At 39.4% G+C, this 66,303-nt stretch overlaps 1 protein-coding gene across 1 annotated transcript; it reads left to right on the forward strand.

Moving 5' to 3' along the window:
- Positions 1-32,548: 32,548 nt before the first annotated feature.
- Positions 32,549-36,346, forward strand: LOC118807712 (uromodulin-like). The gene is made up of 4 exons (XM_036569736.1): positions 32,549-32,804; positions 32,948-32,992; positions 34,217-34,299; positions 36,194-36,346. Exons 1-4 carry the CDS (start codon positions 32,549-32,551, stop codon positions 36,278-36,280), a joined length of 471 nt encoding a protein of 156 aa, XP_036425629.1. The 3' UTR covers positions 36,281-36,346.
- The last annotated feature ends 29,957 nt before the right edge of the window (positions 36,347-66,303 follow it).

Genomic DNA, 66,303 nt, shown 5'->3' on the forward strand with positions numbered 1-66,303 from the left:
TGTGTTGAGTTTAGACCCCGCCCAGTAATCACTCCCAGCTGTTTCTTGTTGGTGTTGGTGTATATATACCCCGTGTTTCAGTCTCGTCTTGGCTTGGTGTTGTGTGTGTTTGTTCTTAGGTCAGTTGTGGCTTTGTGTGGTAGTGATGGCCGTTACGAAGCTTTTCATAGCATCAACACAGCTGAACCAGTTTAGCGGAAAACGGTTCAGTGCAGTGATGGCAAACTGAAGCTTTCCTCCTAACTGTGCACATTACTGCCATCTGGTGGCCTAAACCGCAAGGTGCTTCATGTATCTGGTGGACAAGGGCTTTTACAGATTTTAAAACTGTGTTCCAGTGCATTAAAAACACAACATTTGTTGTTTCAATTTCAATAAAAACAACTGCTAAAAACTAAATTGTTTGTCGTGCATGTCTTCAAAATCATATTGCTGTGTTGGGTACAAATATCCAGGGTTGAGCAGAATGCTTAGAAAAATTAGTGATGGCTGAATAATGGAACGTATTCTATCACAGTGCATTAAACAGTAATGTATTCATGAATTTAGAACACACCCAGAACACGTCTTGATAAGACACACCGGAAAAACTATTCTTTGGTACAACCCCATCTCCAAAAAAGTTGGGACACTGTGCAAAATGTAAATAAAAGCAAAATGCAATGATGTGCAAATCATTCAAACCCTATGTTTAATTAAAAATAGTACCAAGACAACATATCAGTGTTGAAACTGATCAATTTTATTGTTTTTTTTTTTTAATATTTGCCAATTTTGAACATAATGCCAACAACATGTTCCAAAAAAGTTGGGACAGGGGCAAAAACAGGCTGGTAAAGTTGTGTAGTGCTAAAAAAACACCTGGTGGTTGATTGACAACAGGTCAGTAACATGATTAGGTATAAAAGAGCATCTCAGAGAGTCTTTCAGAAGTAAAGATGAGGAGGGTTCACCACTCTGTGGAAGACTGCATGATCAAATAGAGCAACAATTCAAGAATAACGTTTCTCAACATAAAACAGCAAAGAACTTTTGCTTTTCATCATCTACAGTACATAATATCATTAAAAGATTTAGAGAATCTGGAGAAATCTCTGTATGTAAGGGACAAGGCTGAAAACCAGTATTTGCTGGCCGTGATCTTTGGGCCCTCAGACAGCACTGCATTGAAAACAGACATGATTCTGTAGTGGAAATCACTGCATGGGCTCAGAAACACTTCTGAAAACCACTGTCTGTGAAAACAGTTCATCACTGCATCCATAAATGCAAATTAAAACTCAAAAACACAAAGAGGAAACCAAATATAAACAGGATCCAGAAACGCTGCCACCTTCTCTGGGCCCGAGCTCATTTAAAATGGACTAAGGGGAAGTGGAAAAGTGTCCTGTGGTCCGACGAATCAACATTTGAAATTCTTTTTGGAAATCATGGACGCTGTGTCCTCCGGGCTAAAGACCACTCAGCTTGTTATCAGTGTACAGTTCAAAAGCCAGTATTCATGATGGTGTAGGGGGCATTAGTGCACATGGCATGGGTGACGTGCTCATCTGTGAAGGCACCATTAATGCTGAACGATATATACATGTTTTGGCCTTCCAGACGACGTCTTTTTCAGGGAAGGCCTTGATTATTTCAGTAAGACGATGTAAAACCACATTCTGCATGTATTACAGCAGCATTGCTCTGTATTAAGAGAGTCCGGGTGCTAAACTGACCTGCCTTCAGTCCAGACCTGTCACCACTGAAAACATTTGGAGGGTTATGAAATGAAAAATACAACAAAGGAGCCCCTGAACTGATGAGCAGCTGAAATCCTGTATCAAACAAGAACAGGAAACATTTCACTTTCTAAACTACAGCAGTGTCTCCTCAGTTCACAAACTCTTACAGAGTGTTGATGAAGAAGAGGTGATGAAACTCAGTGGTAAACAGGCCCCCGTCCAAACTTTTTGGAACGTGTTGTTGGCATCAAAATGGGCATATATTTACAGTAAAATTTCTGAAGCTTATTTGCACAATGAAGTAATGAAGAGTCATTTTGTAATATTTGTAATGGGAATAAATATAATGATGTTAAGAATCATTGGAGAGGTGTTGTTTGAGTATGATAGTGTTTGGTCACATATCATACGTCTCTTTTTATTTTGGCTGGCTAAATAAAAGTGATCCCAGACTTGAGACCCGGGTTTCTTTCTTGACCTAGATCTGTTTTATTAATGGAACAATCTCTGTGCAGTTTTCTGTCTGTGTACGTGTCACTCAGTCTTTCCCGAGGAAACACTTGGTTTTGGGGTTTTTCACACACTTTTGAACTCCCTCTGGGTAAGTAAGATAAGATAAGATAAGATAATCCTTTATTAGTCCCACAGTGGGGAAATTCTCAGAGCTACAGCAGCGAAGGGAGAGCAAGGCACTCAAGAAAAGAGTAACAAGAAGAGAATTAACAAATAAAGTAATTAACATTGTTAATTATTTAACAAGGTTACAGTTGGTTACTTGTTACTATATAGACAATATATATAATACTGAAAGTAAAAAGTAATATAAAAATATAAACTCTATCCTTCACAAAATTAACAATATAAAGAATTATAAATAAATAAAGGATTAAGGATATTTTACCTGAATTGCACATGTACTGATTTATATTACACACGGCAAAAAATCTTTACACTATAGAGATATTTAAAAAATAAAAGTGGGCCTGAATGGATTCAGACACAAAAACAGGCCAATTATAGGTGTCTTTTTATTTATGGATCAGTGTACAAACAATGCAGGAATAAGGTATAAAATATCTGAAATATGACTACTGAAAACAACAGACACGATTTTGGAGTTCACCAGTTTAACGCCATGGAAGAAGCCCGGGGCCTTAAAACCGGTTTCAGTGACATAATGAAGCTTTATTGGCGGTTATCATGTGACTCCAGTGTTTGAAGGGAGGTACCGAGGTATTGTTTCGATACAATTCGCAGCTCCGATATCAAACATCTCTATTGTGTGATGTTATTGTTTAAGTTTCCTTAGTTCTGTTTAATTTCTTGTTTGTTTTAATTGTGTTCTTGTTTTCCTGCTTGTTTCCCGTCTTTGCCCTGGACTCTAATAAAACCAACTCGCACTTGCACCCTGCCTGTTTTTTATGGACCTGGCACCCTGCCTGAGCCCCTACGTTACACGTTTACAACATTGGTTAGGACTTTTTAAAATCCTGTATTGTGGGCCAGACATTAACAATCAGTTATGAGACTCTGATGATGCTGCATTAATTAACAATTAGCGTATCCTGCTGTGACTGGCTGATTTACTCAGTAGACAGGTGAGTGGATGTGCGCTGGGGCAGCGGTGCTGCTCTGTGAGCTTCATTATGAAGTCGGATATTCGACTGTGAGAGAGTTAACTATGAAAACATAATCGGCTGTTATTGTTTATTATGCTAATTTCTTTTCACAGCTGAACTTCTGTTGTGTTGTAGGTTCTCTTATACAGCGCTGAAATTACTAATCAACAGCCGAAAGTAATAACTTCTGTGGTCTGTAAGAAACGTTTTTTAAGGTTAACATCGTTCCCTGAAGTTCAAAGAAGTGATGGGTTTGATTTACTTGATTCAAACACATCATTTACTCATAAACGACTAAAATACATGCACTCAGTTTGGTCTTTCAGTTTACTGTTGGTGATAGTTGTGTTGATGTGATATTTTATTCATGTGGAAATGATGGACAGACTTAGTTATGAACAGTGAAAAATGGACGCATCATGCATTATATGTCATTTTAATACAATGACACTGTGTTTATGTATTTTTCTGCGCACCCCAATAAAATCTCTGGGTCCTACCTGACCATCCCCTCCTACTTACAGCCCTGAAGATGCTGCCAGAAACAGAAGCCAGTGCAAAAACATAGAAGGAAAGACTCAAAACACAGAGTTAAGTCACAGCATAAGTGCAAATACAAGACATTTCAATAAGTGCTATAGATTAGTGTTAACTTAGAGGGGAATTCCACCTATTTTTGAAAATTTCTGCTTATTTAAACTATTAAGATGTAGACAGAGTCATTCAGAGTGGTTTGGTGTGAAATTCCAGACGTCCACCTCTAAAAGCTCCCTCACAGAAAGTTCCTACAGTGACTGAGACACTGTTTTATGGTAGTTTTGAGAACTTAAACTCCATTCATGGTGGAGGGATACATGCAGGGCGCTGTGAGGCAAAATAGTCCCCAAAGAAAACGTATTTCTAGATTTTCCACTATTTTCCATCATCAACATTCCATATAAACTCAGAAGACTCGTGTAGGTTCACTGGTGATTTTGCATAGTAAATAAAATGTCTACATTTGTGTTGTAGTCATGGCGACCGTTGCGTCACCACCATTGTAAAGTTTCTCTATGATGAACCATTTCACAGCAAACCACTCTGAATGACCACTGAATTATGCAGACACTGTGAAAAATCAGTGGAATTCCCCTTTAAGTGCTTCACAGAGAGATGAGTCTATTTTGGATCAGTAAAACTGCTTTACTTTTAAAGAAAACCAATTTACTGAGCGGAAATCCAGACCATAATTAAGTTCAGGTAAAAATTAATACAGCATTTTCTACAAACAGCTGCAGTAACAGCTTTGATCCTCTAGGTGGCAGAGTGAGGCTGCAGCTGAGTGGACAGTCATAAACTGAGATTTCATTTGGATTCCAGTGAGAGCAGGTGATGGAACAACAAACACGATTCTTCAATCACAAATCAATTACTCTGCTTAAAAATGAAAATCCATAACATTTAGTGATATTAAAAGCTGCTGTGCTTTATTTAGCTTATTTACGCAATAACAGACAGTAATCTCACGGGGATGAGGACCTGCTCACAGTGTGACCTGCTTCATTTCTTATGAGTGAGGATATTCTCACTGTAAGCCAATACAGATCGAGCTGTTGTTTGTTTTGGATCGTTGGACAGGATTATTCTGTGTTAGGAAAACTGCAGAGACATAATTTAGCCTCAAATCCTTCGCAGACCCAACAGCAGGGTCTTAAATGGAGTGGCCGCGCGACAAAAGGCTTCAAAATTGCCCACCTTGGCCAGATAAGCCTGGGAAAATTGAGCGTGTCCCATGAGGCAGGAGGGAAGCTGCTGAAAACGGGTTCCAGCAAACAGAAACACCTAAACAGACCACACTGCGGGGTATTTTATCACTGTGTTTAGCGTAAAATCTACTGACTGCTACTGTTTACTGAAGGCTGTAGACTGAGTCCTGATAGCGCATCCAAAAGGCCACCGAATGGCACTATTTCAGTGAGTAAGTACACCTGAAATGGTCAATTATGAAGACATATGCCTCAGTGAATACTCTATTTGCTCCCATTCACGCTAGAATGTCGATAACTGAGGATAATGAGAAAGTGCAGGAGAATCAGTAGTGACGCTGCACTGAGGTGACTGTGTGCTGCTGCTGTAAGTCAGGCCTTCTAGATTTAAGTGAGATTAATTTTTACACCCTTTTTAAAAGGTTAAACAAGGAATTCTCTTCAGCATCACGGCTTCAGACATGGAAGTTTGCAGACACCAACATTTCTTACTAAATCAAGAGTGTTAAAGGGGAATTCCACCAAAATATATCTGCAATATATCTTGGTATGAAATGGTTCAGATGTCTTTACAGTGGTGGTGATAGGAACCAGGGGTCGCCATGACTACAACACTAATATAGACATTTTATTTACTATCCAGAACCACCAGTGAACCTACACGAGTCTTCTGAGTTTATATGGAACGTTGATGATGGAAAATAGTGGAAAATCTGAAATAATAAGTATTTTTGGCCTCGTAACAGCCTGCGTGTATCCCTCCAACTTGAATGCCTTTTAAAAATAAATTTTATGTTGTGAAGTGTTCACCATTAGGGTTGCCATGTCCATGTTTTACATTCAAATGGTCCTAGTTAAAATGTTCCAGATTCTGGTGGGCAAACTTTGTGCACTTTGAGCTAGAGAATTTTTATGGACCTGGCAACCCTGCCTGTCATAAGAGATGCTAAAATAAAGCAAGACCTGTGGACCTTTATAAAGAAAAACAGGTACCAGGACGAGATGTTTCAAGGTAATAATTTGAAAAATAAAATTGAAAATTATGTTGTTGGTAATTACTGTAGAGTATTGTTGGGGGAATTAAATGTCGTGTACTGTATAAAATTAATAAATGATTATTACAAGTGTGAAAGAGTTTATAGTTTGTTATATAAACATACTTTGTTCTATAACACTTTACTGTCCTGTTCATAAGGCTACATGACACTTACATAAGCTCGTCATGACAAATGACATAACCCTACATAAACATTAATAAAGGCTAATTCCACCAGGCATCATCTGTCATAAAGACTGCATTTGTCAACTTTGATGTCAAACTGTCAAATGCAACCTTTATGACAAATAACAACTGCTGGAATAATTGTTTATAAATGTTTGTAAAGAGTTATGTCGGCTGTCTTGAAGGGCTTATGTAGGTGTCATGCAGTCTTATGAACAGCACCCTACAGTAAGGTGTTATCCTTTATTCTACATTCTTGGGCAAAAAAATGGGCCAAGCCCCAAATATAATGTTTTTTGCTGATGATTTTTTGTTTTTTATTGATGGTTTTGCTGGAGTCCAGATTTAAACCCTATAGTGAATATTTGGTCTCACATTAAACTCAAACTAGCTCAGCAGTGTCTTTCAGCTGTCTGATGCCATCAGTGCTGAGTGGATCAATACTGACTCTACTTTCTGTAAAAGACTGTCTGAATATTCACACACTAAACTACAACACTTACAGAAGTCAGAGTGAAAAACCCTCCACACTGACTGGCTGCAGCTGTTTGTTTGTTTTTGCCCAGGAGTGAATATAAAGGAATATTAAAAGTTAGTCTAATCACATTATAAAGCGAATTTTATTTGTTGAAACTCCACCCCCCCAACATACACCCTGAAACTTTATTTTCTGGCTATCATAAAACAGTGTCTCAGTCATCAGGCAGTGAATTCATAACCATTTCATGTAGGAACTTTCTGTGAGGGAGCTTTTAGAGGTGGACGTCTGGTTCCTATCACCACCACTGTGAACAGTTCTGACTCGGTTTCTCTAGAACAGAGCGTTTCACACCAAACCACTCTGAACCACTCTGAACCTCATCAAACCACTCTGAATCACTCTGAACCACACTGAACCACACCAAATGACTCTGAACCACACTGAACCACACAAACTGCTCTGAACCACTCTGAACCACACTGAACCACACCAAACAACTCTGAACCACACTGAACCACACCAAACCGCTCTGAACCACTCTGAACCACACTGAACCACACCAAACAACTCTGAACCACACCAAACCACTCTGAACCACACTGAACCACACCAAACTGCTCTGAACCACTCTGAACCACTCTGAACCACACCAAACAACTCTGAACCACACCAAACCACTCTGAACCACACTGAACCACACCAAACAACTCTGAATCACTCTGAACCACACTGAACCACACCAAACAACTCTGAACCACACTGAACCACACCAAACAACTCTGAACCACACCAAACCACTCTGAAACACAATGAACCACACTGAACCACCCTGTTTGCATCTTAAACACTTAATTATGGAGAAAGCCTCTGGAGCCTCTACTCTTCTGGAAAGGCTTTACACTAGAAGTTGGAACACTGAGAGTTTGATTGCATTCAGCATTCACAAGAGCATTAGTGAGGTCAGGTACTGACGTTGGATGGTCAGTTGTGGATCAATAATTATCCCAAAGGTATCAGATGGATATACAGTTTAGCCCCACTTATTCAACCCTACAGTAATTTAGCCCTGCCTATATATATATATATAAGAAAACTTTGTATCTACAAAATGGAAAAGAATAACTTAAAAAATAAGCACACTTTCTTAAAGCACTAAAAAGACAACAAACCATTTTTCCATTTCCCAACCAGAAATTTCAGCCATGATCTCGTCAAGCGAAAAATGAGGTGGATATTTGTGAATCTGACCTCTTTAGAGTTCAGAGAGCAGATTCAGGCCTAAAGATCGATTAAACTCTCTACAGCTCAAACCCTCAAAAAACTGTTTGAGGGGCAAATGGGTTAAAAGCGCTGCTGTTGTAAATGATAAAGAGAGCCCAGCGGGTCCCTGCAGGCCCGAGCTGATGAGGCCTCTGAAGGGAAGGCAGTGTTTTGTCCTGCTGCTGAGAGATATTAATCCACTTTTAAACAAAGTTAAACTTTACTTTTATTTTTTGGTTTAAACTAAATCTGAGTGACTGTTCCCACTCGCCTGTCCCTTTTCATACATTACTGGAACAAAAATGAATATTTTATGATGGGGAAGCTGGGCTATTTCTTTGATATCTGTAAATTGCAGTTTCCCAGAACCAATATTTGTCATTCGGCATTAGGATGCGCTGAAGGAGCCCTACTTATCTCCACTGAAAATTATATATAACGCGTGCCGAAATGTCGAGCTTGGGGACACGGTTATGGAGGGGTGATTATCTCTGGCAGTTGCCATAGTAACCTGCTCAACTTCTGGGCCAGCTTGACAATGCAGTGATGTGGTTCAAGGGCAGGTTTCACTTTGGTTTAACGCTCCTTTATTTCTCTTTCTCCTCTCCTAGTTGTGAAAAAGCGAGAGTGCGATTAAATCAGGCCAAATCAAAATGGTCATTTGCGAGATAATAGATCAATAATATAATATATAGCATCTCTGGAAGTCTGCACAGTTTTGAAACTGTCAGTAGAAAGATATAAATAAAGCTCAGTGTTCAATACTGTATTATCAGGAAAACTAGTTATTAAACTAAGAGAAGAAGCTCTGTGAAAATCACACAACTCCACTGCACTGTTACTCTGAAGCCTCACTCACATTTATGTATATATATTTTAAATTTTTATACTATGTTTATTTGTATTTATTCTAATGTTACACTGCAAAAAAAAAAAATCTTGTCAAGTGAAATGATCTTAAAACTAGTCGATATATCTAATACTTCTCATTTTGAGATGGTTGTGCACTTATTATAAGATTATCTAGCTTCTTTTAATTGATTTTATAAAGTAAAGTAAAATTATCTGACTATATTGGTAGATATTTCTGCTGGTTTCAAGCACATTTCGTAAAAAAAGCTAAATAGAATTAGAATTTTACTTAATAAAATTACTTCAACTTAAAACCAGTAAAAAATGCCTATAAAAAACTTAAATCATTTTAAATTATGCTTACAACAATCTCAACCGGAGACATATTAGATTTACTAACTACATTTAGGATAATTTTACTTGACATGATGACATTTGTTGCATGTATATTTGGGCAAAACACGCTAATACACAATAATTCACATATATTTTATAGAAATGTATATACACTCTTTAAAAAGAAGCTCCTTCAAGACTTCCTTAGTAAAACAAACCATGAGTTCTATATAGACCCATTTGCCTGCTTAAATGGTTCTCTGCATGGTAAAAGGTTCTTCAGACTGATGGAGAATGTGTGGCGTATGGTTCTATATAAAACCTTTTCGAAAATGGTTCTATAGCACCAAATGAGTAGTGCTATTGACATCATAAGAATAGCAGAACCATTTTTGGATGTTGGAGAGGGTCTAGATTAGTCCAGGAGGATGTTGGAGAGGGTTTAGATTAGTCCAGGAGGATGTTGGAGAGGGTCTAGATTAGTCCAGGAAGATGTTGGAGAGAGCCTGGATTAGTCAAGGTGGATGTTGGAGAGGGTATAGATTAGTCCAGGTGGATGTTGGAGAGGGTCTGGATTAGTCCAGGTGGATGTTGGAGAGGGTATAGATTAGTCCAGGTGGATGTTGGAGAGGGTCTGGATTAGTCCAGGTGGATGTTGGAGAGGGTATAGATTAGTCCAGGTGGATGTTGGAGAGGGTCTAGATTAGTCCAGGAGGATGTTGGAGAGAGCCTGGATTAGTCAAGGTGGATGTTGAAGAGGGTATAGATTAGTCCAGGTGGATGTTGGAGAGAGCCTGGATTAGTCCAGGTGGATGTTGGAGAGGGTATAGATTAGTCCAGGTGGATGTTGGAGAGGGTCTAGATTAGTCCAGGTGGATGTTGGAGAGGGTCTAGATTAGTCCAGGAGGATGTTGGAGAGGGTCTAGATTAGTCCAGGAGGATGTTGGAGAGAGCCTGGATTAGTCAAGGTGGATGTTGGAGAGGGTATAGATTAGTCCAGGTGGATGTTGGAGAGGGTCTGGATTAGTCCAGGTGGATGTTGGAGAGGGTATAGATTAGTCCAGGTGGATGTTGGAGAGGGTCTGGATTAGTCCAGGTGGATGTTGGAGAGGGTATAGATTAGTCCAGGTGGATGTTGGAGAGGGTCTAGATTAGTCCAGGAGGATGTTGGAGAGAGCCTGGATTAGTCAAGGTGGATGTTGGAGAGGGTCTGGATTAGTCCAGGTGGATGTTGAAGAGGGTATAGATTAGTCCAGGTGGATGTTGGAGAGGGTCTGGATTAGTCCAGGTGGATGTTGGAGAGGGTCTAGATTAGTCCAGGTGGATGTTGGAGAGGGTCTGGATTAGTCCAGGTGGATGTTGGAGAGGGTCTAGTTTAGTACAGGTGGATGTTGAAGAGGGTCTAGTTTAGTACAGGTGGATGTTGAAGAGGGTCTAGTTTAGTACAGGTGGATGTTGGAGAGGGTATAGATTAGTTCAGGTGGATGTTGGAGAGGGTATAGATTAGTCCAGGTGGATGTTGGAGAGGGTCTAGATTAGTCCAGGTGGATGTTGGAGGGGGTCTAGATTAGTCCAGGTGGATGTTGGAGAGGGTCTAGATTAGTCCAGGTGGATGTTGGAGAGGGTATAGATTAGTCCAGGTGGATGTTGGAGAGGGTCTAGATTAGTCCAGGTGGATGTTGGAGAGGGTCTAGATTAGTCCAGGTGGATGTTGGAGAGGGTCTAGATTAGTACAGGTGGATGTTGGAGAGGGTCTAGTTTAGTCCAGGAGGATGTTGGAGAGGGTCTAGATTAGTACAGGTGGATGTTGGAGAGGGTCTAGTTTAGTCCAGGTGGATGTTGGAGAGGGTCTAGTTTAGTACAGGTGGATGTTGAAGAGGGTCTAGATTAGTCAAGGTGGATGTTGGAGAGGGTCTAGTTTAGTACAGGTGGATGTTGGAGAGGGTCTAGATTAGTCCAGGTGGATGTTGGAGAGGGTCTAGTTTAGTACAGGTGGATGTTGGAGAGGGTCTAGTTTAGTCCAGGTGGATGTTGAAGAGGGTTTAGATTAGTCCAGGTGGATGTTGGAGAGGGTCTAGATTAGTCCAGGTGGATGTTGGAGAGGGTCTAGTTTAGTCCAGGAGGATGTTGGAGAGGGTCTAGTTTAGTCCAGGTGGATGTTGGAGAGGGTCTAGATTAGTACAGGTGGATGTTGGAGAGGGTCTAGTTTAGTACAGGTGGATGTTGAAGAGGGTCTAGATTAGTCAAGGTGGATGTTGGAGAGGGTCTAGTTTAGTACAGGTGGATGTTGAAGAGGGTCTAGATTAGTCAAGGTGGATGTTGGAGAGGGTCTAGTTTAGTACAGGTGGATGTTGAAGAGGGTTTAGATTAGTCCAGGTGGATGTTGGAGAGGGTCTAGATTAGTACAGGTGGTTGTTGGAGAGGGTCTAGTTTTTTCCAGGTGGATGTTGGAGAGGGTCTAGTTTAGTACAGGTGGATGTTGAAGAGGGTCTAGATTAGTCCAGGTGGATGTTGGAGAGGGTCTAGTTTAGTACAGGTGGATGTTGGAGAGGGTCTAGTTTAGTACAGGTGGATGTTGGAGAGGGTCTAGTTTAGTACAGGTGGATGCTGGAGAGGGTCTAGTTTAGTCCAGGTGGATGTTGGAGAGGGTCTAGTTTAGTACAGGTGGATGTTGGAGAGGGTCTAGATTAGTCCAGGTGGATGTTGGGGGCATCAGTGCGTTCAATAATCTGACCGCCTCAGGGAAGATGCTGCTACAGTGTCTGGAGGTGGTGGAACGGATGCTCTGAGCCCATGAGAGGAGTTGGAGGGGTCGTCCACAATGCTGCGGTCCTGCAGATGGTGGGTAAAGACACCCTGATTATCTTCTCAGCTGTCCTTATCTGCTGTAGGTCCTGCAGTCTGAGACGGTGCCATCCCCAAACCACACATACTCAGGACATACTCTACTGCCCCCTGTAGAATTTAATGAGGATTCTTCACAGGAAGCAAATTCGCTGTTGTGCTTTCTTGGTTTGGCAGGTGGTGTTGAAGGTCCAGGTGAGGTTGTCGGTGATGTGCACACCAAGGATTTTGGAGCTGCCATCCTATAGAAGTGATTATCTAGCTGGCTAATTAATCTTTACTAAATAGCCGCTGTGTTCTTTCACTGTTTTCATTTTATTGTTGTTTTAGAACGATGACAGCTTCTCAAGTTGTTGCGAATTCTGAGTGCGAGCTGGCTAATTTAGATAATGTAAGCTAACACTCGAGGTCAGCTGATGGGAAGCTTAGCTGGCAAATAGCCCAGTGAAACTTTGACCTTTGGCCCTTCTTTCTGCTAGATGAATATTAACTCACAGTAAGTGCTTGTTTATTGTTTTGTTCATTAATACTTTTATTTGTGTTCACTATCAGTATTTGTTCTCAAGTAAGGATTTTCTTAACAAAGAAAGAAAGAAAGAAAGAAGGAACGATTGAGTGCAAAGTCGGTTTTCATTGTGGCAAAATCTGTGATTATTCTTCAAGCTTTAATATTTAATTTAATGATTAACAGCTATAATGTGCCATTCGTTCCGCACCACATGAGGCATAAAGTGCCTTGACTGTTAATTATTTATTAAAAGAACTGCTGCAAGAGAAAGAATCATTTCTGTCCAAAAATCTGCAGATACATTAGGAGATATGGTACACATTCATTTAAATAACTCTCAAAGTGTAGCCTAATGACCGGCCAGCTGTACTTACATCAGAGCTCATTAATATTCAACATTCACTCAGAATTCATGTTTAATATTATTTTAAAGAAGAGCAGAAATAAATATCTCTTTTTTAAACATGTAAGGCTAAAATGTATAATGGCTGTAATATTAGTTGTGAACTGTGACCATTAGAGCTGGAACTTCAATCAGGGCCGGAAATGTCAAACCTGGGTCAAAACATGAGGAAAAACCCTGATAATGCTAACTTCTCCTAGCATTGCTATATGATTCGTGTAGTTCGTTAGTGTTGAGCTAATGGCAATTTGCATGCACGCTGTCTGATGAGGCTGAAGTCTTCTCTGAGTGATCCGTGACTTTAATCCAGTATAAATATGCACTGTCTGTAGTTTTTACTGGACTGAATTACCTTCTATGACTGACTGAACTCTGAGCTCCCTCAATAATAATAGTCCTGTTTTGAATCACAGTAATGAAATAACAAAAGCTGCCTCTTTTTTCATGACGATGTTTGGATGCGGGTTATTTGGAATAATTTGGGAAGATTACACAGATCCTTTATCCTGCACAATTGGCCAGTTAACTCCTGCACAGATTACGTTGCCGGACCTCTTCTGGTGAAAATAATCCAGCTCTGACTGGGCTTAATTTGGTAAAACACAATCATTTCTGACGAAAGTCGGTCAGTCGATCGTTTCAGTCCACTGAAATACTTTGCTGCCTGTGGACCCCAGACATCAGACAATAAATATAAAGAACATTAAATACATAAGACAAATATATAAGGAAAAACCTCATAGATAATGCTGACTTGTAGCACTGAGCTAAAGGCTGTTCATATGCACACTTTCTGACGAAACCTTTTTCGCTCCACCTTAAACACCACAGCAGTTACATTCTGGTGCATTTAAGCCCAAAAACCGTAACAGCTGCAGGGTTTAAGGTGGAACGGAAAATTTGGGAAACTTTGTTCCAAATTAAACTCAGACTCCTGAAGCTTCTAAAAGATATTCAGTGTTTTACTTGAAGCTTATTAGCATCTATTTTACCCTGTATCAGTTTCACAGTGACTCTTTCAGTAGTGAGCTCTGGTGTAGAGCTGAATGGGGAGTGTCACTGATTAGCCTGACACTCGTATTCAGTCAGTGATGTATCTAGAACTTCCAGAAGGACTAGAGTGATGTCTCATAAAATTGGTCCCAATCATTGGAAATCAAAGGGGGATTGATTGATTCCTCTAGCAATTTTTAGTCATGCTAACAGTTTATCTAATGTGTTCTAACGTGTTCTGTTGATCTAATGGACTTTTCTTCTGCTCCTGAAGTCCTGCACTACAAAAATAGTATCTTGTCGAGTGAAATGATCTTAAATCTAGTTGATCTATCTAATATTTCTCATTTTGAGTTGCTTGTGCACTTATTATAAGATTATCTAGCTTATTTCTAGACATTATTTACTTGTTTTAGGTCATTTTATCAAAAAAAAATAAATTCTCACTATAGTGGCAGATAATTTTGCTGATTTCAAGCTCATTTCTTACAACAAGCACAATTACTGCCAGTATAGTGAGATAATATTACTTAATAAATTCACTCAAAACAAGTAAAAATCTTCGGAAAAAGTGAAATAATCTTAAATTAAGCTTACAACAATCTCAACAGGAGAAATGTGAGATTTATTGAATAGATCTGAAATAATATCACTTGACAAGATACCATTTTTGTAGTGTAACCAATAGGAGAGCTTGCTTAGCTGTATCTGCCTAGATACTACAGAGAAAAACAAAACTGCTGGATGTTTCAAGAATTTTATCCTTTTGCTTGAAAGCAAACATGATTTTACTGAATGAAAATGAACTACAAATTACAGACGTGCATTTTCTAGCTCCCAGAAGTCTTTAGTCTTCCTCTGAAGGCCTCAAAGGCTCTGAAGGTTCCCCACTGTGTGATATTCAGCAACTGTGGCTTCTACTTTATCACTGAGAAAACAACACTGATAGTCATGATGACCGCAGGTGTACAACATCATCCGCTCACCCCGACCTAATTGAGCCGCCAGATTTGGTGCACTAACCGTAAAGATCATAACCCCACTACAAAGAGTTCTGTTATTACTGAAGATGAAAGGCCAAAAGACCAAAGCAAATCTCTCTAATGGCAGAGGAAACATATTTTGTCGGCATCAAAGCAAATGAGTCTCCTCATTTTCATACAAAAGTGCTTTTAATTCATCTGAAATGAAGAAAGTGAAAATATTTTCTGATAAAATAGCTGAAAAACGTGTACTATCAGAAAAGCAGAGACTCCTGGATTTTGGCCGACGGCTCCGAACAATCGCGTATGGATTTAGCTCTGCGGAACGGCGGCTGTTTACCGTTTACACTGGGATATTTCTCTTGTTATGATTAGTTAATTCATTAGTTGTTGCTCTGCTGGTGTGTTTCAGCATTTTTCTCCCCCACGAAAGATTTATGCGCCTCGCTCCTCGTCAGAGCTTTGCGAGTTTGGAATTAACAGAGCAGCATTAGGGAATTGATCAGATCCTTCAGGAGGAACAGGCTAACCGTTCTCGTGAGGCAGCATATTGAGCTGCCTGAGTGTTCGCAGTGGCTGTTTAAAGTGGTTAATGTGGAGCCACTGAAGGAGATGGTTTGGAATGTCTTTCTCAGGGACTGTCTAAAGAGGCTGTCGCCTTATTTTGTTCATCTGTTTGGGTTTTTAGTTATTAGCGTGCCTAACCGTTCTCAGAATACTGTGAAAAGGCGTGATGGCTGAATACTGAATACACTGTGCTAAATGTGTTCAGTCATGTTTTCCAGTACAGTACATAAAAAGTCACGTATTCAGAATACATTTAGAGTACATACTGATAAGGCACACGGGGGAACTGCAGCTGTATTTTTATTTAATTCACGCTGTTAGCGGTGGGCAGTGTTCTTCATCTACCTTTTCTGTAAATGTTTCAGGACAAATTCTATTTACATTAAATCACAGAATTCTTAACACTATTTTGGTTCTCGTTGCCGGCTCCAGTCCACTGCTGCCCCCTTAAACATACTGCTGCTTCCTCAATCCCACTGCTGCTCCCTCAATCGCACTGCTGCTCCCACAATCCCATTTCTGCAACTACAATCCCACTGCTGCTCCCATAATTTCACTGCTGCTCCCATAATCCCACTGCTGCTCCCATAATCTTACTGCTGCTCCTATAATCCCACTGCTACTCTCATAATCCCACTGCTGCACCCACAATCCCATTTCTGCAACCACAACCCCACTGCTACTCTCATAATCCCACTGCTGCTCCTACAATCCCATTTCTGCAACCACAATCCCACTGCTGCTCCCATAATCCCACTGCTACTCCCACAATCCCACAGCTGCTTCCACAATCCCACTGCTGCTCTCATAATCCCACTGCTGCTCCCACAATCCCATTTCTGCAACCACAACCCTGCTGCTGCTCCCATAATCTCACTGCTGCTCCCATAATCTCACTGCTGCTCCCATAATCCCACTGCTGCTCCCATAAACTCACTGCTGCTCCCATAATCCCATTGCTGCTCCCATAATCTCACTGCTGCTCCTATAATCCCACTGCTACTCTCATAATCCCACTGCTGCTCCCACAATCCCACTGCTGCTCCCACAATCCCACAGCTGCTTCCACAATCCCACTGCTACTCTCATAATTCCACAGCTGCTTACACAATCCCACTGCTACTCTCATAATCCCACTGCTGCTCCCACAATCCCATTTCTGCAACCACAATCCCGCTGCTGCTCCCATAATCTCACTGCTGCTCCCATAATCTTACTGCTGCTCCCATAATCCCACTGCTACTCCCATAATCTCACCATTATGCCACTGGTGGGTGTTTCTATGTCATTAAGGAAATTACGTAACCGTACTGAGCATATCTGGAGCAGTAAACAGTCTGATACACAGAAGCTCATAGTGAGACTAAAATACATACATTTGCTTTTCATGCTTTTATAATTTTCAGAATTCATCCGTCATCCATGTAAACTAAAAGGTTCACTTGCACAGTTCATCTCACTAGAAGTCTAGCTACCTTAGCCAGTCACCTATGAGCTTTGTATGGTTTAAATTTTTGTCTTCCTGCTCGAACCATGTAAACATCAACCAGATGAACGTCTTCTCTAAAGCTTCACGGTCAACAGCTCTGTATAAATCCAGATATTTTGATAACACTTTATTTGGAGCCGTCCCTTGTAGATGATCAATAAACTCTTAACAGAGTATCAGTAACACATCAACACCATCAGTGAAGTAGCAGCAGTGAAGTATCTGAATGCACTGAAGTAAATATCTTTAAGATGTTCTGTTGATACATTACTGACATTAAGTAGATGTTTGTTAATATGTTACTTCCATTATGCAAAACCTAACCAACCTCAACCCAAAACCTAACACCCTAACCTTAACCTCAACCCAAAACCTAACCCTAACCTTAACCTCAACCCAAAACCTAACACCCTAACCTTAACCTCAACCCAAAACCTAATCCTAACCCTCACCCTGGCCCTAATCCTAACCCTCACCATGGCCCTAATCCTAACACCTAACCTTAACTTCAACCCAAAACCTAATCCTAACCTTAACCTCAACCCAAAACCTAATCCTAACCCTCACCCTGGCCCTAATCCTAACCCTCACCCTGGCCCTAATCCTATCCCTCACCCTGGCCCTAATCCTAATCCTCACCCTGGCCCTAATCCTAATCCTCACCCTGGCCCTAATCCTAACCCTCACCCTGGCCCTAATCCTATCCCTCACCCTGGCCCTAATCCTAACACCTAACCTTAACTTCAACCCAAAACCTAATCCTATCCCTCACCCTGGCCCTAATCCTAACACCCTAACCTTAACATCAACCCAAAACCTAATCCTATCCCTCACCCTGGCCCTAATCCTATCCCTCACCCTGGCCCTAATCCTATCCCTCACCCTGGCCCTAATCCTAACCCTCACCATGGCCCTAATCCTAACACCTAACCTTAACTTCAACCCAAAACCTAATCCTATCCCTCACCCTGGCCCTAATCCTAACACCCTAACCGTAACCTCAACCCAAAACCCAAACCATAACCCTCACCCTGGCCCTGGCCCTAATCCTAACCCTAACCTTACCAACCTTACCCAGAACCTAGCCCTCACCCTGGCCCTAATCCTAACCCTCAACCCAAAACCTAATCCTAACCCTGAGAGTCTGACTGCTGACGTACATGGTTAATGTAAAGTACAGTGCAGATCACAGAACTCAGTACGTTTAGTTACATCTGGAACCTTCATTACACTCAACTGAACACAGATAATAACTAATATTAATTAATGTGTTTTAACAAATACATTTTTGGCCATTTTCATGTGTTATAGGTTTAGTCATTCTGTTATCGTTCCAAAATGTCCATTACTTGTTGGCTACATTGGTATCATAGCTTCAGTGCTAAAACTAAAAAACAAAATACATTTTTATGACTCTTAGTGACTTTTCAGTCTTTCAGTGGTGAGAGATTTCGCTGCAGTCATATCTTAGCAAATGTAAGTAGATCCAGGTGTGTTGGATCTCAACTCCCTAGGGTGGTAGATCTCCAGGACCAGGACCAGGTACCACTGTTCTATGGCTGGCATCACTCAAGAACCCTTTGAAGCACCTTTTTTTGCAGTATGGTCCTCACATTCCATCGTCACCATCACGCTGAAGCTTTTCTCTTTAATAAAAGTGGTGAAGTACCGAAGAATTAACTGAAAATCGCACGGAAAAGAACGGCAGGTTAGCCGGAGTCACTTCTCTCATCCTTTTCATCCGTAATGTGTCGACAGAAGTGATGTCATTAAGCGCAGAGTGTCCAGAAACAGCTTTTGAAGTGCAAAGAAAAGCTGCAGATCAGAAGGAGCCCCTTCAGCGCATTACGGATGCAGATTGCGGCGCGCGCATCCTCCACGTTCAAATTACGGCGAGAGCATCTTGAATGTGTTATTGTTGTCTGACTAAATGAAATGGCTTTGATGGTATAGCGCTGCTTTCTGCCGCAGATCATAGGGCCGCTGTTTGTTTAGAGCTTTGTAAAAGCAGCGTCCGCACACTTAAGAACGAGATCAAAGGAAGGAGAGAAAAACCTGCAGCTTTAACTTATTCTCACAAACAAAAGGCTTAAATAAACGGGAATAAAGGCGGCTGTGTTGTTGTCGGTGCGGCGCAGAGAAGTGAGTGACTTTGTAAGTGATTTGTTTCAGCAATTTAGCTGCTCCATCCCGTCAGTCTGCTGGGGAGAAAGAGGCTCGTTCCTCTGGTTGGACCTCAGTGATCAGAATGAGCCGGTTTGATTTATCCACTGTCCACCTGCCACATCAGATTGAGTGACACTGTTTTGACCTGCCACTCGTGTCCGGCTCGTCCGCCGGCTGGTCTGTGGCTCGCATCTGTTTGACAGGCACCTGAGAGGAGACGACGGAAAGAAACATCAGGCAGACGAGCGGACGAGCCGGTCCACTGTTCTTTTCTCATTTCTCTCACTTACAAACAACAAAACTGCACACTTTAAAAAAGACGGTGCTTCAAGAGTTCTTTAGTTAATAAAATGATTCTATATAGAGCCATGAATGCTCAGAGAACCTTGTGCATGATTAAAGGGTTCTAATCATCATCAGATTTACGGAGAATGTGTTGTAGATGTTTCTATATAGAACCTTTTTGAAAATGGTTCTATAAAGCACGCAAAAAGGTTCTTCTACTGTTACGGTGTCAAACTTGTACCAATAGAAGAACCATTTTTAAAAAGTTTCTATATAAAGCCATCTATACCACAAGACGCAAAGAACCCTTTAATCATGGTTCTATATAGAACCGTTTTCTTTACTAAAGAACCCATAAAAAGGGTTCTCCTGCTATAAAAAACAGCTTTGTTTTAAGAATATAACAGATTTTGAGATTTCAGTGACAGCACTCTACAGCACTGACCCAGAACGTGCCTTAAAAGGAGAATTTTTAACATGTTTGTTTCTGCAGAATTCAGTGTTTGAGGGTGGGGAGTGTTGTAAGTGGTGTGAAAACATTTATGATGCTTTTTTGACATCTCCTCCTGCATTTTTTCAAAATTCGAAAAAAAAAAATGAAAACAGTGGTTTGCTAAGGCCCAGTCCACACACACACGGGTATTGTTTTAAATGGGTTTTTTGTCCTTTATGTGAAAATATATCCCATCCACACAAGCACTATTTTTAAAAAATCCCATGAAAACACAAAAACACACTGTTACCAGCAACTACAACACCCTCGACAAACAAAATTCCCTCGCTATTCTTCTATAACAACCGCTTCACTTTTAAAGTTGTTCAAAGTTGTTTTAAACAGTAAAAAACTAGAGACACACGTTCAGCTCCGTCTCCTCATTATTCACCACCATCACTGTAATATTTCATCATCAACATTAACACACGAAGGTGATCAGAGGGGCGGTGGAGATCGAGTCTGCAGCGTCTGAGATCTTTAAAACGCAGAGTTAGAAAAGAAAATCATCTCACAGTGAAAGCAGCGTTTTACAGTAGAAATAAATGGAGCTCATTATGCTGGTAGTGAACTTTGCTGCTGACTCAGCTGCCTAAAAACCATAGAAACGGACCTTAAACAGAAGTGAGGACCCTGTTGGGGTTCATCCTAAAGTTAGGACAGGATTTAGGAGGTTTAGTCTAGTTAGGATGTTTGTGTGATGCTGTTTTCTTATCTGGAGTTCATGATGAGATTATGAAGTTAGGAACTGTTATTCTGGAACAGCTACTGTCCGAAATTCAGTCCATACTGAAGTCGTCATGGAGACCAAACAGATTTCAGAGTTAAGATGTTTCTGTAATATGACGTCTGGTTCCTATCAGCACCACTGTGAATAGTTCTGACTCTAGATCGGCGCATTTCACACCAAACCGCTCTGAATGCAGAAAAATTGGTGGAATTCCCCTCTCAGTATGCAGCCTGTCATTGAAATGAACAAAACAGTAAAAAGTCTGAAGCTTAAGCAGATAAAATATGAAGCTGTCTCTGCACACTGAGCTAAAAAGTGGCAAACATAATTAACTCCTTTCATTATGAATTTTTAATGGGGCTGTCTGTGTGAAATGTTGCTGCTCTGACAGTGCAAAGCTGAGATCTTTCATCTCTGGGTTTTACAATCGATACTCGTGCTTTGAAGAGCCGAGCCACGTCCTAAAGCTCAGACAAATGTGCTTCATTAGCAGCAGGTTTCAGAAAGTGAAATCAGTAAGAGCAGAAGTAATTAAAACGCTCAGGGCCAATCAATACAGACGAATGCTCCTCTAATGCTGAGACTTCTTTCCTTCTGAGTCTGCTGTATCGCCTCTGTGCTGCAGGACGGATCTAAAAACCCAGCTTTTCTCTTCTTTGTGCTGTGTTAAATATTATATATCATCACTATTGTTATTAGTGGCAATCTATTTCAAATCAGATTTGGTTTGTGTGTTTTGTACTGACCTGATAGCATAAGCAGACACAAGGCCTGGGTTCATGTATATATATATATATATATATATATATATATATATATATATATATATATATATATGTGTGTGTGTGTGTGTGTGTGTGTGTGTGTGTGTGTATCACTGTTGTCGGAAGAAAACCTTATATCTCCATTTTTGTCAATTTTCAGTTTTTGAAATAATTTGAAAATGCCTGTTGCTCTTAACATTGTGTGTAAATTTCATGATAAATGGACCAAAACAAACGACCCAAAATGACTTTGAAAAAATTCTATTAATATGTATATGTGTGTGTGTGTGTGTGTGTGTGTGTGTGTGTGTGTGTGTGTGTGCGCTGTAATATTGATCAGTATTTGCCCTCTCTGTGCGCTGTTTCATCTTGTGGTTTGGTGAGGTTAGTATGGATCAGAGAAAACGTTCCTGAGGTTCAGTTTCAGTCATAAATAAAACCTCCCAGCTCTCTGAATGATTCATAAAAACATGTGTTGGCAGAAATGTTTGCCATAACGAGCTGTGTTGTTTGACACCTTTTGTATTTCTCTAATATAACCAAAGAAAGAGATATCCTAATTGAATTTAATTGACTGAGCAATGATATAAATCTCTACAACATTTGCTGATCAATCGGATATTGGATTTTAGAGCTTACGTTTGCATGTAAAACAATCTGGAAATTAGATTCACGAACACTTAAGAAATCTGATAATGACAAGAAAACTCCAAGCCTACGTCAGTCAGTAAACAGATTTTTTTTTTTGTGATCAATAATTCTTGTTTATTTTATCTGCAACAAACAGCAAACATTACCGAACTGTATTCAGCACCAAGGATTAAGGCCTAAACCAGGGGGGTCAAACTCAACCAGTAAAAGGGCCAAATTTAAAAATCTCAATAAGCCTGTGGGCCAGAAAAGGCTTGTTTATATTTCGTTTTTAGATAATATTTTGCTATAACCTGAACCGACCACGGTTTATTCAAGATACAGTAAAACGTCAACAGTAAAATACAGGCACTTAAAGAAAACCTCAAACCTTGAAATATTACTCGAACACTTGAAATATTCAAGTACAGGCACTTTTACAAAAGCTTAAACCTTGAAATATAGTACAGCACCAACAGCAGTGCGTTCAGCCGTGTACTGTACGCTGTTTTTAATGCAGCCTTTGTCTTATTTTTGGTGCTAATGTGGCTCCCAGTCCTGTTGCTCAGAGACGCAGGACCAATAAAATGGAATTATTATGATGAAATAATGAGTGGAGTATGTCAAATTTGTTATCTTCCCAAAATAATCATAATAATTATACTTTTTCAAAGCATGATAATTAATAAGTCAAAACATCAAGAAAAGAGTCTTTTCTTTAGATTTTTAAGATAAATGTATATAATATTTACTAATTTACTAATTATGGACTTCTACCAGAAACATTCCAATCAAAGAACCATTTTAAAACAATGATGGTTCTTAAACGGTTCTTTTGTAAGGAAAATGGTTCTACGTAGAACACTCAAAGAACTCTTTGCATAGTGAAATCGTTCTTCAGATTGATGGAGGATGAGTTTTAGAAGGTTCTACACAGAACCTTTTTGAAAAGGGTTCTATATAGCACCACAAAGTCTTCTTCTATTGATACAAGTTTGACATCATAACTATAGCAAAACCCTTTTTTGGTGCTATATAGAACCCTTTTAAAAAGGTTCTATTTAAAACCACATTCAGCTCGTTCACTATCAAACTGAAGAACCATTTCATTATGCAAAGAACCCTTTAATCATGCAAAGGGTTCTTTGAGCGTTCATGGTTCTATATAGGACCATATAAGCAGTTTGTGCTCTTAAGTTACATGATTTGTTTCCTTGAAAAACTACCAGATATTTAGTTGTTCATCTTATGGCCACATCTTATTGATCTTGTGCCCATGAGTTAAGGCTTTTTGTGGACTTTAACTGTATGGACCAAAAACAAACAAAAAAAAAAAAACAACAAAAGAAAGATGTAGCAAAGTCCCGTCTCCTCGTCTGTAAGTTTAAAACATCATACGCTCACATTACAGTACACAAATAAAATACAGTTCTATTACTGGGTGGGTTTAACGCAGCGCAGGTGGATACACAACATCCCAAACTGATAACAGGTGAACGCTGGAACCCAGAATATTTGCTTTAATGCAGACTGATTGCTTCCTCCCTTCCCTTTTACAGGAATGAACTGGAAGCGCGTGTGAGATAAGAGAATGTTTGTGACCTTTTTCCAACTATCCTGCCGAATGGGAATGACTGGGAAACTCATAAACAGAGAGAAATTTGCATGGCTGAGTGAGCTCGATGAGGAGTCCACTTCCTCCTGCCCCAACAGAAAGAAGATGGCACCTGATTATTAAAGGGAACAACTTGAAACAAAAGTGCTGCTTTAAGGAACTCGAATATAATAATCAGGAACAGTTACCTGGGCAACCAAAGACTGACCGTCTAAACAGAGCTACAACAAAAACAGACCTGCACGAAACTAAACATCAAAACTGGATATGAAACAAAAACAGTTAGATATGAAACTAAATATTAAGACTAGATATGAAACTAAATATTAAGACTAGATATGAAACTAAATATTAAGACTAGATGTGAAACTAAATATTAAGACTAGATGTGAAACTAAACATCAAGACTAGATATGAAAGTATCATTGTAGATCCATTTATTTGTGTTATATAGCACTATAATGTTATATTGCCTGACAATATAAATGTATTGTGCAAATCTTTATTTACATAAGCTGTTCTACTGGATGAGGAATAACACAGTTTAGAGGAGACTGAGATGCTGGAAGATGTTAATGTCTACAGGACCATAAAAACAAAACAGGACACCATTTCACTCCGAAATAACAGCGCTTCACTACTTCAGACCACAGAACTGATACAGCTTCATTCTGTTCCTCTGCTTTAACAAGGTAAGACTACTGAGTCTTAATTAACTAATTATATATAGTATAAACTGCATTGTTTCGCACATAATAAATAATATTATTTCACTGGTGGGCTGGATCTACATTCAAGGAAGAGGTTGTAAGATTAATAAAATGGAGCACACTAAAATAAATAATTTTAAATAATAACATTTAGAAATGTTTGGAATTAAGTTCACAAATTTAAATTGATTAATCTTTCAATTTCCATTGAATTTATTCATTAGTTTTTGTTCAGCTCATGTCTGCTGTTTCTTTATGAAGTATCATAACACATTTCGTTCTTATATTTGCAATTCCTTAATGATTTACTTAGTAAATTTGTTCATGACTTTTTTCCTGCTTGGTACTAGTATAGTTTGTAATGCAGGGTGAACAAACTAGACACTCATAGATGTAAAATAAACCATCAGGTTTATTCAAAAGAGTTGTGTTAACGCCAGACCAGGTCAGACAACACGAATATTAATATTAATATTAATATTAATACAATATTAATATTAGCTATTATGTTTGTTAACTTACTATATTAGGTAATTAGTTATGATGTTACATCATCCCATAGGGGCACTAATAGACACTAGCATTATCACAGTGGTGTAAAATCAGATACATACAGATTTCTTATGAAGCAATGTAAACATTTCTGCATTAAACCCTGCCATTTAATCACATTCACAGTTTGACTGTATCCGACTCTCATTGTAAGCAAAATTATTATCAAGCGTCTCAGCCAATCAGATTTCAGAACTGACCTGCTCCGCCCCAATTGGTACTGATTCCAGACTGTGGGAAGGTGAGCTGGATGTCACAAGCTTTAAAGAAATTACCCAAATAGGGGTGTTTCACTATATGTAATACATCACAATGCTTTCAACATGCATTAATGGCTGATAGGCTGTGTGAATCTACAGCTTTGGCCCAATAAATCTGCCCCATCTTAGCCAATTCATACCTCTATGACCTTTTGGTAGTTGTTCTTGTCTTCACAGAAGTTTCTAATAATTTGTACACAGCAAGCACAATGATGTGAATACAAGAAGTATTACTGTGTAATCAGAAAGATGAAAGGGTTTCTGCACACTGATGTCTTTAGATCCTGAAACTAAAAGGTCCAATAAAATAGTCCAGTGCAGTTACAGGATTTCTTGATAAGCTGTATTTTGGCACAATTGTTCCACAATGATGCTTCTCATTTGCATATCCCTTGAGCCCTCACAGCCACCCTAGTCACAGTGTTTAATGCTCTGATGATCTTGCTGTAATCAGCCACGTTTGCAGTAATTTTATGCACTTCTGTGTTGTATGTGTGATGGTCAATCTAGTGAGTTTGGCCAGAGAATGTGCAGTGAGGAGAACTGCCATTTAATAATGTCCTCTGGGTTTGTCAGAAGCTAGAGGGCACTGCTGAGTGAGACGGTGCGCTATCACTGATGCATGACGAACATGAGGCACCGTTAAAAAATCCAGTATTTGGAGTTCAAAAGAGCAGCAAAAAAATAGCGGGAGTGTTGGAATGTTGTGTTCTGTTCTGTGTTCTGTAAATTAGTACATTTTCTAGGTATGAAAAAGATTAAACATTTGCAAATGATGACTTGGCACAGAAGGTCCATAACGATCCATTCACTAATCAGCTCGGCAACCAATCAGCACTCAGTAACAGTAACGCCAGCCAATGATGTAGTACAAAGGAAAGACATGTGTGTGTTTTTATTACTATTTTTTTGTGAAGTGTATCTCTTCTTCTTCCCAAAATTAAAGGAAAATTCTGCACATATGGTTAGAAACAAGTTGAAATTTTGTTTCAAGTTTCAAAGCTTGATGTACGAATCGAGGAATAGTTGAGATCCAGAGTATAGAAGGCACTGGACTGGTCCTCCGGCAGTTTTGATTTGTGTAGTACACCTGGCATGGACCCACCGTCCTGAGCAGGTTCAAAATGTCCTCGTTCTAGCTCACCTGATCCAGTTCATCAGCTAATAAACAGGCCCTTAATGAGTTTGATTAGGTGTATTAGAGCAGTGGGTCCTGAGGTTGAAGACCACTGCTCTACAGAGCTGCCTAAGATGTCAGTTGAATTCTGATGAAGGAACGTCGCCTCCTCTTACAGCCATATTCAATGCTCCGTGTAGCCCACACTCTTAAAAAGGTGGCTCTTCAACGGTTCTTTGTAAAGACAATGGTTGTATATAGAACCATGCTTAAATGGCTCTTTGCATGGTCAAATAGTTCTTCAGCTTGTTGGAGAATCAGTGTGTTCCATTCTGGAGGCGGCTGCCTAACTAGTCACTGCCTTCAAAGGTTCCTCTCTCTTTAGGCAGCATTTCAACCAAAAAGGAACCTCAGCAGGCATCGCATTCGGGACAGTCTACAGAACCATCATACAGCATAGGTTTCACTGCGCTGTACATGTTTTATATGTTTACTCACAGGCGCCGGGTTGTTTACACTCACCTCAGTGTACAAGGGCGGCTCTGAATCTGCAGCTGCTGTTTTCCTGCATTAACGCTGCTGTGTGTGTGTGAAGAACCGGCTGCTTTAAGGAGTCGTACAGTCGTTATACTCGACTCGGCGCCCCACATAAATACAGATAATCGTGACTAGTTTGTGAATCATTTCAGTTCTCTCACTGTTCTCATCCACCTTAATGAACCTGCTATACTTCTAACACACAAAGGACCAAAACTACTTCTAATTTTGTACAAAATGCATCCACAAAAAAAGGACTGCAGACAATCAGTCAAACTGGCTAACGTGTTTTATTTTAGAAATTTTCACGTGATTTATGAGCTACTGGTCTGAAATTTAGCCGTCAGCGTTTACCTAACACTGATGTGACCGTCATACGCACAGCAATACAAGACAAGCAGAGCAGCAGAAATAAGCATTTGTTGTATTTATTTAAAAAAAATAATTTCTGACCTTCTACATCATTCAGTGTGAAGTATTTTTATATTTATAACGTCAGTCTACAGCGCTGGTTCTGCTGTGTTTCCCCCATATACACTGGAAAAGTGAACTGCTTTCAGCCATTCAGCGCAGTTTTCTCCCCGTAACCACTCCTCTTCCTCAGCCCCTCAGACAGCGCCTCTCCGCTGCTGTAAGGTCGGACCCTGAGGACAGAAAAAAATCTGAGTATAGAATCAAACCGATAAGTTGTTTGCAAATAGAAAACACCACTAAACAGTGAACAGCCAGTATTTTAAACTGGACTCTCTCTCGTTTTAAAGAGCCATGCATTCACACAGCCAGCCTGCCAGCTACGCTAACTAACGTTAGCCTGTCAGGTTGTGTTAGACAAGCGAACTGACAAAAATTTACCACAAGAACAATTTCTAGAGGTCTACAAACTCAAATAGGTTCAATACTTTACACAAATACAACATTCAAAACTGTAAAGGCAGAAGTCAAGAAATAACTTGTAAAGTCTCTGTTCGGCAAAAAACAGCCGCTTCGTCAGCCACGTTTATCAGACTGGAGCGATGGAACTCTCGGCCGGTGAACACTATTGTGGGATTGCCTTCATCAAAAAAGGAGAAATGCAATGCTGCCTTCAGATTTGGTCAAAATAAGGCACCTTATGCTGCCTTCTGAGTGGGACAGCTTTCGTGTCAGGAGTGGTCAAATGCTGCCTTAGAATGCTGCCTACTTAGACAGCTGCCTCCCGATTGGAACGCACCATGAATATGTTGGATATGGTTCAATATAGCACCCAAAAGGGTTCTTCTATTGTATACAAGCTCAACATCCAGAACAAACAAAAAGGTTCTGGAATTGTTACAATGTCCAGAACATTCTCTATTGATCAGAAGAACCATTTCACTATGTGTCTGGCCATATAGGCAAGCCCGCATTCTCCACCAGGTGTGACGCTGCCTGGTCAGGGGCCGTGTCACTCTGACTGGGAAGCTAAACAAGAGCTAAATTATGAATTACTTAATCGTTCACTGGTTTACATGTAAACAAAATCATTCAGAGAGGCTCAGTGTGAAAAGCACCTTTCTAGAGAAATTTACAGAGTCAGAACTGATCAACATTGTAGTAGTAGGAACCAGACGTCCGTATATCTACACTACAGACATCACCATTTTATCTGCTATCCAACATGACCAGTGAACTTACTTGTGTGTTATAAGTTTTTATATGTCACACTAATAATGGTGAAATAGTGCTAAATTATTAGCAAATTATATAATTATTATATTATTATAATTATTATTATAAAAATTTTAGATGCTGTGATTCCTCCTTTGAACTTGGTTTGTGATTTTAGTTGACCCATAATAAAGCTCACGTCCACATGCATCTTGCCTAATCTCAGCTCATTAAAAGATTTCCCAGTCAAATTCAGGTGGTCTAAGGGAGTTTTCACACCTGCCTGGCTTGGTCTGGACCTTCAGACTTTTCAGTTTGGTCTGAAACAAAATAGCAGGTGTCAAAGGCGCCTCGGGCCATGGTGTGGATCAAAGGACTAAAGGACCAAAATTTGGTCCGACCAAAGAGGTGGTCTTGGTCCGGTTCAAACTGAACCATGGTTTGGTTAGTTTGCAGTGTAAAAACACTTTTTTGGATGGTTCTGACTTTCGGACCAATTAGAGGAAGTTGAAGCAGGCCATCGTCTCCCATTAAACAATAAAAGAGGTAAAAAACCTGAGAGAGAAACAAAACTGAGCTGCGGTAGCTCAGAGGGAGGAGACCAAATATTGAATTGTAATTTGTTCAGATGAAAACATCAAACGTCAACTTGAGAAAATGCATAAAAACTTTTTAAAGGCCAAACCAGGGACTGGGGCTGCAAATTAGCTTAAACTAGATGCTCTATATGCATTACGTGTTGCATTCTATGTAACAATGTTTATACATATTGTCCCTGTGAAATAAACAAATTAAATAAATAAATAAAAAATTCTGGCATTAGTAGTCTAGTGGAAACAAAATGAATCTGTTCATTATTTTTCTCCATTCAAATATAAAAGGTTATCTGCCAAGCTGACAACACACCGCCGTCAGACTCTCCTCTACAAACCAATCAAACCAATCAGTGTGCAGTACAGGCAGACGCAGCCCACACAGGTGATGACAGGACGCAGGTGTGTCATGCTACATTCCTTAGGGTGCTCGCTAAATTACAATGTGAAATCAAAACTATCCAGATCAAAATGTACACAATGTAACAAAAACATGAACCTGGGTCCAGATTTTCAGGTGTGAAAACACCTGTAAGCAAATCCTGACTGAGCTAAATAGGCTTGATATATTTTAAGAAGTATGACAATAAATTGTGACCCAGAAAACTACAGAACATCAAAATATTTTTCATTTAAGCAAATCTTTTATTTCTTAAATATTTTATATTTCCAGTTCGACAGAACAGTCAGATATGGAGCTATACAGTATACAAATAACTCATCATTGAAAGCTGATATTTAATGTAATGAAGAGAATTTTTTTCAAAAGTAAATTTCTTTTGTAGGTTTCAACATTTCGGTCAATCAGGCATCATGACAGCACATCAGCAACATGCGCCAATCTTAATCATCATATCTTTCATTTTGTTAAGTATGTGCTTGTTTTCTGTTACATCAACAAGAAAGTGTCATTTCCTGTATGACAATAATAGAAACATTTGGGCTTTTTATAAGTGATATAACTGTAATTAACTGTAAGTTAAATCCTGATTTTTTTGTTTTCTGGTGGAGATGGACTCTCATACAAAAAAGGATATGAGGTTTATATTTATCTGGTCTAAATTGGTCACCCCACCAATACAAACTGGAAAAATTCAATGCAAAATAGAATTATAGAAAATTAAAGAACAAAATAAGTCATTAATTGTAAATGTATTCTAGTAATAAGGTAAAAGATAAAATATTGTTTAATAAAAATAAGAAGTCTTAATTACACAAAAGCTATGTTTTTACCTTTAAAGAGTTATCTGATTTGACAAAAAAATCACTTTATTTCTTGTCATCATTTAATTTCCCCTTTTGTTTCTTCTGCAGGTGGGGAGGTTAAGACCCAGACTGGTAATTTTCACACTTTGATTCTGATAACAAATATTTTTTATTTTTATTTTTTACAGCTTTGAACAAAAAACAGGTTTATAAAACTGGCAGTATATGTAAGCAATAAAGAGATATCCACAGAAAAAAAAAACTAAAAAACAAATGACTAGGGAACAAAAACATACTAGAAAACTAGAAACTGAAGAACTGAGAAATGTAATAAGGCCCTGCTTTCCTGAAGAAGTGCAGCACAAGCTCTTGAGTGTTTTGCAATGCACTGTCACCAGAGAACGTGCAGCACCACATTAGGCTTCTTGCGCCAGGTTCACTGGAGTTAGCCGAGGAGAGAGCCGAGGTGATTTCACCACTTCACCCTACCAGCTGCCCTGCTGTACCACAGAGGATGCTAACTGGAGGGGTACATGGTGGCCAGAAGGGTAAAGCAAATTTGAGTTTAGACTAACTGCATGAGGTCAGTGCCATAGAGTTTCAAGAACAATGGTGGTTCTCTTAAGGCATGTGGGAATCCAGCAGGAAGGTGGGGCCTGAACCCTGAGCAAGGACAAAGCCCTGCGAGGACGGCAGGGAGAGGAGAACTGAGAGTGAGTAGGGAGTGGCACGTGAGTCCCGAGCCCCACCTCCTGGGCACAACCTCCGGTCCCATGGCGAGGTCACTTTGGTTTGTTTTACGTTCGCCCAGGCAGCGGAACTGCGGAGCAGAGGCAGTGATGGGGAGGCGGAACAATGAGCTCTCTTTCCCTCTTGTCTCAAGTGCCTTTTAAAATAGCAGAGAAGAAAAAGACAGAGAGAGAGAGAGAGAGAGAGAGAGAGGGAAGAGCAGCAGGAAACTGAAGACTATAGAGCTGAAAAGATCAAGTGAGAAAAGGACAGAAAAGCCTACGTTGAAGCCACTGAAAAGTGGCCAGCTTAAATTTTGTTGGGGTGGAAAATAAAGTTAAATGGCTGCTGCAACCCTGAAACCTGCCTCCAGCGTCCTTCATGAGCCCAGGGTTGCACAGGCTGCCCTGCCGAAACCTGGGGTTCGGGCCCTGCCTTCCTGCCAGCTCTCACAGTCATCATCGGGGCCCAGGGGGATAAGCGCATGCCATACATATATACAACAGGAGAGATTAACAATGTGACATGACCATGGATGCCAGCAGGTCCTGGTGCCTTGAACAGCTTGACTGCCTTGAAGAATTTCATCACATCAGGCACAGAAATGGCTCGTGCATGGCTGCCATGGTCGTTTTGTAATAGGGGAAATTTTGTTTCTGGGTTTTATAGTTTACGTTTGGCACATGAGGCAGCATGCTAACTGCTCCAAAACTACATTTTTTTCAGCAGGTCACCAGTCCTCCTGTCCAGTCGTAGTCACCCTTATTTCTAAAGCTATGCGAACTGCAATTTTCTAGTGTAACTGTAACTGCAATAAGCAAAACTTAGCTATCAGACTGATCGCCTCAACTCGACTCTACTCGCCTGTTCAGTGTTTCATTAGGCAAATCTGGTATCTGGTACTTTTTTGGTATTGCCTCCATCGAGGTCTCAAGTGAGCTGAGCCAATGCCAAAAGATGACTGCAGACTGCTGATTGGTCAGAGAACATTACTAAACACATATGCTAAAGTTAGCCACCAGGTTAGCATAGCCTCTTGCGTCGCCTTTGAGCAGTCAGAATCGCCTCATCATCTGAACTCTGATGTAGTTTTTCCCAAACTCTCCTGTTTTTTTCAGCAGTCTTTTGTCTCACTGCCTCTTCTGAACACAGTTTGGCTCCTTCAAGTCAAGGCAGTTTCACGTGCCGAGTCGAGTCGAGTAGAGCTGAGTGAATTTGAGCCACACCATGTGGTGGAAAAGCACTATATTCAATTAGCACTGATGAGAGGGACTCTTGTGGGTCACATGCTACACCAGTGGATATAACTAAGCACAGTACCTTCATATGTTTATCATCTGTATTGTTTCTATGAGACTTTTTTCAAAAATTGTTTGTATCTCAGTCTCCAGCAGTGCTGACCCGTGCTATAGCTACACTGTGCTGGACGAACCTTGGAGAGCCACCAACTTCTCTGACAGTACAAATAGGTGTGATCAGTATGTTTCGTGGGTGGGCTGGTACAGACTCATGTATGATGGACAGGACGTCTGGATGCCCGAGTCATGTTTTGATGTTTTAATGTGTGGCACTACCATCCCCTTTTGGATCAATGGCACTCACCCACTGCTGCGGGACAAAGTGGTCACTCTCCAAATCTGCAGTACTGTGCCTGACCACTGCTGTTTCTACACATCCAGTCCTATTCGAGTGAAAGCTTACCCAGGAAACTACTACGTCTATGAGTTCGTCAGCCCGTCTATCTGTTCTGTGGCATATTGTGCAGGTAATTATATGAGAATTTTTATACAGTATTTTTTTGCAACCGTATACACATTCGTATATATTAAACATTAAAATACATTAAGATAGACAGTATGCTTTTTCAACTATACTATTTTAATTATTTGTTAATTATTTGCCTGAAAGATGTTACAGGAACAACACCAGCAACTACACACCAGCCACTGACAAGTATGTTATCCTGTTTTCGGTATCCTTTTTTAGATTATATGTGTGTGTGTGTATATATATATATATATATATATATATATATATATATATATAAAAAATGATGACAATCATCATAATCAACATGGCAGTCATATGCCAGTCAATCCTTTTCAATCAGAGCATTGATTACTAAAGCAGCTGTAAGTCATGAAGGCTTTGTCTGATTCTAAACAAATTGAGATAATCATGTCTCAGAAGAGTCTAAGGTGGTCTGTCAATTTTGCCACTTCTACGTCAATAGGGGGCGCTATGAAAGCTAAGTAGCTGTTTCTCAACCTGAGTACATCCAATCAAGTAGATATGTGGTGTACTGCATCTATAAGCTTACTTAAAATGAGTTTTGAAGGATGAGCTGATGAATGGAAAATTGTGGCTGCCATCTGCCAATCAGCTTTCAGAAGGCATTTGGCAGTCTTAACATTGACCAGTCATTAAGAAATTTGAATTGTTTATCTATGTGTAGACTCTCATCTATTCTATTAAGTTTCATAATTGACCCTTGAGAAGTGCTACTGAATTCTCCACCAATTTAAACATATATATCATATATCATTTCACTTGAGGATATGAAACGGGATTCAAATAAAGCAGTAGGGATGAAGAAGCAGTGAAGAATGAAGGTGCAAGAGCTCCTGTGGTTTTGAAGGTTATGAGCAGTAGCTTTGAACACAGGGAAAGGGACAGGTAACCAGCGCAGTTTATGGAGAATAAGTGTAATGTGGGCAGAATCTGGCAATGAATGCTGACTGTAGCTGCTGAGTTTAGAACATGCTGTAATTCAGTAACAATGAATTGTTCAATAATGAGAAGAATGGAGGTCTGGATCCGCTCACATTTCCTCTGAGGTAAATGGGTTAACACCCTGTCAGCCAGATGTGTGTAAGAGCACAGATGCAGTGCAAGACGTGCCTTAAAGCGACCACAAAATGCACCAACAAGGCCAAGGCATATCGGCCCCCCAGTATAACAACCTGCCCTAAAACACTGAATTAAGATAATGTCTTAATTGTTTCTTTGTTTTCTTTTTATTGTTTTGCATAAAAGATGTTACAACAGCAAAACCAGCGACTGACGTCCAGCCATGTTATCCTACTTTAGCCACTATAAGGCTCTGCCTTATAATTTTTACATTTTTATGAAAGCATTTTTAGTTAATGATATTAATGTTTTGCTTACTGTCTAAAGAGCACTTTGTTGGACTAAGGATGAAACTTTCCTCAGCAAATAACCTTGAACAGTCATCCTCCATGGAAGATTTTTTGAAACAGGTAAGTAAACAAACAAAAACAATTAAATGTTATTTACAAAGCACCTCCTCTGAAAGCTCAAAGGACTTAACAAAAAAATTAAGGAAAATACTATATTGTAAGATAAAAACACAAGTAAACACTCATACACTGTTATTAATAAAGGTTCTGTTCAGGTACATTTTTCGTTCATCGAGGTACAAACAGTGTAAATGTTCCCTCAAAGCTCCAACAGTGGTTCTAAGGTCTGATTGTGAACCTTAAATAAGTGTTTCCAGGTGAAAAGTTCGTATTTGTACCTTTTCATAACCGAATGTTTTAAACAGAACAGTAAAATAAAGCCTGGAGACGAGACGGGGTGTGTGGAGTCAGTACAGCTTAGAACATATCATTTCAGTGCATTATGGTTCAGTTATGTTCCCTGACTAAAGGTACTGAGATGGACCACTGAGGGTTCCACCCCAGTGACAGGAGGGGAACTGACCCAGAGACAGTTTAGGACCTTAATTTCTGAGAGTGTAATATTGAATGGAAATGAAATTAAAAAATACAGTAGGATATGAAATATAAAAAATGATGCATATTAAAGAAACATGTAATAAGAAACAAAGTAAAATGTATGAACTAAAATACAATAAGAATAAAAATACAAGGGCAAATTAGCAACAGTATGCATTTGTAGTTGTAGTAACACCATTAAACAGCAGTAATACTTACTTTGGTTGCTCATGTTCAGTAACGTTAGATTATCTGATAACTCTATACACATGAGTATTAAGCAAAAGTGTATTAGAATCTTGAGGTTTTGTTTATCTAGCTCTAGAATCAGAATCTTTATTTGCTTAGTAATGTACAAGATACAACATAAAATGAAATTCAGTAAAATATATAAATGATATATCTAAAATACAAACAATCTGTGAGTAATATAAAGCATCCACAATGGGAGATAAGTACAGTTACAACTGAATAGTAAAGTACATATATACAGTATATATAGTATGTAGTGCTAATAGAATTGAGCAGCTAAAATAAATAAGTGTAATTATGAATATGTACACTGCATTAAGTTAAAATGCATATGTGCCCTGATCACAGTAAAGTGGGGAAAGTTCTTATTCAGACGAATTACGGTCATTTTCACCAAGTCGTACCAACACAGGTAGTGAGGATGGATGAATCAGTTTAACCCAAGAAATTATATTGCTTACAATCTCAAATTTACCAAGAAAAGAAAATGTGTCGTCCCATTCTGTGCAGTCAAAAGCCTTTTCTGCATCCAATGAAAGAGGTACTTTAGGGACCAATGAGGAATTAGGCATAACTATAATGTTTAAGAGTTTATGAATGTTGGAAAACAGACTGAATCTGAACTAAATTACCTAAGTTACCTAAAGCAGCTCCCTCAGGCCCATCCTAACCAGAAGTCTTGAAATTTCTTTAAAAGTATTCAATTGAATTTGCTTTTGAAACCTTTTAATGATAAAAGCAGAAATCAAGTCTCCTGAAAATAATAGAAGCCATAATAAAGGCAATGTGTGAACAATTTAATGCTAAATTCAATATTATACTCAGTTGTTTAGTTTCATCTAATTTTCTTTCAGATATGTTTTCTCATTTTTTCCTGATGCTGAAAAATGAATGACTTTTACTTAATGACCATTTTGGCTGGTCATTAAATAAGTGATTGACTTTTGCCCTGTATTATAAAAGGTCTCTTTGTACAGTAATATAATTTAAAAAGGATCTGAATAGTTTGGTATTGTTCTGTTAAGTCCATTTATTTGGTTTTGCTTTAAAACAGATCATTGATTAATTGTCAAAATAACTGGTAGATTACTCAATTAATAATATAATTGATGTTGGTACCACTAATTAAAGTTCTAACTACTTGACTTGTGTGTGTTTGTTACAGCTCAAGGAAGAACTGGTTAGAAAAGGCCTCCCTGGCAACATTACAATACATCTGAAGAACATCTCCAAATGGAGTGATGAGAATTAAGCCAAAAAGAAACATGGAACCTGTTAAATTTCACAGCACTATTTTCTGATCATTGTATTGAACAGATTTAATAGCAGGGTAATGTTTTTGGCAGGTTAGTGTTTATGGTAATAGTTTATCTCTCTGAACTTTCTTAACTGATCTTTCCATGACATTTTCATGTGTTTCTGATCTTATACTGTCCAATGGTGTAGTCAGAAACTTCAAAGAAAGTCTGCAAAGAAAGTCACGTTTCAGTGTTTTTTAGGGATGTTGATTATCTCATATAATCAAGTCTTTTTATTACAGAATATTTTTCCTAAGAATAACAGCTCCTTGGCTTTTGTGTCTCTGTGAGGCTTGTAGTTAAATTCGCTGTGATGTGAGAAAAGGGCGTGTTTATGCTCATCATGTGTTTCAGTCATTATTATTAAGGTGACCATTTGGGAACCTTTAAGACCTTTGGCACGAATAAAAACGACTTCTGCTGACGTCATTAACCTTCTGGGGTCCACAAACTCACCCGCGCCTCAATTTCGATGTTTCTATATCTTTGTGATAATTCAGCACTCAAATACAGGTTTCTGAACCAAACCAAGTCGGCAATACAGCAGTTTTTGGTTTGTAATGACCAGCAGCTGTACATGGAGATTGTCTGTTTTACATATAATTTGCAGAAAGATTTTTTGTTTTGTTCCGTTTTGTTAGATGGGAACATGTTTAAACCTGTGGGTTCTCTCTCCCCCCCTTTGTGTGTGAGGTTATAAGTGTGAACGCGTATTTCTGTCGATATTTTGTTTTTATTTTTATCCATTTTTATTCAATCTTTAGTTAATATTTACTTTTTGTGCTCTTGTAATCCTAAAAAACAGTTTTCTTAATAAATGTATAATCTTATTTTACTTTTGAAACTCAATGTGTGGTTTTCTCTTTTTATATCGCATCACAGAAATTATGAATGGGTGATTTTCATGCATTTGTAAATTTTTATTTCAATCATGCTGTGGTAAACTACCCAATAAGTTAGGGCTGAATGACATCATTTAAGTAACTGCAGGACTACTCAAATAAGAGCTTCCTAATCTGTCACAACAATGCCAAACTACTACTCAGGCACATCACAACGACCAGTTTGATGCAGCATCCAGTACATGATTACAGGAATAAAGGACATACTAAAGAGGTGATTAGCTTGACAGTGTCTGTGTTTGTCTAAAGCTGGTCTGATTCGTAGTTACGGCACCCCCTCTTGGTCATTATCATCAACCTCTAACCTGCTGTAGTACAACAAGAGACAACAACAAACACATGTAACATCAAATAATACACAGGGTTGGATAGTAATGGATTACATGTAAATAGGGTATTTAAAGATACAAAAAGTAACTGTATTATTAACAAACATGCACAAGTTACAGCTTACACTGAAAATAATAAAAACTAAACTAATTTTATAACACTTTACCCACTTTTCTAAAGTTCAATTATACTGGTTTTGCTTTGTCTCTCATGCTCATCCGTCAAATTCAAAGACACAAAAATACTCAGCTTTTTTATTGAGTTAACAATTACTTCTTAGTGTAGGTTTTTAAGAATATTGTATGATTTATACAAACATGGATCATTCCATCATTCTCTGGGCCCAAGCTCATCTCAGATGGTCTGAAATGTGTGCTGTGGTCAGATGAGTCCACATTTCAGCTTGTTTTTGGGAAAATTAATGTTGAAAGATGAATGGACCATTCAGACTTATCAGTGAAACGTGCACAGTCCACATCCTTCATGCCATGGAGGTACATCAATGCCCACGGCATGGGTGACTTGCATATTTGTGAAGGTAGCACTGACATGGAGGCCTATATTGGGATTTTAATGAGATATATGCTGCCATTAGGATGACGTCTTTTCCCGGGAAGTCTATGGTTATTTCAGCAAGACAATGCCAGAAAGTGTAATTAGAGGAGAGGTGATGTAACACAGTGATAAACATGCCCCTCTCCCAACTTTTTTTGAGTGTGTTGCAGGCATCAAAGTCTAAACTTGTTTATATTTACAATTGAGTTTGTCAGTGAAAACATTGGAAATCTTTTCTTTGTGCTTTTGTCAGTTAAATAAAGGGAATTAACAAATCACAGATTCTTGTATTTAGAAGATTTTAATAATAAAAAACCTCAACTTTTTCAGATGTATGTAGGCTTTTTATAGAGCCAATCCTGCCTGAACGAGATAAAAACATCTACTAACCTGCCAAATGTAAATTTACATGCTAATTTAGCTGTGGAGAGCAGTTTAAGAATCAGGTTGTGTTAATTGCTGCCCTTGTAAACACTCACATTTATATCCTTTATTCTCACATAAGCATGTTTGATTCTTAGCTCTAGCTTGTATTGTTGCATACAGACCTGTACAACTGAACAGGAAGTCAAAGTCGTTTAGAGCTAAACAAATGAGGGAAAAACTACAGCTGATCTGAGATAGGAGCAGAATCAGTACACTGTAAAAAGTGGCTCGTCAGATCTACTTAAAAAACTGACTTCATGTGGTAACAAGTAAATTAATTAGTTTTATTCGACCTAAGTAAATACTTTGAAGGAACGATTCTTTCAATCAAAGTATTTTTTGGAGTTGAATAAAACTAGTCCAATTGCTTGTTACTCTATGAAGTCATTTTTTTTAATTAGATCTGACGAGCCACTTTTTACAGTATGCAGGCCTCCCAAACCAAATGGGCAAAGAACATTTATCAACCTAATTTTTTAAAGATGATTATAAAATTTGATTAGTTTTCTGTGAGTGCTGTCATTGTATAATGAACGATTAAATCATTACATGCTTCCTGCTTAGCATTGCTATCCACCATTGCCTCAAGCCCTCGGCTCATTACTAGAGCTCCAGTGTTTGAACTCGAAGTTTCAGTTATGGTTAAATATGTAACTGGGAAAGTTTAAAAGTGAGATTCCATCTTCCACAGAGAATTTAATTTTCTAAAAAAATTAGAATAAGTTTTCTATGAATTTGGCACTTACGATGCTTTTATCTCCCAACACAAGCTGAAATGGGCTTTGTGAAAAGTTCAACTAAGCATCTCACTCATTACCTCTTCTCCCCTCCCACTCTGAACTGGTTTAACTTTTGGCCAACTTTGCACTCAATAACTGCACCTTACATACACTGTACTGCTGCTGTCAGAACACTACTGTCTACATCTGTTACTTGCAACGTGCACTTTATGAACCGCTGCTCTACATATTTGCACATACGCACACGTAACTTTCATTTTTTCTTCCAACTTTGCACACATAACTGTACTTTTTTACTATTGTTTTTAGTGTTATGCTTATGTTTTCTATTTTTTTCTATGTTTCTCTAAGATTACATTAAGATTATTTTTGGTGAATGGAGGAACAGCAAAGTAAGAATTTCACTGTACAGTGTAACTGCCTGTTTCTGCTGTGCATATGACATACTGAATCTTGAATCTAACGTTACCTCTGACTGTTATTTCTGCTTAACTGTAAAAAAAAACAACAACAAAAAAAAAAAAATTCTAACATGCTACCACAAAACAGGCCACGTGACCTATGTCAGGTAAACACATGAGGATCTCAGGAGAATCTTCATATTTTTACCTTATCAGCATTTTTGTTATTATATGTTAATTCCAAATGCAACACACCCCAATACAGAAGACTGAGAAGTTGGAATGATCAAAAACATCTGAACTTTCCACTGGTGACCAGATAAACAGGTAACGCTACTATGATTATGAATATTCATGAAAGGCTCAGTCTCTACTATGCAAAAAACTGCGTGAGTAATGCATCACAAAAGTAGAGGAACTATTTAAGACCTTTTCTTAAGTCACAACTGCAAAAAATTCAGGGATTTTACCATCTACAGTCGATAACATTATTAAAAGATTCAGAGAAACCACATGAATAAAGGAAAATGCCGACAACCAATACTGAATGCCCATGACCTTCGACCCCTCACACAGCATTGCATTAAAAAGAAAATTGCTTCTGTAATGTATGTAACCACATTGGCTCAGGAATAATTTGGAAAACTCTTGTCAGTAAACACAGTTTGTGCGCTGCATCTACAAAACTGCTGCTGTCAGAACAAAACCTCATACGTCCAAAATGATATTTTTGCAGGACAAAAAAGGAGGAAAAAACATGCTTAATTTTTAATGTAAATCAGTGTAACCAGACTTTTTACATAAAATGTAAAGGACAACAGGCACACACACACATATTATCTATACGGCTGCTGGAGCCTATCCCAGTGGTCATTCTGCTCCGCTCTGTAGAGGTTAAAGCCGTGGAGCTGGAGTGTGAGCGCAGAGAGAGAAAACTCCTTAATGGTTCTGTTTAGAAGGGAAAGCTCATCTAATTTATTCCCTAAAGAGCGAAGATCTGAATGCTGTGTGAAGTCCGCGCTCTCAAAGTTTAACCAGTGCTCCAGCGCGCTTCACCCACCTGCCAGTCCGTCTGTGTCTGCTGTAGAGAGCAGCCACTCCGCTCACTGAAAAGTCTGGAAAACAGTGAAAAAGTGAAAAAAACAGGAGCAATGCCTTGTGGCATGGACCGCCTAATGTTCAGCAGATCCTCTGCGCTGTATGTGAATGAGACTGGTTCACATGTAACAAAACAAACAAACAAACAAAAACAAACAAAATCCGGTGGAGACTCCCGACCAGTGTCGCCGTTTGCGGCACCATCTTGGATATCACTGACCGATTTCAAATCTACCTCTCATTAGAAAAATGATTGAGGAAATTGTCTTTAAGCAACTTACAGGCTTTCTGTCCTTAAATAGCTGTCTAGACAAATTTCAGTCAGGTTTTCAGACTGATCACAGTACTGAAACGGCCCTAACATAATGACATTTGCTTAAATACAGGCTCTGGTAAAACATCTGTTCTATTACTGCTCGATCTCAGCGCTGCCTTTGATAGCATCGACCATAAAATTCTCATAGACAGACTTGAGAACTGGGTTGGGCTCTGAGGAACGGTCCTAAAATGTTTCAGTTTATACCTGCAAGGGGCTGAAGGAACTACTTTGTGAAAAATGAAAATAACATTTCTGAGAGAGTGCTAGTGACCTGTGGTGTCCCCCAGGGGTCAATTCTTGGGCCACTCTTATTCAATTTGTACATGCTGTACAAATTGTAGGCCAAATACTGCAAGACTATGGGACAACTTACCACAGCTATGCAGATGATACTCAAATCTACTTGGCCCTCTCCCCAAACAACTATGGTCCCCTCGACTCACTTTGTAAGTGCCTCGAGCTCATCACTAACTGAATGGGACAAAACATTTTGCAACTGAACAAAAATAAAACAGAGATTATTTTATTTGGGAACAGCAGTGAGAGGCACAGACTAGCTGCCCATCTGGATTCAAGAGCCCTAAAATCTAAAGATCTAGTACGTAACCGTGGTGCACTGTTGGGCTCTGATCTCAGTTTTATCAGTCGTGTCAAAGCAGTTACTAAATCAGCTTTTTATCACCTTAAGAACATCAACAAGGTCAGAGATGTTCTGACTAAAGCAGACCTGGAGAACCTCATCCACGCCTTTATTTCTTGCAGGATTGATCACTGTAATGGTCGCCTAACTGGACTTCCAAAAAAGACAATCAAACATCTTCAGGTGATTCAGAATGCAGCTGCCTCAGTAGGAGTAAAAGAAGGAACACCCCCCCCCCTTAAATCCTTACATTGGCTACCAGTCTGTTCCAGAATAGACTTTAAGATACTATTACTGGTCTAAAAATCACTCAATGGTGCATTTATTTCATATGCTGCAGCGATATGAGCCGAGCAGAACTCTTAGATCATTAGGAACTGGGCAGTTAGTCCAAAGGTGAAGACTAAACAAGAAGAAGCAGCATTTAGATACTATCCTGCTATAAAATGGACACAGTGGACAGAGAGCATTAGAAGAGCCAAAACTGGACACTTTAAATCAGCCTGAAAATGTTCCTGTTTGAGCAGCTTTCAGCTCAGTTTAAACACTGTTAGCGTTTCTAGCCACTTTTTCCTCTGTAACGGCACTTTTTTAAAATCCTAATCTAACTTTTAATTTAACTTCCTAATTTCTAATTTGATATCTAAATTTAATTTTTAAATGTGTTTTAAATCATGTATTAATTATGTTTTTAATGTTTTTTTCAAGGTTTTTCTATTCACGTTTACTTCTTCTTAAACCACTCTGTATTTTCTGACTCTGTATTTTCTCATTTGTAAAGCACTTTGAATGACAGCAGTGTAAGAAAGGTGCCATGTAAATTCTCTCTGTACATACAACCTCTTGGTAACATAATCCGCTGGCTCGGCGTTAGTTTTCACTGCTATGCAGACGATACACAGCTCTACATATCTGCTAAACCAAATGAGGCTCTGAATCTAAATAATCTTGAAGAATGTGTTAAAAATATCAAAAGCTGGATGACCAACGATTTCCTTCTTCTTAATCCTAACAAAACTGAGGTCCTACTACTTGGACCCAAAGCAGAGAGATCTCAACTCTCCAAATTGGAACTAAATTTAGAGGCCATTTACGGTCATTCCAAGCACCAAATCTAGCGTCATCTTCGATTCCAGTCTCTCTTTTAATACTCGTTTGCAACATTGTTAGAACTGCATTCTTTCACTTGCGTAATATCGCTAAACTACGTAATATTCTAGCCCTAAACGATGCGGAAAAGAATTAGGTTCCTAGATTTAGAAAAACCACAGCAGGGGGTCGAGCATTTTCATACGTAGCCCCAAAATTGTGGAATCATCTCCCGACCTCTGTTCAGGACTCAGACACACTCTCTGCATTTAAAACTAGACTCAAAACTCTGTTTGCACAAGCATTCTGCTGATATCAGCTGTTGCACTATTACTCACTAATATCTCTCCATAAACAGACCTGTCCTGTTAATCTCCCTCTCTCTCTCTCTCTCTCTCTCTCTCTCTCTCTCTCTCTCTCTCTTTCCCTTTATTTGAGCCCCTGAGCGACGTCTGCCTGAGTCGCCACATGGGAGCCACCAGAGCTCCTGGAGACACCAGAGCTCCATCTCTGTTGACTGATCTGCAACGTTTTGACCACCATGGAGTTTCATGCTGTACAAAGCTGTGCAAACCTCACCTGCATGATCGGACCCTCCTGATGATGCTGCATAGACTAAAACTATCTAATTAACCATTGCTCCGCCTGTTTTTCCCCATTTTATATTCTAATATTTTATTCTAACGCTGTTTGCTATCCGGTGTGGTCCAGAGGAGGATGGGTTTAGCTGGTTTGGCAGTTCCTAGCAACCAAAAAGCATGTTTGCTTTCTCTTCTGTGTGTGAAATTAAAGAGCATTCTGTTTTTCATAACGATTCCTGGTCCTGCCTCTTCCGCGATGTTGTTGTTTTGTTCACACTTCAGTGCAGTTTTATCGCTCGGCTAAAAGAACGAAAAAGTGGAAATCTGTAGTGTTGCATATAAAGTATGTTCAGAGGGAGGGATTTGAACCTGATTAGTCAGTGTTGTTTAAAACGAGGAATTACTGACGTGTTTTAAGATGGAATAGGATCAGTTATTAATGTATTTATTTACTTATGGGTTTCAGTGGATGTAGTAAATTTCCTGCAGATTGAATCAATAATGACTGGCTTTGTTACAACCCCTTTCAGTGACTGGCTTAACAGAGTGGTATTGGTGAAAAAGCTTCCCTTAACAAAAATAAAACAGCAAACAGAAGACAAATGAGACCATGACTAGTACAGAAACTCAGACAAACCCAAACCCAAACCCCAAACAAAATAACAGGGAAATCCTACACTCAGTGAAGCTATGCAGTGAAGCAAGAGGCTATGCTAATTTCAAAGTCAGATAATGAAACAGTCAAAAAAAAAGTCAAAAGGGCAAACAGTCATAATCAAGAGCAAACAAGTGAGCCACACACACACACACACACACACACACACACACACACACACACACATATATACACATACACACTGTACCTTGTGAGACTTATCTCCTCATCTTTTCCTGTCCAGCTGATATACCTATGCTAACCACAAATGGATAACATCTTTGAACAAAAATTCCTTACAGAGTGAGAGGGTAAGAGTGGACAACACAGGCTGGCTTAGGGATTGAACTGACACCCTGATGTCCTGCGCCCTGAGTAGATCAAACAAACAAGAGGCAAAAATACAAATGTTGTGAATAGAGAATAGACTGAAATAAGGGAATTCTCTAAACTGGGGCAGTAAACGTTCTTGGGTTGTACTTGGATTTTGTGTTGCAGATACTGTGGGATTTCACTCTCTACAGGTGCTGCAGGTCCGTTTCACTTGAACTGGGAGCTTTATGCGTCTCTGGGACGTCATTCTACATAAGATCAGGTGTGTAATTTTCTTCCTCTTCCACAGGCGTTACATCAGGGGAGTTTTGTTCAAATGGAGTTTTTCCAGGTGGATTAGATGTTGTAACCTCAGGTATAAGTAGACAATGTGCAGATGAATCACAAGCTTTACATTCCCAAGGCTTAGTTCAACAGGTGCTACTCAACTAGAGAAGCAGAATGTAAGTGTTGATCAGGAGGACTGATTACTCTGCTCTCATTAATTGTTCATCTGGTTTCAGGTCTACAGATCTTGGCATAAATAGGTATGCTTACTACTTTTGATGCTGGCAATACAATGAACACACTTTCATGTCTTTCAGTAGACTCTCTTCACGGTGTGACTCGAGATTGTTAGGGTACTGAGAGTAAATCTTTTTTTTTCTTTGACCTGTAGACTAAAACCTGAATGTATTTATAATCTTGGCTGTTGCCGAACATGATCTCATTGTTTGTGCAACTGTAAGCACAAACTAAGAGTTTAGCTGGATTGTCTCTTAGGGACATATTTGCAATGTTGAAATCTTGCAGGGCTGGTTAGTTCTTAGTCTAGTCCTTGGTATGCACTTTCTGGTTTAACGTGGGTACTGCCACGGCATATTTAGTGGTCTGTTAACACCTGAATACCCGGTAACACTTTATTTGGAGTGGTTCTTTGTAGATGATTAACAAACTCTTAACAGAGTATCAGTAACACATCAGTGAAGTAGCAGTAGTGAAGCATCTGAATACACTGAGGTAAATATCTTGAGTATGTACTGTTGATACATAACAATACATCTACTTAATGCAAGTAATGTTATATGAAGTAGACTTCATACGATATTTTCATTAAGCAAAACCTAACCTTACCCAAAACCTAATCCCAACCCTCATTCTGGTCCTAATTCTAAGCCTAACCTTCACCTCAACCCAAATCCTAATCCAGTGAAGCTCCACGTACAGGAGGTGTCAGTGTGTCTGTATCAGCTTGTTGAGGATGTTGATGGTCTGTATTAAACCTGTTAATGTTCAGTTATGTCTCAGAATAAACATCTACAGATCTGAACTTGGACTCCAAATAAAGTGAAAAACAAGTGAATTCAGCAGATTATAAACTGATTTTATTTATGCAGTTAATTAAAGTCTCTTGATAATCTACTAAATGAATTCACTGATGCTACATCATTGATATGATGTTGATGTTACTGAGTCTGTTGAGCATTTATTTTATCTAAAAAGAACCACTCAAATACTCTTTGTTCCACTTTGTACCACCGACTCAATGTTCAGGAAGTCCATGCAAATCAGCGCTGAATGTCTGCAACGTTTAATGCAAACTAAACTCTCTTTCCTGCTGCTGTTTCTCTTGTACAAGCTTTCGTCTTTAGTCATTAGAACTACTGTAACTCTCTCCTTACAGGCATTCGCTCATCCTTTCAAAACTCTGCTGCTCGCCTTCTCACTCATACTCACCGTCACAACCACACCTTACACCTGTTCTCCATGATCTCACCTGGCTTTCTGTAAAATACTACATTCACTTCAAAGTTCTTCTGCTCACTTACAAAGCTCTTAACAGCCTCGCTCCTTCCTGCTTTTTGAACTCCTCTGTGCTTATAAACCCACCCACACTCCCCACTCATCTTCAGCTGATAAGCTAACCGTTCCACCATCCAATCCTAATAGTTTAGAAGAATAAACAATGACTCCACAGCAGCGATGGGTTATTTGCAGTCACTGTAATCACTTACAATGAAATGCTTTTCAAACTTAGCTATGACTAAATCCTGATTTCTGATGTTTAACAGTCACATCAGGTTGTCTGTTTCTGTTTTCTATTACCAGCATGACAGTTGAGGTCCAGTGTGAAGGTAGAGAGAAGATAGCCACTTCATCTACTTTCCCACATGTCAGTCAATAGGTGAAGAGACTGTCAGTCATTGAAATTTTTGTTGTTGCGACCTTTTTGAGGGCGAGAAATTCAGTTTGTGTGGTGGATACAGGGGTTCACTTTGTGACAGCCCCCTGCCGCCAAAGCAGCTGCCTTCTTGCTCTTGGTACAGCCCAGAGAGGCAGGGCTTGCTTTTGTCCAAATGAAGCATATAAGGCTTCTTGGGGACAGCAAACCCAATGTCTTTTTTATCATCTATTTATTTTTCATGACATTTCTTGTTTTAGGACCTATGTCAATTTTAGGTAGGAATAAGTTTCCTTTAGTTAGACAGAAATGGTGGCAGAAGCAAAAAGACTGGTGGACGGGAGGATCGCCTCAATGTGAATTAAAATCGCAGGGAGGATAAATGTGACTGTTGTGTGTGTATATGCACCAAACAACAGTTTGGAGTATTTGGCCTTCTTGGAGTGAGTGGACTCCATAGTCTTGCTGGAAGACTTCAATGCTCATGTTGTCAATGACTGGGAGACCAGGAGAGGGGTGATTGGGAAGAACGGCCTGGTCGATCTAAACTCAAATGGTGAATTGTTAATGGACTTCTGTGCTAGGCATGGATTATCCATAATGGACACCAAGTTTGAACACAAGGACGTTCGTAAGTGTAAATGGTACCAGAGCTCCTTGGGTCAAAGGTCAGTGACCAACTTTGTTGTCATTTCATCTCACTTGGGACCATATGTGAAGTGGACACTCGAGTGAAGAAAGATGCTGAGCTGTCAACCGATCCCCATCTGGTGGTGAGTTGGATCAGATGGCAGGGAAGACCGGGTAGGCCCAAGCAGATAGGGAGGATGTGCTGGGAATGACTGTCAGAGGCCCCTGTTTGGAATGATTTTAACTCCCACCTCCAGGAGAGCTTTTCTGTGAGAGAGCTTGTTGGTGCCTGTCAGGGCGATAATCCAAGAACCCCCTGGTGGACACCGATGGTGAGGGAGGCCAACTGGTTGGCCCGCAGGACTCCCAAACCAGCAGACAGGTACCAACAGGGAAAAAGGGCAGCAGTGGTAATGGTGGCAGAAGCAAAATCTAGGGCGTGGGAGAAGTTTGGCAAGGCCATTGAAAAAGACTTTCTTTTGGCTTTAAGGAGGTTCTGAACAACTATCTGGCATCTCAGGAGCAGTCAGGGTGGCTTCGCCCAGGGGTGGAGTGGAAGGAGAGGGGTTGATGGAAGGAGGACTTTGAGGAACTCCTTAATCCTAGAGACATGCCTACCTCAAAGGAGTCAGGGCCAGAGGCTTCTGGTGTGTCAGGCTCCATTTCCCTGGTGGAGGTCACTTTAGTAGTTGGCAAGCTCCTCAGCAGCAAGGCACCGGGGGTGGATGAGATTTACCCAGAAATGCTTAAGGCTCTAGATGTTGTGGGGCTGTCGTGGCTGACACTCCTCCGCAATATCGCATGGACCTCAGGAAGAGTACCCTTGGACTGGCAGACCGGGGTGGTGGTCCCTATTTTTAAGGAAGGGGACCGGAGAGTGTATGCCAACTACCGGGTATCACACTGCTCAGCCTCCCTGGGAGGGTTTATGCCAAAGTGTTAGAAAGGAGACTCAGACTGATAGTTGGATGTCAGATTGAGGGGGAGCAATGTGGATTCCAACCTGGCCGTGGAACAATGGACCAGCTTTTTACCCTCAGATTGTTGAGGGGGCATGGGGGTTTGCCATCCCAGTGTACATGTGTTTCATGGACTTAGAGAAGGCTTATGTCCGCGTTCCCATGTCCTCCAGGAGTTTCGGGTGCCAGGGGGACTACTCGAGGCCATTCAGTACTCCCAGAGTGAGAGTTCTGTCCATATACACAACATTAAGTCAAGTTCGTTCTGTGCCAGTGTTGGATTCTGCCAAGGTTGTGCCTTGTTTCCACTCCTGTTCATAGCCAAGGTCAGGAGGGCATTATGTGTGGAGGCCAGAGGGTGGCATCTCTGCTACTTGCAGATCATGTTGTCCTTTTGGCTGGATCACATGGATGCCTCCAGTGCTCACTGGATTGGTTTGCAGCCAGCTGGTACTGCAACCCTATCTGGACTAAGCGGTTAATGATGATGAAGTTAAAGAGAAGAATCTTATCGTAGTTTGTGGACACAACCGATAATTCCGCAATTTCTGACAAGAATGAACTATTTTGCTTTGGATGTCTATATATTACAATTAGTAACATAAAACTAACACTTAAAAGGTTGATTGCAACATACTCAAAAGACATGGATTCACCAATAGTGGTATTTCTGCAGTTAAAATCACTATTATAAATGCATGCCACTCCTCCTCCTCACCTGCCCTTACTGTATGCATAAATCTGTAGTTTTCAGGAGCAGCTTCAAGTAGAGCTGCTGTGCCACATTTCTGACATAAAATCAAGCTTATGCTCTTTAATAAGAACTTGAATCATAAGTATTTTGTTATGTAGTGACCTTAAGTTGAGTAGAGCGAGGTTTAATTTGCTGCTCACTATACTATATGTGTGGGGGGACTGGTCTTTTTAAGAGGTACATGAATGAAATTATTGGGGTTTTGACTGCACACATTTTCCTTTGATGTATTAATTGCATGGGTTTTGATGACTCTAATGACATTATGGGAGCAAGTTCTCCCTACACAGCTAGTAGAAGCTTTAGTATTAAGACAGCAGGGAGAAAGGGGAATGGTAGAAATGGAGGAGACATTGTCTGTATCATAAAAAGCACTTACCTGTCTGCTGTTTATACTACTTACCTGTCCATTGTTTACTACTTTCTCTATATTCTTGGACAGGATGGCAGATCTATGGTGGCTCAAGTGTAGTCCATCCCTGCGGTAAAATGCCGGTCACTCCCAGAAAACAGTTCAGTTGCTTATGTAGCCAGCGCTGTTATTTTTACACCAGCCTTGGAGCCAGCAGTGCAGCTTGTAGAGCCTGATGAACACCTCGTTTCCTCTCTGGTAGCTGGGCAGCAGTCCTGAGATGATGATCCTGGCAGTGGGTCTCTTCTTAATGGTGTCTAGAAGTAATCTGAAATGCTCCTTGAGGACTTCGCCCTGACGGGATGAGATGTTGTTCACCCCTGCGTGAATGACCATGGTGCTGACATCCCTGTGTTTGCTCAGAGCTGCAGGAAACTGCTTGAAAATATCCAAGACCCAGGCGCCTGGAAAAACAAGAGACAGCAGCATTACCTCTAGAGCCAGCTACTTTTAGACGGACTTGACCTACTGTGACCTGCTGCTGAAGGAAGACTTTGAAAAATATAAAAAAATTAAGGTGGGCACATCCTGTGTTGCCACACAGTCAGTCCTGATCATAGATGGTTAGTGGTGATACAAGGTGTGTAGAGCTTGCTGCCCCATCAGCTGCCAAGAACATCATAGAGGCACTACCCTGTGTGCACCTGAGGACCTTGCCCTGCTCAGTCGACAGCCTCTCATGCAGCTCTGGTGCTGGCCTTCTAGGCAGCATCTGTGCCAACCCCATGGATCACTCCTCAGTCAGCCTCCCTGTCTCCTGCTCAGCAGACCCTCTCACTGACCCAGGCCATGTCTAGCTTCCTGCTCTTGGTTCAGCCCCTGTCCCTGTGGCTGGTCCAGCTTCTTCCCCCTACTCTGGACCCCTTTGCTGGACTGTCCTTCCCAATGGACATACTACTGTTTGACTGTGCCTCGATCATGGTCTGGGTCCACCCTCTGTTTTGTGCTTCAGAAACCACAAATCTGTTGGCTGGACTCACTCCAGCACCAGCTCTATCCTCTACCCTCTCATAACCACACACCGGGAGCTCATTCCTGGACTCATTAGTGCTTACATGTATACTCCATTTTTTGGCCTCATTCTTTGGCAGATCTTGCCATTTTTCAGTGCAGTTCTGAGCGACTTCCTGTTATTTTTCAGTTTCTGTTTTACAAGCTGTGGCCTCTGCTTCGGACTTGGTTTGTGATTCTTGGTTTGTCCCTAATAAAGCTTGATTGCCTAATCCCTGCTCATTTACAAGATATCCCAGTCAAATTTCAGGACATTCTAATTTCACCTGTAAACAAATCCCCAAATTTCAGATTTTTCCTACTGTTGCAAAAATAGGCTTAATATATTTTTATAAGTATCACAATAAATTGTGTTCCTGAATATGACTATAAAGAATATCATAATATTTTTCAATTAAGCAAAATGTCTATTTTTTCACACATTTCCAGCTCAATAGAGCAGTCAGATATGGAGCTACACAATATATTGATAATTCATCATCACAAATTGAAAAATAATGTAACGAATAGGAATTTTCTAAACTGAATTTCTTTTATAGGTTTCAACATCATGGTTGATCAGTCATCATGACAGCACATCAGCAACACGTGCCATTCTTAATCATCATATCTTTCATTTTGTTAAGTAAGTGCCTGTGTTCTATTATATTAAACATGAAAGTGCCATTTACTAAAATAATATAAAAGAGACATTTGGGCTATTTGTCTCTGGGGTATCTGTAAAAAATAAAATTATGTTTTTTTTCTCCTTAAATGGTAGAAATGTACTTTTATACAAAAAGAATGTGAGCAAATCAGTTTATTTTGTACTGATCATATATTAATTGTTCATTTGCATTATAGTTCTAAGAACCTGCTAAATTGCGCTCCCCCTTTTGCAAACTGCCTGTAAACTGTCGGTAATTAGCAGCTTGCTCCTAAATTTTTGGGATATTGCTTGGAGAGCATATCACCTTATTTTTCATGTGTCCACTGTGTTTTGAGATTATGGCTGAAATATCCACTTGGGGAACAGTAGTGTCATTCCTTATGACACTCATTTTTTAGGAAAGTCAAGTTACTTGCTAGCTTTGTAAGTTATTGTTTTGTGCCAATGTTTCTAAAGCATTTCTGGGACAATGTGCAGTTTGCAGCTTTCGGTACAACCTAGTAAAAATGAAATTATGGTAAGGACAGCAATGCTGCAAGTGTAAATAGCACAAAGTAGACAAGTGAATGTGGCTTTATAATGACTTCTTGAAAAAGCCTAGTGGTTATTGCTGAAATCTGAGCCCACAAAATACAACCAGATGATGAACTGCTAGTTGAACATCACTGGTTGCTGCTAACAAACTCTTAAACTAGTTTCCACTTTATATTCTCTTTATCACTAGATATATAATAATAATAATAATAATAATAATAATAATAATAATCCATCCATCCATCATCTAAACCGCTTATCCTTCTGGGTCATGGTGGGGTGCTGGAGCCTATCCCAGCTGTCATTGGGCGGAAGGCAGGATACACCCTGGACAGGTCGCCAGTCCATCGCAGGGCAATAATAATAATAATAATAATAATAATAATAATAATAATATACATACTTTTTTATTTATATATATATATATATATATATATATATATATATATATATATATATATATAATAAATATTTATTTATTTATTTATTCATTTATTTAATAATCAAAAATATATATATAATCTATATATATTTTCGGTGGCAGCTCAAAGTATTTTCCAGAGAGGTGATAAAACAAAAAGTTATACAAGAAATCATACATAAACAGACAGACATTCTGTGATGTAAGCGGTGCTTTAAGGTGATTTAGAACATAGAGCAGAGCTTTAAAATCTATCCTGAACGATACAGGTAGCCAGTCCAGCTCTTTTGAAACTGGAGTGATATGGTCTCTTCTTTGTTGTTAGGATGCTGCTGCATTTTGTATGAGTTGTGAAGGATGTATAGTTTTCTTAGGAAGTCCAGTAAGAAGACCATTACAGTGATTAACTCTGCTGTAACAAATGTACATGTACAAAGAGAAAAGCAAAGGCCCTGAGACTGAACCTTGAGGGATGAATGTGTTATGGGACGGCAGGGAGGCAGACCCAAGTGCAGAGGAAAACCCATGAGAAAGGGTCTTAAATGAGTTTATTGAGGTGATGGAGTGTAAATTGGGCGATTGTACACATTGGGGTTGAGGTGGCTCAGAGCCAGGAGTTACTGCTGCATCACCAGGAAGCACAGGTGAAAACGGCGGGAAAGGGAAACAAAGGGAACATTGAAAGCAGCATGCTCAAATAAAGGCTGAGGTAGAAAAGTGAAATAAAAGATAATCAGAAAACAAAAAAACACTTCCTCTGTGACTTTAAGAGGAAGGTCTACTTTATGTTTCACCTTTATGCACTTTTTGCATGGCTTGGGGCCGTTTCTTGTTCAAGTATTCTTTTTGGCTTTTAAGTAGTTTTGGGGCAATTTCTCTCTTTTGTTTTTCCAGCCCTTTTTCTTTTCTTTTTATTTTCCTTTCCTTTTTTGCTTAAATACTCAACTAGGCTAAGTACCATACCAGTCACCCCTCTACAAAGGTGTGATAAGGGACTGCTGTTTGCCACAGCCCTAAGTAGAGGAGTCCACAGGTGTGCCAGGTTGGGCCTAATCAGCCCAAGGGCTTCCAGGATTTGGAGTTCCCTGAACTCATGGTGCCTCGCCGCCGTCGTCTGTTGGTGGCCGGTGGTGCAGGCTGGGCCCTTACAGAATGATTTCCAAGTGAAACCATGAACTGCCTATTACTTAAATATGATTTAAACCATTGTAAAACTGTGCCCGAGAGGCCGACCCAGCATTCAAGAGGCTGGATTAAAATCTTGGTCAACCGTAACAAAAGCTGCACTAAGATCTAATAAAACCAAAATAGAAGGATTTTGTGCTTCAGCGCTGAGCCTGAGGTCATTCATAACATGAATCAATGCTGTATCTGTACTATGGTTAGAATGAAAACCTGACAAACTTCTCATATAACTTGTTTGATATTAGATATGCATTTAGTTGTTTGAAAACAATTTTTTCTAAGACTTTACTTAGAAAAGGTAGGTTTGGAATTGGTCTAAAATTATTTAGTACAGAAGGATCCATGCTACTCTTTTTTAGCAGAGGCTTCACCAGGGCATCTGAAAAACACCTGTTGACAGAGAACAGTTTACAATAGTTAAAACATCTTTGTGAACACAATCAAAAACCATCTTAAGGAATGAAGTAGGAACAGGGTCATGATGACATGTGGATGAACTTAGTTTGTTCACAACAGTTATGAGTTCCTGATAGTTGATAGTTGATAACAGAGAAAGATGTCATTACTGATGTAGGTGGCTTATCAGGAACATTATAGGAGCTTGTTTCAGTCAGCTGAGCTATAGCAAACAGCATTAGAATAAAATATCAAAATACAGAAATGGGGGAAAACAGGTGAAGCAATGGTTATGATTAGATAGTTTGAGCCTGTGCAGCAGCGGCAGCACCATCAGAAAGGTCAGTTCATGCAGGTGATGTTTGCACAGTGTTGTACAGCGAGAAGCTCCATGGTGGTCAAACTGGTCCAGAAGGCTGGCGAGCAGTGGGCATCCGATCAAGGAAGAACAAGCAACAACAACAGACCCACAGGATGGGCAGCCGTTCAACTCGGCAAAGAAAAGGAAACACACAGAGAGTCAGTTCTGTAAAGAGTGACTGATCACAGATTACAGTGTAACAGAGCAGCAGAGACTCTGGCAGGTCTAGTTATTACAGCTTCACTAAGAGGGAGAGACAGACGGTAACAGAGTCAGGAGGCTCCCTGAGATGTCGGCGCCCCTCCACTCCACCATCAGCAAACCTGAGTTAACACGTGAGCAGCGGGACGACGGCACCAACACTCCCAGTTTACCATAATACTCTATGACCATGAACCCCCAGATCTGCACCTTTTATCTAACAGGGAAAACTAATTACCAAAGGCTCCACTAAACAAGTGGGCTGGGTCTGAGTCCCAAACACTGACTGGAAGATTATTCTAAAGCTGGGGGGCTTTGTATGAGAATCTACGTACGTGATCTAAGTAGGTGTGATGGATCATAATAAGAGAGAAGGTCACTCAGGTATTGAGGGGCGAGTCCGTTTAGTGCTTTATATGTCAGTAAAAGAATTTTGTAATTAATGCAGAATTTAATTGGCAACCAGTGCAGGTTTGATAAAACTGGGCTGCAGTGTTCTGGACTAACTGAAGCTTGTTAAGGCTTTTGCTGGGACATCCAGCCAGCAGGGCATTACAGTAATCTAGGCTTGAAGTAATAAATGCATGAACTCTCTTTTCTGCATCCTGTAGAGAGAATGCATTTCTCAATTTAGCAATATTACGGAGATGCAGGAAGGCTGTTCTAGTAATATTCGTTATATGTGCGTCGAAGGACAGATCAGGGTCTATCGTGACACCAAGCTTTTTACACATGTATCTGGCGCAACTGAGAAAATATTAAGTGTTAAATTAGACAGTTTGTTTTTAGCTGCTTTTGGACCAAGAAGCAGAACCTCTGTTTTATCTGAGTTGAGTAGGAGAAAGTTACTCGACATCCAGTCTTTTATGTTTTTATACAGTCCTCAATCTTGTTAAGTTGAAGTTTATCATCAGGTTTGGCTGATATATATAACTGTCATTGGCATAGCAATGGAAACTGATGCCGTGTTAACTGATGGTGGTAGCATATATAATGTGAATAATATTGGTCCTAAAACAGAGCCTTGTGGAACACCATACTTTATTTTTGCAACAACAGATAATTCACCATTTATATTTACAAACTGATCAGTCAGGTAAGATCTGAACCAGGAAAGAGCTGTTCCTGTTAGTCCTACAAGATTTTCTTGTCTGTCTAGTAATATAGAGTAATCTATCGTATCAAATGCTGCACTAAGATCAAGGAGGACTAGCAAAGATACATTTCCTTGATCAGAGAACAATAAGAGATCATTTACAATTTTCACTAGTGCTGTCTCTGTACTATGATGTGGCCTAAAAATCAATTTTTCATGTATATGACTCCTATGCAAATAGGAACTTAGTTGTTTTGCCACAACTTGATCTTTGATATAAAGGGAAGATTCAAGATAGGTCTATAATTTGATAGTTTGCAGGGATAAAGATTAGCTTGCAGGTATATTTTTTGTTTTTGTTGTTATGACAGCAAAACCAACAACTAATTACCAGCCATTCACATATATGTAAATCTATATTCTAAATTTATTTTCATGGCAGGTTTTATAAAATGGTTTTAACATTTGGTTAAATCTTAGTAACAGACTTATTGATTATATTTTAAATATAAGTAGCATTTAACATTTAAATGGGTGTCTAATATTAAAAAAAAACTAATTGAATCATAATATATTAATTTGGATTTAATATCCATGGCTTTCCTCTGTTTATTCTGCAGGTACTGAACAAACCCAGGCTGGTAATTTTGATATTTTGATTCTGACTAGAAAATACTTGTTTATGTTCTTGCCCTAGACTCAGATGCAGATCATGAGGTTTTTGAGAATTTTTGATTTTTACAATTTTCATACGTTTACTAAGGTACAGCATTTTTATTTTCAGGCCTAAGACTTCTGGTCTTGCAGTTCAGCTGTACCCATATTTATTTCACAAGACAATGTGAACTGAACTGTTCTAGCATGACTGTGGTTTAACTGTAATTGGTAGGACTTAGATACTAGTTTAGCTGTTTGGCTAAGTGATGCTGCACTCTGCTACCAGTTACTCATTTTTGGTAAATCTCACTGTTATTTCTGGGGATCTATTAAAGGTTTATTGAGAGTCTATTGCAGGACATTTACTCCTTCAGTGGATATGACTAATCACACTGACTTCATAAGATAATCATCTCTGTTGTTTCTGTGACTCTTTTAAAACTGTTTTCAGTTTCCAGCAGTGCTGACCCGTGCTACAGCTACACTGTGCTGGACGAACCTTGGAGAGCCACCAACTACTCCAACATTATGAATGTGAGGTGTGATCAGTCTGTTTCGTGGGCTGGCTGGTACAGACTCATGTATAATGGACAGGATGTCCGGATGCCACAGTCATGTGTTGATATTTACATGTGTGGCACTCACGCCCCCCTCTGGATCAATGGTGCTCATCCACAACTGCAGGACGGAGTGGTCACTCTCCAAATCTGCGGTAACTGGAACAACGACTGCTGTTACTTCAGATCCAACCCTATTCGAGTGAAAGCTTGCCCAGGAAACTACTACGTCTATGAGTTTGTCAAACCGTCTGACTGTTGGTTGGCATATTGTGCAGGTAATTATTTGAGAAAATATATATAGTGTTTTATTTGCAACTGTATAAACATTCTTCAGCTGGGTTTACACTTTGACTTATACATTCTTAACAGATTTCTATGACTGAGATCATCACACAGTTAATGTCAGTCTTTTTCATAATGTCTTGTCTTTTTGTTGTGAGGACAATCACACTACACAATAAGACAAAGAGAGGGAATCACACACAACACGTTTCACTACAAATAAGCTTTTAAAACCCCAAATCTACCCCATCATGACATTACACAAAGACAGCTGTACTGGACTGGATCTGTTTGTGCTTTTATTTGCACACAGGAAATGATATGAAAACTCAAACTGAGGATGAACATGTGTTTGAGAGATTCTACTCTGCAGAGAGAGCTGAAAAACGTTTTACTACAAACTGCGGCTGACATTAACTTGTAAAGACTCAGTGTCTTAATGTCTGGATCCATATATAATAACCATTATAAGCAATATAATCAATATAAAGGCTGTTATTTGCCTGTGTTCAGCAACCAGAACTCATCTCTGCTACACATGTGGTGTACATACACTTTGTCTTTTATCTCTCTCTCCGAGTTCACTGATTGGCTGTTGTCTGCATTACTCATTTTGTCATGGCACTCAGCATCTCACACTACAGAACTTGTTAATGTTTTCATTTGTAGACAGCAAATATGTTTGGAAAGATCAGAAGTGTTCTAATTTCTCGAGATCTAGACTGGAAAAGCTAAAAATGTAAATAATTTTTTCTCTCATACCACCAGATCAGCCACACTAATAATCGCTTCTTAACAAGCTTCTCACCTAGAAAATTGTACGTTTGTAAAAATTGGTTGCAATGGGCAAATCGAGGTTTAAATCAGGCTAAAAGTCTTTAATCATTAAAATATAAGAAAATGGACAGTGTGTTATTTCGACAACAGTGTTTTAATTGTTCTTTGTTTTAATTGTTTTGCCTAAAAGATGTCAGAGTAGCAACACCAACACCAACACCTTCCTACCAACCCCTGACAAGTATGTTTTTCTGTTTTAATTGTCATGGTAGAGCATTTAGTAAGTGTTAAATTATGGCAACATAGACAATTTGCTTTTTCGATTTTTTCTTTTTAAGGGGTCCAAGTGCAGAAGTCCCCAGTGTTTGTGCTCAGATTCATATAAATTATTTTTCTCTGCTAAAACTATCTGTGCTGATCAAACCAAAAAGTGTACAGATATGGAAACTGGTCAATAGATAGTGGCGCCAGGGGGCGCTAAAGCTTAACATTTTGTTTAGGCTTACATCTTCTACAAAATGAGGTATACAGACAGAATTCTGGGTGCTGCTGATTTATTGGCTGATATTAAACCCAAGATTGGCACGCTGCATCTTTGAGCTCACGTATAAGCAGAGATTCTCTAATATAAGGGAAGATGCCAATCATCTGCTGTTTTTAATTGAGGAACAGCATAATGCCCAGCTTGCACGAACAAATTCGAACTCATAATTATCTTCAGTTTTTACCAAGTTATTAGTTATTACTGCTATTACAAGCTACACCAGTTTAGCCTAAAACATACTTGCAACACAAATGATCGTCACTGTTGTTATAGCTAACCTTAACAGCATTTAGAGCCACTGTTAGAGACACTTTTCTGGGCTACTGTCTGCTACCAGCTGTTGTGTAATGGGAACATGCCTTTAATACTCAGAAAGTTGTGAAACAAAGTTAATTTAGTAGAAAAAGAGCACAGCTTGGATGTTTGCTGCTGTCAGTGAAATTATAACCAATATAAAGGCTCTTATTTGCCTGTGTTCAGCAACCAGAACTCACACGATCCAGTACACATGCAGTGTACATACACTTTGCCTTCTATCTCTCTCCTAGCTCACTGATTGCCTGTCGTTCATTCAGTTCTGGCAACCACCATCTCATAATACAGAACTCATAAATAAGTGACCCTTATTAGTCCCACAACAGGGAAATTTCACCTCCGCATTTAACCCATCTGTGCAATGAAACACCACATACACACTAGTGAACACACACTAGGGGCTATGAGCACACTTGCCCAGAGCGGTGGGCAGCCCTATCCATAGCACCCGGGGAGCAGTTGGGGGTTAGGTGCCTTGCTCAAGGGCACTTCAGTCACATACTGTCAGCTCAGAGGATCAAATCAGTGACCTTCCGGTCACAGGGCTGGTTCCCTCCCAGGTACCCTGGTACCTCCACCCCATGACTGCCACCATAAGAAGCATTTGATCCTGACGTGACTTGAACACACAACCTTCCGATCTGTAGTCAGACAAGCTACCGTTGCACCACGAGGTTCTCATTAACATTTTGGAATGTTTGGAAATATCAGAAGGGCTCTTATTTCTCGGAAGCTCAATTGAAAAATCTAAAAAATTAGTTGTTTACTCTCTCACACCACCAGATCATCCACACTACCAATCGCTTCTGATTATTGAAATGGGCAAATTGGGGTTAAAAACAGGCTAAAAATCTTATTTTAGGCCCAGCTTTAAACTTTCATTATTAAAACGTAAGAAGATAGACAATACGCTCGATTATATTTTTTTGTGAGGGCGCTCACACTAGACTACAAAGTAAAGAGGGAGTATCAAACACCAAACAAGTTTCAGATATGAAAAACCCCAATCACTTCTGTTATCACCGGATACAAACAAATTTAACTGGACCAGGTCTGTTTGTGCTTTAAAATGCACATACCAAACACCATGAAAACTCAAACTGTGGATAAATATGTGGATGAGAATTGCAAATAGCATTCCGTTCTACAGCAAGAGCCAAAAAAATATTTTACTTCAAACTTAACATCTGGATCCAAGCATTATAAACATTATATAGGCTCTTATTTGTCTGTGTTCAGCAACCACTCTTGCTATATTTTTCCGTTTGGGTGTATGTGTTTCTGGTGTTAATACCCTGCTCCAATACGGCTGCCTCTGTATACCTGTTTCAGAATCAGAATCTTTAAGTACCAGGTGTACAAGGAACTTCTCTTGGTGCATTACAGCATGTGCAGCAGTTTAAAGCAGAGGGATGTGAAGAGGCTCCTTGTTTAGGAGGATGATGATATTCTGGGGAAAGATGATGAGGAGGTGGCAGCTAGTCTTTATGCCTCTCATTCTTGGTCTCCACTGAGTTGGAAACTACTGGAAGATAGAGTGACTGGGATGCGACTTTCCATCTTTCCTGCCCTCTTCCTCATCCCAGATAAGTAGATCTCAAGATCTTTGAGGTTGGAGACGCATCAGTCGATGATTTTCTCTGCACATTGCACTGTATCTGTCCCATTTGAGGTCCTGCTGATTGGAGGTGCCCATGAATTTATAAGTCTCTGCTCTGCTGACTGTGGACCCGTGCATTTCCAGTAGACGCAGGTTTGGGTTTCTTTGTGAAATCAATGGTCATCTCCACAGTTTTTTGTGTGTTTAGCTCAGGTACTTAACTCTGTACCATGACACGAGCCATATTACTTCCTCCTGGTAGGTCGACTCATCTTTGTTTGAGATGAGACCGATCAAGGAAATGTCATCGGCAAGCTTAATACGTTTAACAGATTCACTGTCAGAAGGGCAGTCACTGGTGTAGAGAGAGTAGGGCAGAGGAGAGAGCACACAGCCCTGTGGAGCACCACCCAGACATACTGTTTCCTGTTGGACAAGAAGTTGTGGATCCAGTAGCAGACAGATGAGGGACATTGAGCTGCCGCAGTTTATCTATTAGAAGGTCAGGAATGATGGTGTTGAATGCAGAGCTAAAGTCTACAATCGGCACCTGGTCATTAGTCTTAGGGCCGTCCAGGTGTTGCAGGATGTAGGAAAGGGCCAAATAAACGGCATTATCTACAGACCTGTTAGCGCTATACACAAACTGCAGAGGGTCCTAGGGGGTATCAGTCATGACTTTGGGAGGCTAAAGTAAAACTCTCTCAAAACACTTGACTACAAATGACTACAGATGTTAGGGCAACTGGTCTGTAGTCATTCAGGCAGGAGATCCTCTGCTTTTTAGGAAATTGTATGATGACACAGATCTTAAAACATGCAGGTACAGTGGCAGAACAGTGGCATTACTGCGCTTGTTTGGGAGCAAGTGTTCAGCTGCTATGGTTGATAGTTTGCTCTTGTTTGTTTGGAGTCCTTTCCAGAGGGAGGAACAGTCATTTGAGGAGAACTGCTGCTCCAGTTTTTCTCTGCATTTATGTTTGGCAGTTTGACTGCTTAATTCAGTGTGTCACAGTGACCACTGCTCTGAGCCTCTTCCTTGGGTGTGTGCAGTTTCCTGAGCTCAATGGAGAACCAGGGTTTGTTAGCTACTGTTTGATGAGATGCAAGTCTCCTCACAGAAGCTTATTTAAGAGGTGACTGCATCTGTAGTCATCCAGGTTGTTATTTGCAGTGGTCCTAGTTGGTTGAGTGCCCAAACACTCCCTCAAACCCTCTATGGCATCAGGAGACCGCATTCTTACTGATTTCACCTGAGGCTTTGTGATTTTAAGCTTTTGCATGTATGAGGGGATAAGCTGGATCAGGGAATGGTCAGAGCTTCCCAGTGGGGCACGGGAGGTAGCTGGTATGCATCCTTGACAGTACTGTAGCAGTGATGTTTTGTCTTCTTTGGTAGGGTGGCTGATCATTTTCCTTATATTTTGTTAATTCAGCACTCGGACTGGTGTGGTTGAAGTCTCCCATAATGATGATAGGAGGGTCTGAGTGTCCCTGTTCGACTTCTGTAATCTGGTCAGACAGATTAACTTAGTCAACACTGTCAACTTAGTTGTTGAGCTAAGTTGGCTTGTGCTGGGGGGGAACATAGGCACTGACCAGAATTATAAAGTTAAATTCACAGATTAAGTTGAATGGCCTGCAACAGATGAAGAGTTTCCAGTTCCATGATCAGGCCAGAACTTTGGCTGATGTAAAAACACACTCCTCATAGAATCTGATATTCCTGCTCACTTGTTGCAGGATCCTGCCATGTTTTGTGCAGCCCTCCATCAAATGCATATGTATGAGAGAGAAGCACATTTTGCAGTTTTCCATGCACACCGCCCATCGCACACCAGTTTTGTGCATAAAATGCATTCACTATGCACCTGATGCCTGAAACTGGCTAAAAATTCTCTATAATGAAATTAAAATAGCTTCAAATGTCAAAGCAAATGTCTACATCTGTGCATCAAGCCAGCAAAGGTAAGACATAAACAGTAAAAAAAATTAATTCTGGCCATGGCAGTGTGCTTTAACCTTGGATGCTTGATGTTTTAGGTTTTAAAAAGTGTGCAGGTGTTGTTTTCGTACACTTTTGGTGCATAAATCACAACTGTCTGAGTTCTGTCAGCTTTACTGATGTGCACACAGTCTTGCTATTGTATTGTAGCATTGGATTAGGCATGATGATTATCTGCAAAAGTCAATACATTGTGTGTATAAACTGTTGGGAACTGTTCAGAACCACACTGCCCTAAAATGCACTCTGGTACTTTAGAAATATGACACTAGCTTGCTAACTGCACCAAAACAAAGTTTTTTTTTTAACTCATCCTCTGTTCCAGCTGTGGCCACACCTGTTTCACAAAGTGGTGTAGACTACTTTAATTGTTTCGCTAAGTGACGCCACACACTTCTGCCAGTTACGATGTCAGTGGTTTGATGGGGATGGGGGCTATGGTGGGCTTATTCTACACCAGTGAATGTGATTAAGCTCACAGAGTTCATAGGTTGATAATCTGCATAGTTTCTGTGGTGTGTCTATGAGTTCATTAAGCCATCTGCCAGTCTGCTAATGTATTATGCAGATAATTCTTAGTTTTCAAACCTTCAAATGCAGAGAAATACACTGTGTTATGTCAACAACAAAGTTTCATTATTTATTTGTTATGTTTTTATTGTTTTGTCTAAAAGATGTTACAACAGCACATGGACAAACCAACATCCCACCACTGCCAAGTATGTTAATTTAGCTTCTCGGGGAAGTTGAGTAAATATTTTTTTTAATTTTTATTACAGAGCTTTGAGTTAATGGTATTAATGTTTTGCTTGCTTTCCAAAGAGCATGTTGTTGCACTAAGGTTGAGAGTTTCTTCAGCAAATAACCTTGAGCAGTCATCCTCCAGTGAGGTTTTTTTGAATCAGGTAAGTGACAGTGATCATGGTAACACTAATACTTATTGCGTTTGCTCTTGTCCAGTACTGTCAACTTTTCTTATAACTTTTTATATTATCAAGTTGAGTGGCACATTTTATCAATTTAAATTAATAATTTGGTGACGCTTTATTTTGAGTGGTCCTTTTTAGATAAAATAAACACTCAGCAGTTTCTCAGTAACGTCAACAACATATTATTGATGTAGCAGCAGTGAATAAATTCAGTGGATGATCAAGAGACTTTTAATTAACTGCGTAAAGTTTGTTTATAATCTGCTGATTCAGGTGTTTTTCACTTCATTTGGAGTCCAAGTTCAGATCTGTAGATGTTTAATCTGAGAGGAACTGAATATGTAAGACCATCTCAACATCCTCAACAAGCTGTTACAGACACACTGACACCATCCTGTACCTGGAGTTTAACTGGATTAATTTAGGTTAAGGTTAGGGTTAGGATTAAGGCCAGGGTGAGGGCTAGGTTTAGGTTTTGCGTTTAGGTGAAGGTTAGGGTTGAGATTAGGGTAAAGTTGGGTAAGGTTAGGTTTTGCATAATGGACGTAACATTAAGTCTACTTCATGTAACATATCAATCATACACATATGTAACGTAAGTAATGTGTCAACAGCAGACCTTAGTTACTTATCTCGGTGTATTCAGATGCTTCAGTACTGCTAGTTCACTATATTGTTCATGCATTACTGATACTCTGTTAGGAGTTTATTAATAATCTACAATGGACCATTTAAAATATGCTATAATTTGGTTAAAAAAATACTTAAATGTACCTTCTTGATTAATTTGCTATTATGTTTTGCTCAGGGTATCCACAGGCTTACAGCCTCCCCCAATGACATTCAGAATAAGGCCTTAAAATATCTACTGACATAAAAAAAAAACCTTGTCCATTTAAGCTCGAACTGACCCAATTATTATTAAAACTCAGGCTGTGAATGTACATCACCACCACTGTAATGTTCAATGTAACACTGAAAATCCCATATCATTGTTTTTCTTTTTAGCACTGTAAAAATGGCTCATCAATTCAACCTAAAAAATTAATTCATGTGTTAACAAGGAAATGAACAACTTTTATTCAACTCAAAAATTACTTCAATTGAAAGAATCATTCACTCAAATTATTTAGTTTGAATAAATCTTGGTAATTTCCTTGTTAACATGTTGACGTTAACAGTGTTACTGAGCTCTGCTAAAGCCTGAGTAGACTGATAAATCAATGTGATCGGTTATTGATATTCTTTTACAGTATTATATTGTGGAGTCTTTAAAAGGCTCTGGATGGTTTGTTATTGTTCAGTTAAGTCCATTTAATTGGCCTTGATTTAAAACACAGATTATGCAATTAATTATTGAAATAATTGAAGGAATGTTTGATTAGTAATATAGTGGAAACTGACAGTCCTAATCACGTTCTAACCTGTTGGTGTGTTTTTATGTTACAGCTTAAGAAAGAACTGATTAGAAAAGGCCTCCCTGGAAACTTTACTCTACATCTGAATAAAGTCTCAAAATGGAATGATGGGAATTAAGCCAAACAGAAACCTGAAAGCTGTTAAATCTCTTAGCGCTCTTTTCTGATCTCTGCCTTGAACAGATTTAATAGCAGACTAACTGATTGCTTGGAAATGATGTGAAGGTTTTTACAGTGTCAGAGTGGTACAGTTAAAATGTCATTCTGTTATGTTTGTGCTCCTAAACTGTACAGTAGTGTTGTCAAAAATGTGGACATTATAAAGCACAAAGTCCACAGCCAGAGATTTCTGCTAAGATAATCCGAATAATTTTAATGTTTAAAGCCGAATGTCCCAACTCATTCTTTAAGTAATTGCAGGACTTATTTACAGAAAGGTCTCTTTTGATTTTGTTTAGGAAAAGCTTATTTAAGTCATCTTTCTCTTTGTAGCACCTCACCAGTAAACATTTACAACAGTTAAACTTTTATATTTAAACTGATGCTTTTTCTGTTGATTTACAGATAGATAGATAGATAGATAGATAGATAGATAGACAGACAGATAAGATCAGTTCTGTAATTATTAGCACCCTTGGTAAAAATGGGTAAAAAGATCATGAAAAAATGTCTTTGTGGTTAATTAGCTCAATCTCACTCTAAAAATATGAGAGAAATATAACCTTTAATTGAAACAAATTTAGCCTAAGAAAAACTAAAGGCTAAATTTGCTTTAATTAAAGACTAGATTTAATTAAACCTACTTCACCTAAAGGCTCTCTGTTTTTTGCATGTGTATACATGAAATATGAACGAAAAAGCATCAATAAGCATATACATGTTTAAAAATGAAATTGACTGGCAAAAGTTTTTCAGACACTGTATTAAAAATACATAAATTATGTGACATTCATAAGCATATTTGTTTTTGCTTATAAATACTTGTTACATAAAAATAAATAGTTCTAGATATTAATGCTGCAAAAAGTTATTGTGCAAATTCCATCTGGTGTCATTTTAAAACACATTGCCACTGGTTGCGAGGATTTAATACAACAAGTAGCCATGATTTTGAAAATGTCCATCAGAAGAATGCTACGATCCACCACCCAAAATAATACCTGCTCTGCGGTGGTCCTGTGGGGGGCAAACAAAGTATGCTGTTAAACAGATGGACTACAGTCTGTAATTGTTAATATAAGGAAGGCTATTTTAAATGACTGTCCAGAAAGAGAGTGTCCTTTTGGAGAGGTTATATAACTGCTTACGGCAGGGGTCCAGCGTCTCCACAGTGTGCACATTTTTGTGCTTTGTCTCATCGAGCACACCTAATTCACTCTTTAACTGATCAACTCCTTAAACGGCCAGGACCCTCCAGCAGTTTTATTACACACTTCTATAACCTAAGAGTAGCTCAGCTAGATTGCACTGAAGTTCCTGTTGTTACTGAATAATCACTTCCATGTAATAAGCCTCAGATTTTAAGGTGTTAACAAGCTCCTCGTTAGCTGGCTCAGGTGTGTCACATAGAGAAAACAAAAATGTGCAGAGCCTGGGTTCACCAGGACTGAGATTGTGATACACTGTGTGCACCTGTGCATGTGTTGCACTTTTTGTTTCTCTTCATTTTTATATACAGAGGTAGCCTAGCCTAGCTAACACCCAGTTAGGGTCACTACCCTTTCATTTTTATTTTGATCTAGGTCTTTAGGCTGGTTAGAAAGCTTCCCTGTGCATCAGCCCAGGGTGGACATTTGTGTATTGTGCCTGTAAGTGTGAGAATCTATATGAATTACAATCTAAACTTCACAGACTGTTCGCCTTATTAGCCTTCTTTTTCTTTACTGTTCATGAATTGATTGTTTTTTTTTTCCTTCATTATTTTCCTGAACTACATGGAAACATTAAATTCTTTATATGGTTACTCAAGATTAAAGATTAATGACGAAAGAGATTTTGGTAGTCGAGCTGTAGCTGCCTTCTCTCTCTCTCTCTAGATATATATTTATATG

This window comes from Colossoma macropomum, unplaced genomic scaffold (genome assembly GCF_904425465.1).
Source record: "Colossoma macropomum unplaced genomic scaffold, Colossoma_macropomum, whole genome shotgun sequence".
NCBI lineage: Eukaryota > Metazoa > Chordata > Actinopteri > Characiformes > Serrasalmidae > Colossoma > Colossoma macropomum.

Bases quoted from the DNA above. Each gene is read 5' to 3' on its own strand.
- LOC118807712 (XM_036569736.1), top strand. From the start codon at position 32,549: ATGTATGATGGACAGGACGTCTGGATGCCCGAGTCATGTTTTGATGTT. The intron at 32,993-34,216 runs GTATGTTATCCT...TACTGTCTAAAG, and splicing joins TACACACCAGCCACTGACAA to AGCACTTTGTTGGACTAAGG. The intron at 34,300-36,193 runs GTAAGTAAACAA...TGTTTGTTACAG, and splicing joins TGGAAGATTTTTTGAAACAG to CTCAAGGAAGAACTGGTTAG.